Source organism: Aplidium turbinatum, chromosome 10 (assembly GCF_918807975.1).
Source record: "Aplidium turbinatum chromosome 10, kaAplTurb1.1, whole genome shotgun sequence".
Lineage (NCBI taxonomy): Eukaryota > Metazoa > Chordata > Ascidiacea > Aplousobranchia > Polyclinidae > Aplidium > Aplidium turbinatum.
This window is the reverse complement of record NC_137481.1, coordinates 20,266,098-20,338,186: the sequence shown is the minus strand read 5'-3', so window position 1 is coordinate 20,338,186 and position 72,089 is coordinate 20,266,098. Positions and strand designations below refer to the sequence as shown.

Sequence of the window (72,089 nt, the reverse complement as noted above, 5' to 3'; positions counted from 1 at the left end):
TTTTTGTTCATACATAAGGCGCACCGGACTATAAGGCGCACCGGACCATATATAATAGTATATCGGTACTGGTTTTGAGTGTAGGCAATAAAGCACTACCGCACTTGATCCATACATAAGGCGCATCGGACCATAAGGCGCACGATCAATTTATGAGGAAAAAAAAGAATTTAAAGTGCGCCTTATGGTCCGTAAAATACGGTAGTTACTTTCAGTTACTCACAAATCTGAATGAAAAATTCTGCAACTGGCCAGCTCTGCACGCAATTCCAGTTTAACCGCAATGTTTGATATATAGGGTTAGAGCCATACATGCCAACAAAACAGCACAAGTACAAAACCAACAATGTTTTATTTTAAAAAATTGCTCAGTGGCTTGTGTTTATTTCCTTTGAGAAATACCAACATTTCAAAGTGCTCGTCACTTAGACCAGGCTTTTTGGGCTTTAAAATGTCCTTGCCCAATCGTCGTCGTCGTGTGAGGCTCTGGGGCCGAGGGTCTATCTTTTTACAACCCCAGATTCACGATGTTCCCAGACTACACTGGAAGGCTACTAGAGAGCAGCCAGTCTTTGGTTTCATCATCCATGACACGCAGACCTTCCACTCCGGCAGGTGGGTCTGCTACTATTCGGCGAGTTCCCTATTCGGCAATTTTTTGAAATTTTTGTTTTAAATCATTGGGTACCGTAGCCTAATTATTATTGCCGCTTTTACATCGTTTTAACGACGCTAAACATTAAAATAAGACCCTAACCCCCAACCCTCTAACCCTAACAACTTACCCCAACCCCTAACCCCAACTCCTAACCCTAACACCTTACCCCTAACCGTAACCCTAAAACGGCAATGATAATTAGGCTACGGTACCCAATGATTTAAAAAAAAATTTCAAAAAATTGCTAAATAAGGAACTCGCCGAAAAGGGCTCTCGCCGAATAGGGCAATCGCCAAATAGGGCACTCGCCGAATCGGACTAGCCGAATTGGACTCGCCGAAACGAGCCATTCCGCCATTAGGTGGCTTGAAGATGGTACAGTCATTGATGATGTCCGCCCCGATAGTTCAATTAGTTAGCGCATCACTTCTGGAACGAAGAAGCTTCAAGATCAAGTGGCGCTGGTTCGACTCTCAGGGCGTGCGCTTGAGCAACGCTCTCCATTTAGCGGCATCTAATAGATGGAATAATTCCCCGATAACAAGAACTTCAACAATCAACAATCTGCGGTCTGTTCCTCGACACCACATTCACAGGAGCACCCATGCCTGTCACTACCAAAACAGGCGCACCCATGCCTGTCTTGGTAGTGTCAGGCCGATGGGGTGTGTGTCGGCGTCGGGGATGAACGAATAAAGTCTGGTGATGAACAAGTGCTGCAATGAAAACAATATTTCCACTGCAGCACTTGACGGAATGGGAGTGTTATGTTTTTAAAACAGTTTTTTTATCGGTCTGATTGTGGATCCGCTTAACTTGTCTTCAGGGTCCGCTTCCAAATACTCCTGTAACAGATTCAACGCGCATTGCTTTTTTTTCTTGGTTGTTGTAAAAAGTGGTGTTAAAAGTCCTCCATGGCTCTACCACCATCCACTTCAGTGTCGCTGCTACTCCCCTCTTTAGCAGAGCAGTTTGCTTCTTCAATTGCTTGAAGCAGGTTCTGTATTATTTTGGTCTTGCATTTTTGTGGCCATTCAGTTTAGTTTGTTTTTAGTTCTGACCATCACAACAAAAAAACAATATATGACAAACATAGCAGAGTAAGGTAGAAGCGACAAAACGCGGACGTTATAGCGTGCATGATACCAAAGCAGGACAATCAGTTCAAAATATGGCACGGTCGCAACACCTTTAATAAAATTTTTATAAATTGAGATCAAAGAGAAAAAAAAAGGCTAGTGTATTTTTTTCTTTAACAATTAATATGAGTAAAAAAATCTCTAAATTCATAAAACTTTTGGGTGTTATGCTGGCCTCGAAATTCACGGAGGACACGGCGGACATGTCCGCCGTCACAGCATGTGATGTCCGCGAGAAGTACCCTCTAAATCGGTCATATTTGTCCGCCGAGAAATATCGCAGAAACTATCGATATAAATCGTCATTGCATAGCACAAACAACTGTTGCAAGAATATAATTTGCGCTGGGAATGCGAAATTATCGCATTCCAAGCGCGCATCTAGAAAAAGTTAATACTGTATCTCTTAGCTTCCATTCAAGCAGAAAAACTTTCGAATTTTACGTTGCTTCAACGATTGATGACATTGAATCAGCGTAACAGAGGTGAATTCTTAGCTAAGAATCGATGGGAGTACCGGTACTTCTACACTAATCACGCGCAACTTAGTTCAAGTCTTATGTCACAATGTCTGGCTTTGATCTCCGAGTAATATTGATAAGGCAAGGTTGGTTACAAAGTTAGATTATAAGAGTAGGCTACTACAGCAAGATGCAGCAAAACTTAAGTTTTGGTATTACAGTAAGAAAGAAAAGGCCCAGGCAAATTTCTGAAAGTAAGAATGAGGGCGATGAACCTACTACTAGAAAATTTAATGGTGATAGACGCATATATTAAAGGAACAACGAATGTAAGGATTAGCTCTTTCAAATATCACAACACATCGTTTACCTCAAGCCATCAATTTCCGATCATCAAGGCCATCGACAATATGAGTGACAAAGAAAAAAAATCAAAATTAATAAGAGGTTGTTTACAATCGCATATTTTATCGCTAAAGAAGAGTTCGCATTTACGCTTTTCCCTCAACTAACCGTTCTGGAGAAAAGACACGGAACAAATCCCAGTATCACGTATCTTAACGACAAGCAGTGATTTTGTGGAGATTGGCGCACGTCTTTAAAGATCGATGTTGTTGAAGCTCTCATCATGCGCATATGTTTAAATGGCTTTGACTGCGCTGATTATAACTCCGAGCCTGCCGTAGTCTCGTGAAATACTGATACTATTTTGGAGAGGCGACCGCATCACGGAAAAGGGAAAAAATAATTGTGCTTTTTCTAATGTTTTGTTTAATCTCATCGTCACTTTCGCTCACATAACACGCAAAAATAAACCTAAAGAAAAAAGACTAGTGTAACTTTGCACATCAGAAAATAGTAGCGTTACGTGTTAGTGTAGAAGTTTTCCGACTTGTGCCCAAAGCATTGTGACGCAAGAAGACACACGACCTTGTTCGGTGGAAGTTAATCAGTTATGCGGCGGATTATTTTTTTATTATTTATTTGCATCAGACACAAAAAGTCCATAGAATTTAAATTTTTAACAATCATCATATTATCATCACCATCATATTTAGTAGCTACATGGCGTCAAGCGCACGTCGTTGGTCTGATGAAAGCCTTTCAGAGTGACTTTGCTGAAACTTTAAAAAGCCTAAACCGGAGTTATAGTTCTCAAATGGTGACGACTTATCAAGATAAAGGGATTAAGTATGACGATCGACGTTAAAACTGGTGTGTCCGCCGTTAGACTTAATTTGTCCGCCAAGATAGCTGCTCAGACCGGACACGTTTGTCCGCCATCAACAAAAACGAATTTCGAGGCCTGGTTAATGTTACAACCGCTATAGCGTCCGCGTTTTGTCGCTTCTACCTTTTTCTAGACCTCTGCTATGTTTGTCATATATTGTTTTTTCGTTGTGATGGTCAGAACTAAAAACAAACGGATGCAACCTAGTTCGTACCCTGAACAGTTCCGACCCTCAGTTCGTACCCTAAAAAGATCGAAAGAAAAAATTAAAAAAAGCGGAAGTCGCTGATCGCAGTTTCCGCAAACATTTTAAAATTTTCCCCCTGAAAAGATCGAGAGAAAGATAGCACAAAGCCGAAGTCGCTGATCGCAGTTTCCGCTAACCTTAACCAGCATAGGCTAATCTATGCTCTAACCCTAACCCTCGCTGATCGCAGTTTCCGCAAACATTTTCCGTAGATTCCGCTAACCGCAGTTTCCGCTAACCTTTACCCTAACTCTAACCATAGATTAATCTATGCTCTAACCCTAACCCTCGCTGATCGCAGTTTCCGAAAACATTTTTCCGCAGTTTCCGCTAACTTTTACCCTAACCCTAACTATAGAGCAATCTATGCTCTAACCCTAACCCTCGCTGATCGCAGTTTCCGCAAACATTTTTCCGTAGTTTCCGCTAACCTTTACCCGAACTATAGAGCAATCTATGCTCTAACCCTAACCCTCGCTGATTGCAGTTTCCGCAAACATTTTTCAGCAGTTTTGCTAATTGCAGTTTCGGCTAACCCTAACTCTAATCATCGAGTAATCTATGCTCTGCTCTAACCCTCGCTGATCGCAGTTTCCGCAAATATTTTTCCGCAGTTCCGCGGTTTCCGCTAACCCTAACCCTCGAGTTTGTTTGCGGAAACTCCGATCAGCGACTTCGGCTTTGTGCTATTAAACTGCGATCAGCGACTTCGGCTTTTTTTAATTTTTTCTCTCAATTTTTTCAGGGTACGAACTGAGGGTCCGAACTGTTCAGGGTACAAACTAGGTTGCACCCAAACAAACTAAACTGAACGGCCACAAAAATGCGTAGGCTAACGATCGAGTCACTTCGGGTTCGAATTTAGTTTAAGAAAAGAAACACCTCTTGTTGGTATCGAACTCATATCCTTGGGAGTACGAGCCAGACAAAGATTGCATGCACCACAGATTCACTTGGCAAAAGCGGTTGAATTTAGAAGTTATATATGCACTTTTTTCATTTGTTCTTTCAAGAAAAAATACGCACCAGCGCGCATGCGCAGTAAAAGCGACGTAAAGATTAAAAAAAGGGCATGGAACGGCTGTATTTACGGCGCCGTAAATGTAGCCACTTTCTATAAAAAAGGCATGGGACGGCTGTATTTACGGCGCCGTAAATGCAGTCACTTCTTAAATTAAAAATGCACTGCAAAAATGCAGTAGGCCCAACAGCCCAACATCAATTGAGTAGGCATATTTTCGAATTTAAATGAAATTTTATTTTTGAAAAAGCTGTTCTACCTATAACTTCTGAGTCGTCGAAACGCTATTCTACCTGTTTTAAATGATTGGTTGATTGCTTGAAGTTTTACTAGCTCAAATACGGTAGCCTCTTACAAAAGTTGTAAATGCTAAGTAGCTACCAGTACCTGCAGTTCCTCAGAAACTAGCAAAAAGCATATCACCTGGTGTTGCCAGTTATTTTTTTTCATACTTTGCAAAGTGTATGAAAAAAATCAACTTTTGCAAATCCAAAAATAATAGGAAAAAAATATCCACTCCAGATCCGAATATCCGAAAACTAGCATTATAGCAGATATATGTTACACTAATATTTTTTCCTTACCCTACCATCCCTGTCTCAATTGCAGCATAATGAATTTGTACTGATATTAAGTAGCACTCAGCCTACCAGTAATCAATCTGAAACACAACAATAAACGACAATAACAAAACAAAGAAAATAGCAGTGTAAGCATGCACAGTTCCACACACTAACAACAATAACAAAACAAAGAAAATAGCAGTGTAAGCATGCACAGTTCCACACACTTACCGGTATCAAAAGCATAGCCTACTGTTTTTTAATATAATGATACAAATGTCATTATAAGATCAGTGTATAATGAATTGTCACTAATCATATGCTCACTTCCATGAACCATACAGACATGTAAGTCGATCAGAAAACTATTCTTCCTCAGACCTAAACACAGAGTTGAGTACAAGTAAAGCATCAACAGTTGATGATGTGAATATAATCTAAAATGTCAAGTCAAAAGCATAATAGTATACTGCACAGCAACAGGAGATCTACTATGGCAAACTTTTTAGCTTCTGCTGGGCACTGGCCAGCACTTTCTAGTAAGGAGGTACTTTCATCAACCTCTTAGCGTGGCGTGCCTGCCTCTGCTTGCTGGTTTGCTTCTGCTGAGTGCTGACCAGGGATGCCAGCGACAAATTTCCAATAAACTTAGATTGTGTGCTAAAAAAAACCCAGATGAGGCAAAAAAAACCCAGGTCCAGAAAATATGTAGTAAAGCGGTAAAAAAAAACTGTGTGTGCTTTCAGCACCATTTCAAATCATTACACAGAAGCCTCAGAAAGCTACAAATAGTGACACGTACAATCGTATATATAATTATACAATATACATGCTTATGCTGGTATGGTAGTTAATATATATACAAAAACAAGAGCTTGGTAGGCCTATATGGGCTCACAGCAAAGATTTTTGTTCAAAATTGCCTTCATGGTAAAGCGTCTAGCTAGCAAGGTTCAGTGTGTGTTTAACCAAAATTTCTAAAACTGACTAGATGTATGAGTGTATAGGCTAGCCATTGAGGTTAGTTTTGACTTTTGAACTAAACTTTTTGCTGTGCGAGTTGTAGACTGCAGCTGAGGAGAATCATTATGCTTGCTTACTGCTTACAGTTTGGTGTACAACTATACGATAACTTGGTTCTTAGCAATAAACCCTGCTTAGCCTTTCTCATTTGAACATAATGTTGAAAAGAATAACTCAAATTCACAATAACTAAATGTTCAGTAACACAAATACTACTCCAATATTAGTCATCCACATTTTCATAAAGTTGGATCAATTCTTCCTTCCTTCCATCCTGTGCCTCACTAACTGCAATAGCTGATGCAAAAAACATTACCGGTACCATATCATTTTTGTGTCGGCTGCATAGCCGAGTGGTGAGAGCCCTAAAACGGCAATCGAAAGGGCGCCGGTTCGACACCGCCAAATCTTCAACCACCAGGTGTAGCCTAAGCTTGAATACCACAAACAACCATCATTTTTGTGTTGCAGTGTAGACCATTTATTGAAGATCCCAGTGTCTTAATACCGTGCAAGCTTTGTACAAAGTTAAAAACCAAAAAAACCTAGATTTGCCTAAATTTGAAATAAAAAAACTTAAAACCCAGATGCGGTCAAAAAAACCCAGATCTAGGTGGAAAAACCAAGCTCTGGCATCCTTGGTGCTGACTGCGACACAGTCTGCGAGTAAATCGGTATCAGACTAGTGCTGCCAGATCTACGGAGGCTAGCTTCCCTGAAACGAAGAACTGCAACTACATGGAATTTATGTCATGCAATTTATTAAAACGTAACTAAACAAAGTTAAACAGATTCGGATTCGGAGAATCCGGCTCCGGATCCAGCTTGGGAAAAATTGAATCCAATCCGGATCCGAAAAATTTCTTCAAATCCGGCAGGATCAGACTCCAAAAATCCGAATCCTGAACAACACTGGTTAAAAGCCTCTACAAGTATGAGAAACTACCAGGAATAAATCGATGGGGTTTTGTCGGTACGAGGATAAAGATTTAAAATCCAATTCAAACCAAATTTGAGAAACGTTTGAGAAGGTAATATATTCTTTGTTTGAAACATCACATTGATATTGGCCAGAATTTTTCCAGCCGGTGGAAATCTAGCTTTTTTAGACCTCTCCGATGTTGATGCGTAGTTTTTTCGAAGAGATGGTCAGAAATAAAAACCAGAGTCACTATATACATAGTCTGGAAAGTCAATGGCAAATCTGCCTGAGGTTGTTGTTTACAGCGCCACCTAGGAGAGCTATGGTTAAATCACAGAATCTGCTTGGAAGGTATGCAAATACAGGCATATTGTCTACTATCAACGGCGAAACTGTGCATGATATTGTGGTTGCAGACTTGTTTTAAACTATTGTAGAATGTTTAGGATGTTAGTTACAGTTATTATCCAGAAAAATTCGTTTGGTCTACTTTTCTGAGGCTTAGTTTAGCATGACTACAAGTAGTTAAAAGATGATGTGAGTTTTCAAATTACTAAGGAATTGATTAGTTTATAGTTTGAAGTAGTGGTCTTTAAAGTTCATAAGTTTCAATGTACCAAGTATATACATCAGCTTACTAATTGAAGGGATTAATTACTAAATATTTGTGAAAGCTTTAAGCTGAAGTAGGCTTGAAATTAGTACCGTAATTGGCAGATGCTACTTAGCCAGCATCATTTCCAAAAACATTGTTTGATCGATTAATTCAGTTGACAGTTATTTTAAAAAGGTCTATAAAGTTGTTTTATTATGTGATACAACAAAACGGTGATAGGTTTCAATCTGTGATACTCAAAATAACCGCTCCCAAAAATAATGTATAAACAAAGAGCATTAGCAAGACAAATTTGAGTACCGGTAAGTATGTAGGTTCAGTAATTTAAAGCAACAATGTCATAAATATTAAAAGTCCTGAGATTTAACTTAAAACTAGTTAGGCTGAAGGAAGATACAGCAGAATCAGATACGGTACCTACCGTAACTTGTTCCATATTTGGGGAACCTGGTTTGCGACATAGCATAATTGGTTATGTAGGCTACAGACTGGAAATTTGATTGAATGGACCAGTTAAGGCAGTTATGCTGACAAAGGTTATGTTTTGTTTATTTCCTTTGTGTTGTAATTTTTTATTAGCATGCCATTTTTTTGTAGGTCATCAGTCTACTTTGAGACTGCTAGCAAACACTGGTTTAATGCAGTAACCGGTTAACCACTACTTTGCTTTGTATCATCTTCTTTTCGCCCTTTTTCACATCACAGAAAACATAGGCTAGCTTATGACTGCTTGAGGTTTCAGTGGCATGGCTGAAGTTTTTCTTGTTGAAGTGGCTACCGTTACTAATTGCTTGTGATCTGCTTGACATATGTTACAAAATACCTATAGGCTATCATAACGTGTCAAAATCAACAACTTGGCATTAGGTTGCATCCCAATTTCTTAACTAATTCACATATTTAAAATGAACTGCCAAGTTGTTGATTTTGACAATTTGAATATTTCAGATATGTTACATTTTAGCATGTTACTTGTGGGCCTGTCATTCCTGATTTTGAAAACAATTTATATGCTTAATACAAATAGAGAATGTTCATAAATACAGTATATAATATATATATATATATATTTCTTACAATGCAGCAATAAGTGTACAAAAAGGTTTACAATTATACAATTCTTAAAAGTCATTAAAATGTTGTCACAATGCTTGGAAGCTCTTCAAGACATGAGTGAAGAACATCTTATATTTTTCGATAAGGTATGTTGAGCTTGACTTCTTTACATGCAAAATACTATTCAACCAAATATAGTTATTACTATCTAAACCTAAAGCTTACTGGTTAACAATTCTCCGCAACAGCATTATCTGTTAACCGGGTTATTATATTGTGATTATTCTTGTATTTTTTTTTGTCTTTTTGCATGTATGGTAATTAATATGGACTTATTGGTGTGATGCAAATAAATTGTAATAATAATATTATCAATATGAAATTTGGAAATCTAACCAATGAAATACTTAACTGCTTCAGGGCCTTCAGGTTGAAAAAGTTAGCTTTCAAAAGCATATTATGCAATATACACGATTATGCTGGTGCTACTTTAGAAGTGCATTAATTCAATAATTTTGAGATACCAGTAATGAACGTTCTTCTTTGGATGCCATTTTTTTGCATACTATATATAGCAATTGAACGTGACTTATTTTACATTACTGGTATGCTAAAGAACAATGGCATCACATGGTCACCTTAGTTCGGAGATATTAATGGCACTTGATGAAGATGGTGCATTAGGCTACTGAATTTATTTGTATTTTACAGTTGAATGAAGATTTGGATGGTGGAAATTCGCCTATGAAGGGGGAATTTTCTTCGAAAAGTGGGGAATTACACTGACATATTGCTCAATGAAATCAACAACCTTAATCTGCCTAATGCATATCATGAGTATTGTAAACTAAATGTAAAGAAAGCTTATTGCCGGACTTGGACTGTGGAAGGTATACAGCAATTCATTAACTGGAACCTCTACGATGGCGCTTTTGAAGAACTTTTCTAGACCCTTGCTATGTTGACATGTATTGCTTTCGCTGTGATGGTCAGAAATAAAAAAAAAAACTGAACTTATAAAAAAAAGTGCTGTATGCGTATGAGGAGTCATATTTTTACTTACCACTGCAAGACTTCTTACATGGTAGAAACAAAACAGCTAAACAATTGCATAAGCCGAACAGTGCACTTCGTAGGCCTAGCACTCCGAAAAGTATAAACAATTCTAAAAGCAAACATTGAAGGGGGATTCCTGTTGTATTTTGTTATCCGTTTTTGATTTGTACAATAAACATCGTAGCATGCTTTTCAAGCTGATTTCACAGCACATTACTTTAATAAAGAATAAAATAGGCTTTCTATTATACCGTAACTTAAATACTGTAAAAAGTACACAGAAGGGTGCCAATGCGGCAATGATGTAGTTGCAGTGAAAGTACAGTAAACCACTTTTATAATCCCCATTCATTCGAATGAACTAAAAAGTATAAGAAACCATGCGGATTAAAATTCTCGTTTATATACCCATACTGTATGTTATATGTGAGGTTTACTGTACCAGAATATACAGTATGCATTGTAGATACGGAGTTCCTTCAATGCAGGTACGGATTCTCAAAGTGCCAATTTCAATCACTGTTTTATGCAGTTTTGAGTAAAGCGCAGTATGCCAGAGTGGTTAGTCTAATGTTCACTCTCAACATTAGATCTCTTCACTGCAGAGTGCTTTACAATATCTAAACTTTTGGCGGTACTGCTAAACATTCGAACTGTAGACGCAGTATCACATGCAACTCTTTGATGCTGTCGACCGAAGTAATGTTCAAGAGGATCCTGCTTTATTCTTGCAAGTATGGTACATAATCTGCGCCAGTAGCAGACGTTTCCCAAATTATTGCTGGTAAGGACGATACGAGAAGAGCATCTGAAGCCTTACTTAGTAGCATATTCTCTCTATTGACATCCCCAACTAAATCTGAAAATCAATGACCTATCATAAATAACATTTAGCAATGTATGTTACAATTAGCACACGTGTTCATTACTAATTAACTAGTGTTAGCGCGTTGGGGCCGAGGCCGAGTGGTTAGCGCGTTGGGCTCGCAGTCGAGAGCTTGCATGTTCGACTTCAGCCACCCGCACTTACTGTTGTTTCTCTGGGCAAGAAACTTTACGATAATTGCCTCTACCTAGTGATCGATTTCGAGTAATGGGTAGTACCAAATTTAAGTCATAAGTAGAGTAGACAACCGGAAACAGACATTGCAGTCGGCTGCAGCGTGGGTCAGGTGTACGTCGAAAAGCGTACACCGATGCATAGCGCTCAAGTCCGCTTTCCCGCAATGCAGGATAAAGATAAACAAACAAACAAACACACTACACAGGGATGCTAGATTAGTGAATCTTCTCAATATACGAGTAAAGTAGCAGTGAGCACCATATGCTTATTGCTTAAATTTAAAAAAAAACATAATATGTGTGACACATTATGTGATTCACTAGGCATAAGCTCTTAATTTTTACTAATGTCAACCATCATGACATACAGCATAAAATTATACTATTTTATTGTGTTGATCTTACCTGATGAAACTGTTTTTCCCACTGTGCTGTTGAAACAGAAAACCTTTTCTTTTCATCACTTGGAACTTTGTACAAGTAACAAAATCCCATATTTGTAGTGTTGTTACATTGTGGTAAACAGCAGTTTATTCCACCCCATTTACGCTTAACTTGGGACATTATCAAACTAAATAATCATAACTAAGATAATTCACAACCCTACATAGAGTACAGCATTTGATTATGAACTGTAATGCTAATAACAACAAAAGATAATTGCTAACAAAGGTAGTGGTTAACCGGTTAATGCATTAGTGTCTGCTAGTAGTCTCAAAGTAGACTAATTGATCTTCAAAGAACGGCATGCTTAAGATAACAGGAAATTACAACACAAAGGAAATAAACAAAACATAACCTTTGTCAGCATAACTGCCTTAACTGGTCTATTCAATCAAATTTCCAGTCTGTACGTAATCAATTAAGATGCTATATATGTCGCAAACCAGGTTCTTCAAATACGGAACACGTTACGGTAGCCTATCTGATTCGTTGGTAAATAAAGCCTGTGCTGATCCGAACCACATACTACACGATTGCGTATCCACTGTCAATGTCCCAATCATACAACGCCTACCATCACGGCGCCCTTTTGTAAGGCATGCTGCAAAACTCCAGCTCGCTGATTTCAGCACGTCAGATGCCTGGTCCGAGGAATTGAGCACTGTGCCAAAAATAAAGTCTCGCCTCGTTCTATTCGATGTCTCTCCTGCCTCTTCACTCCCACTTGGTTCTGAGCTTCAGAGAAGGGAGTGGGTGACACTGAACCGAATAAGAACGGGAGTTGGCCGCTTCAATGCTTGCTTGACACGCTGGGGCATAAGGGACTCTGCTGCTTGTCAGTGCGGTGCGACGGAGCAAACAGCTAACCACATTATCTTTGGGTGTCCCATCTATTCCCCTCCCAATGGAATAACAGGCCTCCGTACACTAGATGACTTGACGAAAAGTTGGCTCCAAGTCCTTCCATTCGGCTGACCATAAACTTTCTGCTTCATACGAACGACGACGATCTGATTCTGCTGTATCTTCCCTCAGCCTAACTAGTTTTAAGTTAAATCTCAGGACTTGTAACCTTTGTGACATTGTTGCTTTAAATTACTGAACCTGCATACTTACCGGTACAGTAGCCTACTCAAAATTGTCTTGCTAATGCTCTTTGTTTACAAATTATTTTTGGGAGTGGCTATTTTGAGTGCCACAGATTGAAACCTATCAACTTTTGTTGTATCTTTATACACTTTTTTTAAATAACTGTCAACTGAATTAGTTGATCAATCAATGTTTTTGAAAATGATGCTGGCTAAGCAGCATCTGCCAATTACGGTACTAATTTCAAGCCTACTTCAACTTAAAGCTTTCACAAATATTTACTAATTAAACCCTTCCATTAGTAAGCTGCTGTATACACTTGATACATTGAAACTTATGAACTTTAAAGACCACTACTTCAAACTATAAACTAATCAATTCCTTAGTAATTTGAAGTCACATCATCTTTTAACTACTTGTAGTCATGCTAAACTAAGCCTCAGAAAAGTAGACCAAACGAATTTTTCTGGATAATAACTGTAACTAACATCCTAAACATTCTACAATAGTTTAAAACAAGTCTGCAACCACAATATCATCAACAGTTTCACTGTTGATAGTAGACAATATGCCTGTATTTGCATACCTTCCAAGCAGATTTTGTGATTTAACCATAGCTCTCCTAGGTGGCGCTGTAAACAACAACCTCAAAACATGACTTTCCAGACTATGTATATAGTGGCTCTGAACAGTTCCGACCCTCAGTTCGTACCCTAAAAAGATCGAAAGAAAAAATTAAAAAAAGCGGAAGTCGCTGATCGCAGTTTCCGCAAACATTTTAAAATTTTCCCCCTGAAAAGATCGAGAGAAAGATAGCACAAAGCCGAAGTCGCTGATCGCAGTTTCCGCTAACCTTAACCAGCATAGGCTAATCTATGCTCTAACCCTAACCCTCGCTGATCGCAGTTTCCGCAAACATTTTCCGTAGATTCCGCTAACCGCAGTTTCCGCTAACCTTTACCCTAACTCTAACCATAGATTAATCTATGCTCTAACCCTAACCCTCGCTGATCGCAGTTTCCGAAAACATTTTTCCGCAGTTTCCGCTAACTTTTACCCTAACCCTAACTATAGAGCAATCTATGCTCTAACCCTAACCCTCGCTGATCGCAGTTTCCGCAAACATTTTTCCGTAGTTTCCGCTAACCTTTACCCGAACTATAGAGCAATCTATGCTCTAACCCTAACCCTCGCTGATTGCAGTTTCCGCAAACATTTTTCAGCAGTTTTGCTAATTGCAGTTTCGGCTAACCCTAACTCTAATCATCGAGTAATCTATGCTCTGCTCTAACCCTCGCTGATCGCAGTTTCCGCAAATATTTTTCCGCAGTTCCGCGGTTTCCGCTAACCCTAACCCTCGAGTTTGTTTGCGGAAACTCCGATCAGCGACTTCGGCTTTGTGCTATTAAACTGCGATCAGCGACTTCGGCTTTTTTTAATTTTTTCTCTCAATTTTTTCAGGGTACGAACTGAGGGTCCGAACTGTTCAGGGTACAAACTAGGTTGCACCCAAACAAACTAAACTGAACGGCCACAAAAATGCGTAGGCTAACGATCGAGTCACTTCGGGTTCGAATTTAGTTTAAGAAAAGAAACACCTCTTGTTGGTATCGAACTCATATCCTTGGGAGTACGAGCCAGACAAAGATTGCATGCACCACAGATTCACTTGGCAAAAGCGGTTGAATTTAGAAGTTATATATGCACTTTTTTCATTTGTTCTTTCAAGAAAAAATACGCACCAGCGCGCATGCGCAGTAAAAGCGACGTAAAGATTAAAAAAAGGGCATGGAACGGCTGTATTTACGGCGCCGTAAATGTAGCCACTTTCTATAAAAAAGGCATGGGACGGCTGTATTTACGGCGCCGTAAATGCAGTCACTTCTTAAATTAAAAATGCACTGCAAAAATGCAGTAGGCCCAACAGCCCAACATCAATTGAGTAGGCATATTTTCGAATTTAAATGAAATTTTATTTTTGAAAAAGCTGTTCTACCTATAACTTCTGAGTCGTCGAAACGCTATTCTACCTGTTTTAAATGATTGGTTGATTGCTTGAAGTTTTACTAGCTCAAATACGGTAGCCTCTTACAAAAGTTGTAAATGCTAAGTAGCTACCAGTACCTGCAGTTCCTCAGAAACTAGCAAAAAGCATATCACCTGGTGTTGCCAGTTATTTTTTTTCATACTTTGCAAAGTGTATGAAAAAAATCAACTTTTGCAAATCCAAAAATAATAGGAAAAAAATATCCACTCCAGATCCGAATATCCGAAAACTAGCATTATAGCAGATATATGTTACACTAATATTTTTTCCTTACCCTACCATCCCTGTCTCAATTGCAGCATAATGAATTTGTACTGATATTAAGTAGCACTCAGCCTACCAGTAATCAATCTGAAACACAACAATAAACGACAATAACAAAACAAAGAAAATAGCAGTGTAAGCATGCACAGTTCCACACACTAACAACAATAACAAAACAAAGAAAATAGCAGTGTAAGCATGCACAGTTCCACACACTTACCGGTATCAAAAGCATAGCCTACTGTTTTTTAATATAATGATACAAATGTCATTATAAGATCAGTGTATAATGAATTGTCACTAATCATATGCTCACTTCCATGAACCATACAGACATGTAAGTCGATCAGAAAACTATTCTTCCTCAGACCTAAACACAGAGTTGAGTACAAGTAAAGCATCAACAGTTGATGATGTGAATATAATCTAAAATGTCAAGTCAAAAGCATAATAGTATACTGCACAGCAACAGGAGATCTACTATGGCAAACTTTTTAGCTTCTGCTGGGCACTGGCCAGCACTTTCTAGTAAGGAGGTACTTTCATCAACCTCTTAGCGTGGCGTGCCTGCCTCTGCTTGCTGGTTTGCTTCTGCTGAGTGCTGACCAGGGATGCCAGCGACAAATTTCCAATAAACTTAGATTGTGTGCTAAAAAAAACCCAGATGAGGCAAAAAAAACCCAGGTCCAGAAAATATGTAGTAAAGCGGTAAAAAAAAACTGTGTGTGCTTTCAGCACCATTTCAAATCATTACACAGAAGCCTCAGAAAGCTACAAATAGTGACACGTACAATCGTATATATAATTATACAATATACATGCTTATGCTGGTATGGTAGTTAATATATATACAAAAACAAGAGCTTGGTAGGCCTATATGGGCTCACAGCAAAGATTTTTGTTCAAAATTGCCTTCATGGTAAAGCGTCTAGCTAGCAAGGTTCAGTGTGTGTTTAACCAAAATTTCTAAAACTGACTAGATGTATGAGTGTATAGGCTAGCCATTGAGGTTAGTTTTGACTTTTGAACTAAACTTTTTGCTGTGCGAGTTGTAGACTGCAGCTGAGGAGAATCATTATGCTTGCTTACTGCTTACAGTTTGGTGTACAACTATACGATAACTTGGTTCTTAGCAATAAACCCTGCTTAGCCTTTCTCATTTGAACATAATGTTGAAAAGAATAACTCAAATTCACAATAACTAAATGTTCAGTAACACAAATACTACTCCAATATTAGTCATCCACATTTTCATAAAGTTGGATCAATTCTTCCTTCCTTCCATCCTGTGCCTCACTAACTGCAATAGCTGATGCAAAAAACATTACCGGTACCATATCATTTTTGTGTCGGCTGCATAGCCGAGTGGTGAGAGCCCTAAAACGGCAATCGAAAGGGCGCCGGTTCGACACCGCCAAATCTTCAACCACCAGGTGTAGCCTAAGCTTGAATACCACAAACAACCATCATTTTTGTGTTGCAGTGTAGACCATTTATTGAAGATCCCAGTGTCTTAATACCGTGCAAGCTTTGTACAAAGTTAAAAACCAAAAAAACCTAGATTTGCCTAAATTTGAAATAAAAAAACTTAAAACCCAGATGCGGTCAAAAAAACCCAGATCTAGGTGGAAAAACCAAGCTCTGGCATCCTTGGTGCTGACTGCGACACAGTCTGCGAGTAAATCGGTATCAGACTAGTGCTGCCAGATCTACGGAGGCTAGCTTCCCTGAAACGAAGAACTGCAACTACATGGAATTTATGTCATGCAATTTATTAAAACGTAACTAAACAAAGTTAAACAGATTCGGATTCGGAGAATCCGGCTCCGGATCCAGCTTGGGAAAAATTGAATCCAATCCGGATCCGAAAAATTTCTTCAAATCCGGCAGGATCAGACTCCAAAAATCCGAATCCTGAACAACACTGGTTAAAAGCCTCTACAAGTATGAGAAACTACCAGGAATAAATCGATGGGGTTTTGTCGGTACGAGGATAAAGATTTAAAATCCAATTCAAACCAAATTTGAGAAACGTTTGAGAAGGTAATATATTCTTTGTTTGAAACATCACATTGATATTGGCCAGAATTTTTCCAGCCGGTGGAAATCTAGCTTTTTTAGACCTCTCCGATGTTGATGCGTAGTTTTTTCGAAGAGATGGTCAGAAATAAAAACAACTGAACTGAAAAAGTGTAAGGTGATTGATTTGGGTACTACTGGCAACACCAATTTATTGTTGTTTTTCATACAATGTGCCTGAAGAAACTTATCAGCTTTGAGAATCTTTCCCAGCGGTCATTTCCTGTTTGAAAGCCTCTGTTCAAAATTTACTCATGTTCAAAAAGACTTCTGTAAGTAACATGTTATTTTTTCTACTGTTACAAATCACATATATTGAATTTTGTTTATTATTATTGTAACTGTCTCCGCCGCCAGTGTAGCCAAATCGTTTGGCATCCGCTGGCTTCGATCAGTCTTTCAACAAGGTTGATAGGATCTCCATTCTGGTTTGTCCTTTGCGATGTTTTGCAATCGATGGAGATGTGGTGTGCTGAGCAGGGATCCCAGGCCAGCTTTTCTGATGTCAGATCTTAGCAGTTGTAATAAGTTGGTACGATGACGTCCGGTTCGGCCTTGGTACTTTTTGCTGCCAATTATTGCAAATTCAAGGGCTTTCTCGGGAGGTGAGTCCTGGTGAAGTCTCAGAATGTGTCCAAACATGTTCCATCTCATGGTGGAGATCTTGCAAAACAATGGTTCACTGTTGCATATTTTAATTTTGTGTAGGACATTGCAATTTGATAAAGATGATTTAGCTTAAATTATAAAGCTTTGATAGAGAGTTTGTCTTGTTGTAGACTACATACTGTACCATTGGAATACAAAGCCATGTAACATAATCAGATTTAAAATATTTACGTTTATTTTTAACATTTACAGAAAACAAAAATTTATTGAAATGAATTTCACATCAACTAGAGCTGGGAAACATTTGAATTGTAAGCACAAAAGTGCAATTAAAGATGATACTTTCTCATGTGCAGCATGTAAAAACAAAGCAGTGGCTTTTTGACCGGCTCCGGTCTTTTAATCTGAAACACTATTTGACCGGTCATGACGTCACTATATAGGCACTTTTTTTCTTTTTCTCTTTCAAAGCAAAAGATGAGAAGAGAAGAAAAAACTGCCTATATATATAAGTTCTAATTTCTACAATAGTATTCAACTGGATCAATGGCGCGTACGTTACCTCTCGAGCTAATGTTCTAGAGCAGCGGTTCTTAAACTGGGGGGCGCGCCCCCCTTGGGGGCGCGAAAGGTTCACAAGGGGGGCGCGAGCGATGTCAAACTATGTGACTAAACGTCGCGTAATGAAAATTTGGGGTCGTAATGAAATACTTTAATTTAGTCTAGTGCCGGTAGGTTGTAGTCTTGCCATGATGTCAATTGACCGCAACCGTCGGTATGAAAATTATGTTGAACGATAAAATATAATAAATACTATTTGAATAAGGTTGCATAAGGATTTGGATATTGAATAAGCGCTTAATTGATACCGTGTAATTCTTATTCTTACTTAATAAGCATATAGAGTGCTGTGGCTGCAAATGGCAGCAAATTCCAAGAAAGAAAATGAAAAGTGTCCACTGTGCTTTAAGATAGTGGAAAAAAGTGGCGTTCAATGTGATCTTTGTGATTATTGGCATCATTCCCATTGTGTAAAAATGCCAAAAGAAACCCTATTGGTTCTCTCGAAAAATGACAATGAAGCTAAGTGTGGTGGCATCCGATGGATTTGTCCAGGATGCCAAAGAGGATCTAAAAAAATCATGTCAATTATAACCCAACTAAGAAATGAACAGGGCCAGAAGATTGAAAAACTTGAAAGTGATTTGAAAGAGCTGAAGTCATTAACTGATGCTGCTGATAAAAGGACTGTTGACAATGTTGATATGCATGTATCGACCTTAAAAGAAGAGGTAACTAAAATCAAATGTGATGTTTTTGAAGCTAAGGAACAGCAAAAACGTCAGCGTAATGTTATTGATTCTGGTTCAGGTGTACATTGTGTATTTGTTGATATTATGAAAGCATTTGATACTGTCCCACACAAGAGATTAGTAGCAAAATTGAAAGCATATGGTGTAGAAGCATCACTCCTGCATTGGATTGAAAACTTCCTGCAAGAGAGACAACAAAGAGTCACAATTAAAGGTGCATTCTCCACTTGGACTCCAGTAAAGAGTGGTGTTCCCCAAGGGAATGTTCTCGGACCCATTTTATTTCTGTGCTACATTAATGATCTGCCAAATGACATGAAAACCACTGTGAAGATGTTTGCAGATGACACAAAAATCTATAAAAATGTTAAGTCCATAAATGACTGCCTGTCCTTGCAATGCGATTTAGATAAACTTGTTGCATGGGGAAAGAAATGGAAATTGAAATTTCATCCAAAAAAGGGCACCACAATGTCTATTGGGAAGCACACACCCAGCTTTGATTATAAATTTAAAAATACCAGTGGAACATCTACAGTCCTCAAAAGCATTGAGAATGAAAAAGACCTTGGAGTGATTTTTGACAACAATTTAACCTTCAACACCCACATTCAATCGGTAGTATCTGGTGCAAACAGGCTTGTTGGATTAATCAAGAGATCATTTACATTTCTCGATATTTCTCAAAAACGTCAGCGTAATGTTATTGTTTTTGGGATGGAAGAAGAAGCGTTTGAAACAGAAACTCAGCGACGCGATGAAGAGGGGAAAAAGTTGTCTGAGGCAATCAGAGCAGTTTTAGGCTGTGAAATACCAATGTCAAACAATCGAAGATTGGGAACCAAAAAGGTTGACTCCAATACTTCCAATAGACCGTTACTTGTTTCTTTGGATTCACTTGAGGACAGACATAAGCTGTTAAGAAATTCATACTCAATCAAGATGTCAAAAAACTTTCAATTCAGAGCAGATCGTACACCCAACGACAGATTGATGTGGAAGAAACTGATGCAAGAAAGACAGATAAAGAGAGATGCATGCACCACCGAAGAAGAGAAATTGTCATGGAAGATAAGAGGAATGAAAGTTGTGAAGGTAAACAAAGATCATTAAACCACAAAATCAAGATCTTATATGCAAATGTTGATAGCCTTTGTAACAAGAAAAATGAGCTGTGTGGTTGGATAAGTGTATCTAAGGCGAAAATTATACTAGTAACAGAAGTAAAACCCAAAAACTATGTGTATCAGTTAAATGAAGCAGACTTTCAAATAAAGAACTTTGACCTTTTTGCAAATATTGGTGGGAATGGGAGAGGAGTACTCATTTATGTACATACTCAATTCAGAGCAATCAAGTGGGAAAAATGTCAAGGTGTCATAGACACTGTGGCAGCTAAAATCTCGTTGACTGAATCCATAAGCATTATATTGGCATGCGTTTACCGAAGCCCAAATAACTCTGAAGATGGTAATAATGAAATAAATGATTATGTGCGAAATCTTGCTTCTAATGCAGTAAATAATGAATTACCGGTAGTAATACTCGGAGACTTTAATTACCCTGCCGTAGATTGGTCGACCCCTATGTGCACAGCACCCCAGAGCCACCCCGCACATGCATTCTTAGAAGCCTGCAGAGACTCATACTTAAATCAGCATGTCCTCGAACCAACTCGAATGAACCCAAATGGTCAAGGTAACATTCTAGACCTTGTCTTCACTAACAATGACAATTTGATATGTAGTGTAGAAATTGGACCTCTTATTGGCAAAAGTGATCATTGCTCCATTGAGATTATTGTAAACATTGAAAAACCTATCTGGAGACACAACAATTATAAACAATTCTTTCAATACGGAAAAGGAGACTACAATGGTGTAAGGGAATCTCTCAAGAAGGTCAAGTGAGATCTACTGCTCGAAGATAGCCGGGATGTCGAAGAAATGTGGGAGAAATTTAAAAACAAAATCTTGGAAGCAAGAAATAGTTTATCCCAAAATCACAGGTCCTCAATCATCCCCAATATGAGTGTAAATGGATGAACAGTGCCATTCTGAAGAAAGTGAAAGAAAAACGAAAACAATACAGAATCTGGAAAAGCACTGGAAGCAGAGAAGAATTTCGGAAATACAGTCAAATTAGAAATCAGTGTACAAGTCTCATACGAAATTCTGTAAAAAACATTGAAAAGAACCTGGTTGTGAACATGCAGGAAAATCCAAAAGCATTCTGGAAACATGTCAAGAGTATGACGAGTCATCAAGAAAAAGTTTCGGAAATTGACACACCAGATGGAAGAACAACTGACGATACTGAAATTGCTAATGCTCTAAACAGTGCTTTTGCATCTGTATTCACAGAAGAAGAAGATGATAAAATCCCACAACCAGTATGTGTTCCTGTTCCTGTGCCCATGGAGAAACTCCACCAATCTGTTGAAGATGTCGACAAGTTATTACTGTCTCTTGACAGTAACAAGGCTATGGGACCGGATGAAATCCATCCAAGATTGTTAAAAGAGGCTCATTCAGAAATTAAATATCCACTGCAAAAAATCTTCAACCGATCTCTTGCAACATCAAAGTTACCAACAACATGGAAAGAAGCAAATGTCACTGCTGTCTTCAAAAAAGGAAACCGGCACTAGGGTGCATCGTCTCCCGCTTTTTTTTGAAACTGGTTTCGTAACATTGAGAAGTGTGTTCCACTTCAGGAAAAATTCAGCCAAAAATTTTTTTTTTTGTTCAGGGACCCCCCTTCCACTCGCGCATGGCCCCCCCAAATTGCGGACAGAAAAATTGCCATAACTCCAAAACTAAAATGCTTAGACATAAAGTGTTTGGTATTAAATTCATTGTAACTATATGATTTGATCCAAATTTGGTGAATAAAACATATTTTACAAAGAAACAAAAAAATTTTGCTACGTTCGTTGAAAACGTCCGTCTCTTTTTAAAGCTTTATTCAAGTTTTGTACCATCAATCAACTATTCAGTCCTCGACATTAAGGGTCCACGTCTTTTAGGCGCAGACAGTTAGGCACCGGTCAAATGAGCGCGCACACTGTGGCGTCTGGATATTTAGGTGTGGAGCACTGTGGCGCCCGTTCATTTAGGTGCTATTCCTAATAAAGTCTGCAGATTGTATCAGCTCAGCTTTGGCAAAACCTAGATGAGGTTTTGATGGAAAACTAAGTTACTCTTCACTCAAGCCTACCACCCGCTTGTGTATAGGCTATAGTATATTTTTTACTGATGTTTACTTTAGTGTAGTTATTATTTGACTCATATAACTAAAAGTGAACTCAGTCATGTTCGGAAACTTGAATAATTTATGGATAAAGCTGTCGACGATGCAAACCTGGACTAACAACAAATAAATGCCGAACATGCGCATTAAAAAACAATATATTTTTCTATTCAATTAACATTTTGTGTGAAAAGCATTGCCGGTTCAAGCAGCTTCACTTACGGAAGCCATAACATATTTTTCTATTCAATAAAACATTTTGAGTGAACAGCATTGCCCTACCTGCCAAGCTGATACAATCTGCAGACTTTACTAGGAATAGCACCTAAATGAACGGGCGCCACAGTGTTCCGCACCTAAACATCCTGACACCACAGCGTGCGCGCCTATTTGACCGGCGCCTAACTGTCTGCGCCTAAAAGACTTGCTCCCGAAATTAAAGCAAACTGCTTGGTGTGCCCTCTTTCAATCCTAAAATAGAGCAATCATAGCTGATTTCACTACTGAATTATTGGATGCATGGAACTGTTTTGTTGATGGTGCTATCAGCATGGTATTGACACTACATCAACAAACACTGGCCTTTGGTCTGGAGGTTGTGCTGAATTGCAACAGAAATTGAAGAAGTTATTGCTATGGTATGCATGCTGAAAACAGGTTGGAAAACTAATCGTAGGTAATGCGTTTGAAGCACTGAGTATTGAAACATCTCGATCGCCTGAAATAACTATGTTTGTTCACTTTCGTACTCACTTCAACATTATTTCTCAAGACCTCATCTCTTTCCCACCTTATTTAGATAGCCTACATAGTCATACAAGTGCTTGTCAATCAATAAAATGAATTTCCTTGAAACCTTGAAAGAAGATGCTGTAGCTCTTGCAACCCAGTTGCTTACAAAAAATGATGATAGATATTTACCTCGAGAAGACTACAGAGAACTATGGGAGCTGGGTCTATTTAGTTTCAACTATCCATTGCCATGCAAGAAGCCATTTAAATTTAAACAACCAGGAGCTATTCACAAAGCTCGGTGGTTGGCTAAAGTTATTTATGCCATAAAGTTATCACTATTGTCTGGAAGGGCTGAAGAAGTAATGGATCCTGCTTATCCCAAGAACACTTGATTTCGCAGCCAAAGGAAACTAATAAGTTGAAAATGTTTGCAACGTTCCTCCTGACCTATATGTGTATGTGCCATGGTGGTTTCGTTGCAGTTCAGGAGTTTCTGCACCATGGGCAGACCTGAAGTTAATGAAAACTTTACATTTGTTTGAGAAGATTGATCCCATTGTAGCTTCTAGTGCTTTGAAGAAGCTGGGTCTCCACCTCTGGTACTTAACTGAGGAAACGATTCCTCTTTCTGTTTGATTACCATGTTCCAGAGGAAACGAAAAGAGGAATTGTTACTGCTTTGTCGAAAATGCAAGCAGCTGATAGTTCAATTCAGGAACCTCTGAAAAGAAAAAGTAAAGGAAAGCTTTCCCGACACAATTAATGCCAACACTTCACTGATTGATTTGATTGGTAAAGAGTCCTGGTATCTCTTTAAGCTGTTTAAAGTAGCCTACACCCAATGTTTTTTTGAAAAAAATGTTAGAGTGGGAACAAGATAGTCAGTATGAACTGGCCAAATCAAAAGCAGAAATGTTAATGGTTGTAAATGACTGCTCTGAGCGTGATGTCAAGCTGGCCACAGATTTTCGATCATCAACTCAAAATATCCAAAACTTTGAAAGCATTCTTCAGGTGGTTGAACAAAGCAGATCTAAGACACCAAATTTGCGGCAAAAACCATAGACTGTTGCAGTTACATCCATCTAACAAGCTTGCAACTCCACTTTCAAAAGTGGACTTTGATTGTGGGACAAAGTTGGAGTTCTGTGCATAACTATATCGCCACATAATTTCCAGACGCCCGTGAAATGTAATTATTTAAAACAGCTTTACTACAAATACTATCCCATTCGCCTGAAGAATCTATTCTCCCGAAGGGAGCTAGATGAAAACGTTCGTTGGACCCCCCTTTTTAAAGCCGTTTTCAAGGCTATTCTATGAGACAAAGTCTGCCTTTTTTTAAAGTTTTATTGAATATTATTATAACTATTAGTAATGAAACAGAATTCACTTTAGGCTTATGGATACTTTTAGTTCATCTAGTGACATTATTGTAATATTTGCGAGGGAACATACATAAAACGAACAGTGCATTGTCATTTCATAGCTTTTTTTTTTATGTATGCATTCGAGTGAACAGTGTCTCGTGAAGAGTAAAAAAATTGTTTCTTTGTAAAATAAGTTTTATTCACCAAATTTGGATCAAATCATATAGTTACAATGAATTTAATACCAAACACTTTATGTCTAAGTATTTTAGTTTTGGAGTTATGGCGATTTTTCTGTCCGCAATTTGGGAGGGCCATGCGCGAGTGGAAGGGGGGGTCCCTGAACGAAAAAAAAAAATTTGGCTGAATTTTTCCTGAAGTGGAACACACTTCTCAATGTTACGAAACCAGTTTAAAAAAAAAGCGGGAGACGATGCACCCTAACCTGCTCTTAATTATCGACCGATCAGTCTTACCCCCATTGTATGCAAACTCTTGGAAACTTCTGTCAGGAACCATTTAGTACAACACATGCAGGCAAATGATCTTTTCTCAAAGGATCAGCATGGCTTCAGGGGTCAAAGATCGTGCTTGACTCAACATATTGAAGTCCTAGATGATTGGACAAGAGCGATAGATTCTGGTTCAGGTGTGCATTGTGTATTTGTTGATATTATGAAAGCATTTGGTACTGTCCCACACAAGAGATTAGTAGCAAAATTGAAAGCATATGGTGTAGAAGCATCACTCCTGCATTGGATTGAAAACTTCCTGCAAGAGAGACAACAAAGAGTCACAATTAAAGGTGCATTCTCCACTTGGACTCCAGTAAAGAGTGGTGTTCCCCAAGGGAGTGTTCTCGACCCCATTTTATTTCTGTGCTACATTAATGATCTGCCAAATGACATGAAAACCACTGTGAAGATGTTTGCAGATGACACAAAAATCTATAAAAATGTTAAGTCCATAAATGACTGCCTGTCCTTGCAATGCGATTTAGATAAACTTGTTGCATGGGGAAAGAAATGGAAATTGAAATTTCATCCAAAAAAGGGCACCACAATGTCTATTGGGAAGCACACACCCAGCTTTGATTATAAATTTAAAAATACCAGTGGAACATGTACAGTCCTCAAATGCATTGAGAATGAAAAAGACCTTGGAGTGATTTTTGACAACAATTTAATCTTCAACACCCACATTCAATCGTAGTATCTGGTGCAAACAGGCTTGTTGGATTAATCAAGAGATCATTTACATTTCTCGATATAAAGATGTTTCTTATCCTGTTCAAAACATTAATACGACCCAAACCAGAATACAACAACACCATTTGGCACCCATACCTCAAATACAACATTGTATCTTTAGAAAGTGTGCAGCGCCGAGCAACAAAACTTGTCCCATGTCTCCATGACCTGCCTTAAGATGAAAGACTAAAAAGACTAGACCTACCAACACTAACATTTAGAAGACTCCGAAATGACATGATTCAAACTTTCAAGTATCTTCAAAATTTTTATGATGTTAATGAAAAAGAAATTTTTTCCTTACATGAAGGTGTCCACAACACTCGAGGTCACAAATTTAAATTAAAAGTCAGTACCTTCAAAACAACAAAGCGAAGAAATTTTTTAATCGAATCCGAATCGGATCGTAAATGAATGGAATAAGTTACCCGAGCAAATTGTCACAGCACCTAGTTTAAACAGCTTCAAAGCAAGACTGGATCACCACTGGCGAAATAGAGAAGTCAAATTTGACCCAATTGGGTAGTCATATTTTGCAAGTACTGGCCGCCTCCACTAATGTTGACATTCAGTACATCTTGTAACTTGTACAGTATATAACGTATGTAGCCCATTATTGTATGATGTATTGTATACCTATCTCTACTGACAGTTATATTCTATGTTATATGGTGTCTCCAGCCCCAGGTGTTTTTGTTTGATTTTAGTGTTATGCTGTGCCTTAAATAAGATATGTATCATCTAGGTATTATTGACTCGTTTTTCTTGGTGTTTTGTCTCTTGTTTATGACTTCCTTGTTGGTATTCTATTTCGTTTTTTTTTATTTATTAATATTGCTACGTAAGTTATGAAGGTGAAAAAGCACTGCTGTGCTTGCAACACCATTATTATTATTATAACCAATCGTAACAATTGATGCATTGTTACACTATCATTTCTGTAATGTGCTGACCAAAAGTAGCCTTACCGTTCGCAGTATGATTTCAAAGTAGCCTAGCAACCTTCCAGAATGGAAGATGACAAGAAATCCCTTTCGTGTTAACGAGGACATTCTTCCCGACGGTTTGCAAGAGGAATTCTTGGAAATAAAGTGTAACTCCACTGCAAAAGACGATTATGAAGCAATGCCACTAACTAATTTTTGGGTTAAATATTTGCACATATACAAGGGAGTGGGTAGCGTGGCAATACGCACACTTCTTCCGTTTTCGTCCACTTAATTATCTGTGCGAAAGTGGCTTTTCTACACTTTTGAACATAAAATCAAAATATCAAAGCAAACTTATTGATTGTGAAGCCGATCTGAGGTGTGCATTATCAGCTACAAAGCCTCGAATTAAACTTTTGGCTTCCGAAAAACAATTACATCCCTCACATTGATGAAAGCTAAGTATAAATTCCTGTAGTCATGCGGTGGGGCGCAAGTTTGGATGGCACGTCAAAGGAGGGCGCGGCTCAAAAAGTTTAAGAACCCCTGTTCTAGTGGGAATGAGTTCGATACTACCCGGAAGCGTTTTTTTTAAACTAAATTTTGACCCAATGTGACTCAATCGTTAGGCTGCTGCATTTTTGTGGTTAATTGTTAATTTGAATAGCCAACAACCCAATTTCTTATGTCTTTTCAACTATGAGTAATCAAGGTCAAATATGAGTAATAAATTTTTTCTCAGTGTAACGTGTAGAAATGACTGATTAAATGCACTATGTTTGCACTTTAAATGAGTATTGGTGGCTGTACTATCTAGCAGTAACCTTTTGATTTCTAAAGGGTTTATCGATGTACCGGTATATATATTTTTAACTTTTTGGTTTGTAATCTTTTCCTTTTATTGGTGCATGTGTTTGGGTAAATTTATAATGTTTTGTTTTACAGAAACCTGGAAAGAAGCGTGCACAAAGAAGAACACATCAAAGCAGCAGTGAAAGTAACAGTGAAAATGAATCTACTGTTGTCAGAAAACAGAGAAAAACTACCCATAACTTCATGAAGCAATCGGTAACATGTTTTGGTTCATCAATTTTGACGATCTTGAATAATGTGCATTATCATATAGACATGCTGTTAAAAATACTAATTTAACGGTGGCATGGAATTCTTGTCATTGTACTATTGATTTTTGTTCATAATATTTGCAGAAGCACCACTTTTAATTTACAATAGCCTACCCGATCTTTTATTGATATAATGATTTGTTGATTTAATGTGTCATAAGAACCAGTTCAGCTTAAAAAAATGTTATAATATATTTTCTAAATACATTTTGTGTAGTTTGGTAGTTCTATTGATTGCAACATTTGTAATATTGGCTTTTCAAAAAAATTTGGTTTAGTAGACTCTCAAAATATTCTGACTAATAAAATGATATTAAAGATTAACTGCATCTTTTGAGTGGCGAGTGAATTTGCGAAGTCAGATCCCAGTTAAAATGTGCAATGTAAACGAGATACTTTAACTTTTCAAACATAACAAATATTTCCTTTTTTTATTGCAATTTTTCACACTAGGTCAGTGAAATTCATTTGGTGTTCTTTAATATATACCCCATCCCATTTGTGGGGTAAATACAACATATTTTTTTTAAATTTCAGTATAAAATTTTTCATTGTGTATTGTGCTACCTATGTGTTTTATGGTATTCGTTTTCATTGTGATGTATAAATTTACATCTTATTTAGTCTGAAATACCTTTAGACAGATGTAGGTAGAATATCAAAAAAAGTGTTACATCTGACATATCATGTATGCTTAATGTTGAAATTGTATACCGGTTTGCAGTTTACCTTTTCTCTCAATCGTATACCATTTCTTTCAAGCAGCTATCGACCTTATCAATCGGTAATTTTTCAGTCTAATAAAAAGAAGAATGAAGCAGCAAAATATTCAAGTAGTTCATCTGAAAGTGAAGAAGAATCTTCCATTTCTGTTTCATACAAATCGTCACAGAGCGCAGTAAGAAGTTTTCGATTTAAAAGCCTTGATCAGGGGTGTCCAAACTTTTCCCAGACGGGACAGATTTGGTAATGCGGAAGTGCCCGCGGACCAACAGTCTCTGACTATCTATCTTGTTTTGTGTAAAGAAAGATAAAACAATGTCATAAACACTGTCTTAAAATTGCACAGCCACTGAACCTAGAAAAGAGATAGAAAAATGAAAACTTTTTTTTGACAATAGTCCTACAATTACAATTAACACTTGCAAGTGCAACAAGGGCGATTTAAACTTTGTTAGACACAAAAGAAAAGTTGAATTCGCAATTATGACGCAAGAATGATTTTAACTTTTCTCACCTAGATCTGTTGGTGTAAAAGTACTGTATTCATCAATTAAAAAAATGTAAATTGAATTTGTATGATTTATGTGTGTCTGAGGGTCAGAAACAATACATTGTGCAACAACAGGCGCGGGCCATACAAAAACGTATCGCGGGCCAGACTTTGGACACCCCTGGCCTAGATGAAGAGAACTCTTGTTAAGCTGATGATACTATGCATATTCCCTAGTAACACTGTAGTAAACCTTTCTATTCACTAAATGCAACCGATATGCAAGGCTTCCATTGTGTTTTACTTATTGCTTTTTCAGCTGTTTGTTGCATCACACTATATCAGTGGTTCTCAAACTTTTTCAAAAAATTTGTTGAACGGTCCCCTTGCGATTTTTTCAACGACTCACGGTCCACCAAAAACTTAAGGCAAATTATCGCAAAAACTGTAAATAATAATTTATTTGTTACATGCAATTAAAAATGCACACGTCAATAAAATGGGTGCGCCTGCTTAGGTCTTATCAGTTCTATGTTAGGTTCCGTTTGGTTCAATATGATCTTGATATTATGCATTACATCCAACATGTTTTGAGCTAGGTATCAATGTGACATTGACTTCTGTATCTTTGACACCACCTGCGACAAAATGTTTTCCGATAGCTCAGATATTCTCCTACTCACAGTGTCGTTTGACAGAGACACTTGCTTCAGCTTTTGAACTTCAGATTCTCTCAAAACGATTGATACAATAACTTGGCAATAAGGCAAGATCAGTTGTTCTCCGATGGTGTGAGGCTTCTTAGCGATAGCTATTTTTCTTGCAACTTCGTAGGAGGCCCAACCCTGTAGTATTTTCCTTCCATTGATTACCAGTGTTATCAAATTTTGACAAACTATTAGCTTGCCGTTTAAAAAAATCTGCATCTTTGTTTTGATTATCTGGATGATGTGCAACCAAATGTCTTTTCAGCTTGCTAACTTGTTAAAACTTTACACTTACAGCATAGCACGCACTGCGGCTTTTCTTCTCCTCCAGAATGTATCACAGTGAAACCAAATTGAACATAGGAATCATTGAATCTTAATTTTTTTCGAGGCTGAGCCATTTTCACTTTTTGTACTCAAATTTAAGTTAAAAATTCAATTAGTAAAGTTATTAATTTTTGGATAATTTGACTAAGGCTAAAAAACCTAAAATTTCGGAAAGGCATTCAGTTCAAAACTTAAATCAGTAAAAATAACCAGACTAATCAACTTCGCCTACCTCCTTTTTAGTCAAGTATATTTCGTAATTCTGTTCTTGATCTGGTAAACACGAGTGTTGTAGGAGTACGTCACCACCATGCACTCCTTGATGTCACAAAGGCGATAGAATCGAAACAAAGGCTATCACAATCAAACGAAAGGCCACGCTTTAAAACTGTGTGAAGGGATGCCAAGCCAGCTTACTAAAATATATTTTTTAACTTTAGGTTGGAAAATAAGTTGCCTGAAAATTTTTACTTTTCACAAATTTTTTTTCTTCGGGATTGTGTTAATTTTTTTGGAAGGTGCTTCGCAGTCCCAGAAAATTGTTTCGCGGACCCCAGTTTGAGAACCACTGCCCTATATAAAGGCATTGCTAAATTCTTTGTCTCATGACAAACTGAGTGCTTCACAAACCTTTTGCTTATACTTCAAAGATTGGACAAATGGGTGAAGAAACTATTTGTTCTACTTTAAAGCAAGTATTTAATACTGTGTACGGTCGTTCTCGGTCCATAGGTTTAAAAAAAATCATATTCCAATCACATGCAGCTGGGTATATAAATAGATTCCCGGACAGTAAAATCAGTCATTTGTACGAAGGACGAATTTTGCTGTGTGGGAAGCTGTTACTGCAATGGTGCATGTGACACTCTCCTAATTACCCGTCAACTAAGCGCGTTTAACATTCTCTGATTTAGAAACCTTCCGGGCCTGATGACATGGGAGCCACAAAAATCTACGAGCTGGATACAGAAAAAGACAGAGACGCTCAGGCTGTGTTTGAACGTGGGGAGAAACTGCAGGAGGATCTCAAGTCAGGAGAAGCAGACAGCGAAGTTTATCACGGAACAGCTGGCTATAGAAAGTTCATCAAAGCACGGGTGAGTTCGGAGCTTAGGTCTGCGTTTTTAAACTTTTTCTGACATTAGCACTCCTTTTGAACGGGTCTAGGCAAATTAGCACCACATATGCTTGCCGTCTCAGTGAAATTGCTTTATGAGTGGTATTTGGCTATCCTCCTCGATTGAGAATTTAAGCTACCTTAGGCAATGTGGTGTTGTGTTTTTTCCCATCTTGTAATATAGCTTCGTAGTTTCCAAAGCGTTCCTCTGGTTAAGAAACAATGTTTTGGTTAGTCTTCTCGTAATCAAAGCAAAAGATTTTTGTATCCAGGGTGAAAAACTGATGTTATCCAGGAAAACGTAGACAGCCACGGGGGAATAAATAATAGATTTTCGTCTTTAATGATTCCTACTAAGAAAAAAGTTAGGTTACAAGTTTGATGTAATGCTACGGATTCACGACATATTTTACTGCAGCTGAAAACAACATGTGCTGAGATCAATATATGGGAAATTGTTGAAATTTTAGGACACAGCGATGGGAAATGCCTCTTCTGGGATGGTACGGAAAGGACCAATTCGTGCACCAGAGCATCTGCGAGCGACCGTCAGATGGGACTACCAGCCTGATATTTGCAAAGATTATAAAGAAACGGGGTTTTGTGGATTTGGAGGTGAGCTTAAAAAAGTATCAGTCCTATGTTTTCAATACTTTGTTCTAAAAAGACTATGCTTGTATTTGTCTTGTCTTCGTAACTTATGTAGTGTAGAAATGTAAGGATGAAAGTCACAACTTGTGGTGTTTAGAAAGCATTATCGCCTTGTAATAGAATTCACTGCTAATCATGTAGCATTTCGACATTGTCACACACAACCTAGTATAGCAAGTGCTTGAAGTGAAAGACCTTCACTTCAAGCACTTGCTATGGTACCTGATCACTGATCATCTCTTCTCTTGATCACTGATCATCTCTTGTCGGCTGCGTAGCCTTGTGGTGAGGACGTCTGCGCGACGTTCGAAAGGACGTGGGTTCGACACCGCTCCAGAGCACGCGGCTGTGTCTCGGCAAAGACACTTAATGGCAAGCCAAACCAAGGGGAGCAGCTGACTCGAAGACTATATGTCACTTCGCTGCTTCCTGTCGTCTGTTGTATCGCATCTGTGATCGCAGTGTACTGTATGTTATCGCAATGGGCGCAAATAAAAGCATGATTATTATTATTATTATCTTCCACCACTTGTTCAGTTTCTTGTTTTCAAGTTAATGTCAACCTCATGGGAAGGCCGCGTGGCACTTATTCGAGTAATCCATAGACTACACTTCAGCAAGCGGAAACCTCGCTGACTAGGTCTGCGTCAACAGCTCAATGCCTCAGCAAGAATGCGTAACTGCCAGGATTCCCCTTTCAGAGGCTTTCTTAGTCCGAAAATAAAGATTGAACCAACGTCAAGTTACGTTAAAACAATGTTATTTTATGCAAATAGTTACTTTTCAGATTCTTGTAAGTTTCTGCACGATCGAAGCGACTACAAGCATGGCTGGCAGATAGAGCGAGAACTGACGGAAGGAATATTCGGGAAAGGACAAGATGAAAACTGGGAGGTGTCGGATAGCGATGACGATTTGCCCTTCAAATGCTTTATATGCAGAGAGAGTTTCACAGACCCAATAATCACGAAGTAAGCATGATTGCAACTGCCCTGGTCACCGCTTTGTACCATTCCACTGATGTTATTTCTTTATGTTAGTGACGTACTTTTGAGTGAATGCACCACACAATTTGGACTTTCTATAATAATTAATCATAGGGGTGTTGTCATGCCAACATCCAGGCATAGACCGAACTCAATTTGACGACACTAGGCGAGCAAGCTAAAAACCGTGATTCATGGAAACAGATGATCCATATTAATGCGCAATCTGCTTCAAGCGGAGATGGCGATTGAATATATACAATGTAACTTAATAATTACATCAAATATAGTTATTAGTTTCTAAAATCTCTACAGCCTCACCCTGAAAGGGAGGTCATCAGAAGGTTCATATTTAAATAGAATATGACCAAAATTAAAGTTTTAAAAGCATATGTAGAATCAATTCTAACCTACGGATGTGAATGCTGGACAATAAGTAAAGATATGAAGAAAAGACTAGAGGCTGCTGAGATGTGGTTTCTCAGAAGGATGTTGAGGATATCTTGGACTGAAAAGAAGAGTAATGACGAAGTTATGAAATTGGCAAATGCAGAAAGGAGATTAATAACAACAGTTAGAAGGCGTCAGATGCAATTTGTAGGTCATATTCACAGACATGGAGAGTTGGAAAAATTAGCTCTATTGGGGATGATACAGGGAAAAAGAAGCAGAGGTCGACAAAGATTAACTTATTTAAACAGCTTGAATCAATGGGCCACAAACACACCAGTTAAAACGAACGATTTTATACGAATGGCAAATGACAGAGAAGTTTGGAAGATCATGATCGCCAACGTCTGTATCAGATCAGGCACATAATCATCATCATATTTCAATCAAATAGATTCTATTTGAATAAGGTTTTAGAAAGTAATAACTATATTTGATGTAGTTTTCTCTGCTTGGTATTGAGCATTTTTTGTAGTATTACTTAATAGTATTTATTGCTTAATAATCATCAGATGCTTTCCATACCAGAGTTTTTTCACGCAGGTGCAAACATTACTTTTGTGAAAAATGTGCTTTGGGTCATTATCGAAAATCTAAGAGATGCTTCGTATGTGGAGAGCCTACCGCCGGCGTGTTCAACCCAGCTAAAGGTGTGGGAATTGGTTTGATCCAAATAATTATTGCAGAGGTTGTCAATATTTTTTGACCAGCACGTCTTTTTAATTTGCTGGTATACTGTTACATTCCGATACATTTGTTATGTGTATTGTCGATTTATCAACATATTGACGTACAATCAATGGTTAAAAACAAAACGCTATCAGAAGCAAAAAGCTACAAGGTTAGTAGGTAACAAATTTTAATGCACTGGGAAAGCTCGTAGATTGATAAGCATGTGTGAAAATCTAGATTTTTGTAACGCGACTATTATTATTTAGTATAATTTCAAGAGGGTTTATTTAAAACAAGTGATACCACCCTTCCTCTACACCAGTGGTCCTTAACGTTTTTTTGTTTTTTTTCTTGTTGGAACTTCTTTTAAATTAATACCCAGTTCTTGCACTCTCTCCTAGAGTAGCTGAAAAGTTATTGTCATCTATGAATCAGAATATTTATTAAACACGACTGAAGAAGTTACGGATTTTTTGCGCCATTTGTAACTGAACCAAATCATTAAGATTCTAACCTCTTAGTGGTGCACACACACACCTGGTTAAGAACAATGTATTGTATACCTGTTGGACAAATCACCGAACGACTGTATTCACCTTATCAACAATTTGCGTTAAAGGAGGTTTTTATTTCTCCTGTTTTTGTTTTAACCTTTATTAAAGTATTATATTCTTAAGAGTCCAGGAGTGCGTGTTTGTTTTTAATGGCTTTTTTTATTATTCGTGCTGTTGCAGATATAATTTCAAAATTAGAAGACATGACCGATCCTCATGGATGACGTGATTGACGTCACCCTGCGCCTCTGACGCGCTCAAGCGTTTCAAGGAAAGAGATCTCAAGCAAACAGAAATGAGAGCTGGAAGCCAAAAATCTGCAAATTATTACAACTGTCCGACGTGCCATCATTTTTATACTTTTTAATAGCCATATACTAGAGACTACTTGGGAAGTGATAGGCTACAGCAGCACATAAAAACTAAAGACTTTCTGGAGCCATTATTTGTTTTAAATGTAGGAAGTCGTCTACACTCTACAATCATCATTCACTGCTGCTGTGGTAATGTCAACATGAAAAATAAATGGATAGACCAAATAAAGAAAAGAAAGATTGTGATACCGGTACTGGTTTATTGAGAAGGTTGGGAGTTTCTAAATGACATGCACAGAAATTTTATTCTCTTGCAATGAGATATCAATGAAAGTTTCATATAAAATATAATCTACCTTTTTCACTCAACTTCATCATTAACATAATGCATGAACCGCAGTTGTCGGCAATGTTTCATTCGATATTGCGATAAATCACGTGATCAGCGATCGTAGTAAATCATAAAATATGGATCCGAGTAGAAAGTCTCCAATAAAGTTGATCTTCTGCTTTTTTAGAAATGCTGGCGGAATCTGACGATTTAAGCTGTGGTCAAAAAGCAAAAGTTGCTTTGCCCGTTTTTTTTTTTTATCGTTGTGTTTCCACTGTAGACGTTGAGGCGACCAGAAATTGAAACGAAAAACTAAAAGAAACTCATTCCAAAGAAACATCAAACTCGTCTTCTCTTCAAAATCCCAGCTTTACCTCGGCTTGGTGCACGTTCTGGGGTCGCTTTACTTTCAAACTCCTCACCAGCTTTGAGACGTAAAACTGAAATCTCCTGCTTCAATTTGTTAATTTCTCGCGATGATTCTTCTTGTAAGTGTTGAAGTTTCTGAAAAGATTTGGTGAGATCGTTCGGATTAAAAAATATGTTGATATTTTTTAGAATAGATGCTGTTTAAATATGGCACTGCACCGACGCCACTTTCTCGTAGCCTATAGGCCTAAAGTATTTTTTGATCTTATACAACGCATTATGAAGATTCTGACACTCCCTACAAGCGTTATATTTCAAGACCTACACAAAACCCTATCCATATCGTAAAAAAAGACATATATTCTCATGTTTTTATTATGTTCTCAACGTATTTGAGTTGTGAAATAAAACTTTTAATAACAAACATTTGCACGCCAAAAGTAGTTGATGGCCGACATATTACAGTTGATTTTCGACGTAACAACTGTAGGTGAGAAGATTTTAATCCAATTTCCAAATTCGTTTGAATTAACATGATGCATAAGCTACACAATACACATCGACTAAAAACTGCTCAGTGCTCACGTACGGTAGTGTGAAATAGCTTCCGCTAAAACTGGAAATGTGCTTAACGTTATTGGACAATTTAATTTCATATTTGTCCCACCTTTCTAAAGATGTCATTGCCAACAAAATTAGAGCTGCCGCCGCAATTTGATTGCAATCTGCTGTTTTGGGCTTGAATCAGAGCGATCTTGCCTTCGTACTGTAAAACATGTTCATTTCAGACATTGCGTTCATGGCCAGAAGTTTGTCTACGGTACTTTTCTTTTGTGTGTTAATCATAGTAATTAAGCAATATTTGTATAACAAAATGTAAAATTGAGGTTCAAAAAAGAAATTACTTTGGTAGGGGCTTGCTCCTCAGACATTATTAACACACTAAATCTTGTTTTAGTCGCTTTTGCGCATTTTTAGGCACAATAGACCAAATGTCGTTTAATCAGTTGGGTACGGTAAGCTTTTTTTTTGAATTTAGAATAGTAGCCTACTGCCTTAGTAGGTTATTTGAGATCAGTTAGCCAAACGATTTGTAGGCTATGGCTTAAATTTACTATTGAAACCAAAGTATGTTTAATTTCAAAGGGAAGAAAAAATTGCATGTTTTAATTTCAATTTTGGAGGACATCTTGAACCGCTAGTTTACTGGCTTTAACCTTTTTATTGGCAGTCTGCTCATGATTAAGTAGATTTCTGTCAAACTGCTTCAATCTTGAACTTAATTAAGCCAATGTTGTTTTTAGACTAGGATACTACATAGCCTACCTCCATCTGCAATTTAACCATATCGCTTTCGTGCTTCTTTTCCATTTCCTGTCTTATGTTTTGTTCGTCTTGTAAGTCATCTCTCAGCTCTTTTATGACATTCATATGTTTTTCTTTTTTTAACATGTCTAAAATTTTAATAATAACTTCTATTACTTGTTAGGCTATGTTGGCGTTAAAATATAACAATTACAGAATGAAAACTTTAGCGCACATGTGAGATGTGACAACTATATATATAGGCTACTCCAGATGCCAAATAGCCTTCGAGGGCCTACTCTGGACTGGCTACAAACTTAGAAAGATATCAAATGTAACCTATTCCGTTTGTAATAAATTTGCTTACTTTCTTTGTTCATGTCTTGCTTCAACTTCAGAATTTCTTGTGCGTTTTTACGCTGTTGTACCTTGTAAAGCTCTTCAAATTTAACTTTATCACGTTTTAGGTTTCCTTCTGCCTTTTCTGCTCTATCTTGATGCATTATTACTTGTTCCCGAAGGGATTTAAGTTCAACTGCAATGCAATTTTTTAATAAGCAGGCTACTTCTGTTGGTAGCAAAAAGAGTAACTGACAGTGAAAAAAAATTGTGTCAGGTTCTGGGACTTGAAGGAGTTATTTTACTTTGACCTAGCATTGGCAGTCAGAGCGGTACAAAAGTCGGGGTTTTAGAGTATCTAGGAGCCGCAATTTTCGCCGAAGTCGGAAATTTTTGGAAAAAAAATAGAAGCCGGAGTCTGATTTTTTGCCAGATGATGCTTTTATTCACGCTGTAGCCTACCTGTTAGCCTACTTTGTACTTTGTGCCCTCTTTTCTCGCTTAAGTCACAAATCAAAAGTCAAATTGTATAGATTTTACATGTTTTAGATTTTGAAACTGATACAGTTCAGTAACGTTAGTTTTGTGTTATAGTTATTGCCTTAGTGGTTAGTGTCAGTCGTGACGCGACAATTTATCGAAAGACCATTTATCGAACGACAGTTTATCGAAAGACAGTTCATCAAAACGACAGTTTATCGAAACGACAGTTCATCGAAACGACAGTTCATCGAAACGACAGTTCATCGAACGACAGTTTATCGAAACGACAGTTCATCGAACGACAATTCATCGAAGAGGCTAGGGGTTAGGGTTAGAATTAGGGGTTGGGGGTTAAGGGTTACGGTTAGGGTTAGATTTTAGGTTAGGGGTTAGGTTTTCGATTAACTGTCGTTTCAGGCCCGTAGCCAGCCGGGGGCCTCGCCCCCCCTGGCAAAATCCCAACATTCAAGAGCAACAGCTACAATTATAATGATTTTGCCCATTTAAATTTTTTCGGCCCCCCCTAAAAAAGTTAGCCCCCCTTGCTCTGCGGTCTGGCTACGGCCCTGTGTCGTTCGATAAATTGTCGTTCGATAAACTGTCGTTCGATAAACTGTCGTTTCGATAAACTGTCGTTCGATGAATTGTCGTTCGATAAACTGTCGTTTCGATAAACTGTCGTTCGATAAACTGTCGTAGTACCAGTGTCAGTGCATTGCACCAGTCACGTGCGCTTGATCACGTCGTGCCCCACTGTGGCTGTGAGTGGTTCGTAGTTATTGCAGCAGGACTTGGTAACCACACAGACTTATACACATAGATCTTGTCATGTTCAGACCTCTAGGCTAAGCAGGAGTCCAGAAAACCTGACTAATCCGTACACCTCTGCTGCTAGTCCCAGGTCTGCTACTTTTGCAGTCGTTTCCGCACTACATTCTTTTCGTAGTAAAGCACTTTTCAAATGAAAGCAATTACAATATTGAGGCCCTACTGCAGAGCAAGAGATATTACAAACAAATGTATAGGCTACCTGTTGTATGAAAGGCTAAAATTAAATCTAATTAAAAAAAGGAGTCATAGATAAGGGTATCGTCATGGTGATGGTGTAAAATCTATAGAATTAGGTTAGGCTACAGACCTTTATCATCTATTTGCTTTTGCAACATTCCTTGTAAAGATTTGACTGTCGTTTGCAATCTTGAGATGTTTTGTACATCTGTTGCATTGTTTGATTTGAGCAATACAATTTGACCTTGTAATAGTTTGTTTTGAGCTGCAAGATCAAGATTCTCTGTCTCCAAACGATTGATTGTCTAGAAACGACAAAAAAATGGAGCTTTGTTAAAAGAAGAGTTGCCAGATACACATAGAAGATTCGAACAGTATTAATCTGAAGTTTGAACATTTTAGGACAGTTAATAAAAAACTGTTTTATTTGTGGTCAAGCACTTCATTGATGTCACAGGAATTTATACATTGGCACAAATAAATGTCCAAATGATTTGCTAGCCGTCGAACACAGGGTATGAAATTAGGTCTTAGGTCAATATATTAGCCTATCGCTTTTTTGTCTGAATTTTAGGACACCTTGGTTGGCAGTTTACATACATTGGACTCACAAGATTGTGTTTTGAAGAATGAAAGCGCTCTCTAAATGCCCATGCAGAAAATTAGGTAACTGGTAAGAAATCTAGTTTTCTGGAGTAGAATTTTGGGGTGGGGCTTTGTTTATCCAAACAAGGTTTGAAAGAAATTAAGCAAAAGAGCCAATCTGAATGAAGATCCCCAAAAGATTCAGCCTTGTGTCATTTTATTTCAATTTTGAGTTGTGCACTGGACCGACTTGGCCAGTATGATCGATGTTATCATGCTCTTAAACTTAGGAAAATTAATAGCTTACAACAGCACTTAAAAAAAGAGGCAGAATGACTTTTCGCAAACCATAACCGACTTACGTTTTCCCAGAAAAGAACATCTTGAATACTTTGATCCAAATCATTGAGACCTGGCTGCTTTGTTGAAAAGTCACCACTTTCACGGAGCAAAATCGCTGTTGAGTTTTCACACTGAAAATTTTCATCCATATTTGTATCAACAAGAAAGATTAGTTTTTGACAAGCGGAATATGTTAATTCATTCTATTGTACCAGCAGGATGCAAAAATACCAGTAGAAGCGGTTAAAGACAAGCCAAAATGTTTTATACAAAACCGTTAGAGATTAGCTGCACCAGTTGATTAAGCCGACGTACTGACAATCTGCACCAGAGTTGCCAGATATACTTTAATTCAATTTATTGTTTGTGAACAAGTCAAGTTATTTTTTTCAATATCGCATTGGTTTTGAATCTTTATCCTCGGACTTACAAAGCCTTGATAGGTTATTCCTCGTAGTTTGACGTACTTGAGGTTTTTGACGCAGGGCCGGTTACCGAGATTGACAGTGCAGTTTCCGATTGTTGAAGTTTTGTTGCTGGGAAATCATGGGCTCTATCCAAGAGGGGTGATCACTCCCCCACTCATTGGAGTGGTTGTAATGACCAACACGAGTTGAAAGTTGTTGTTGAAATGACTATGACGACTTTAGCCCACTGTCCAAAAATCACCTCCCCCCCAAATTCTTCGATAGAGCCCCCGCGGGGAATTGGTTTGGTTGGTTTTTGAATCTTTATCTCGGACTTACAAAGCCTTGATAGGTTATTCCGGGTAGTTTCGCATACTTGTAGAGGCTCTTGACGCAAGGGCCGGTTACCGAGATTGACAAAGGGAAGTTTTCCGATTGTTGAAATGTTGTTAGGCTACCGGGGAATTATCCATTCACCAGGTGCCGTTGAGTGCAGAGCAGTCCTAAGAATGCGTTGCTCAAGCGCACACCCCAAGAGTCGAACTAGTGCGGCTTAACCTTGAAGCTTCTTCGTTCACGAAGTCACGCGCTAACCAATTGAGCTATCGTGTGATCAAAGTTTTAATTGGCGATAAAGTTATCTTTCGCTGGAGTCCGCAATTAAAAACTAAATCAATTCTCATTGGCTTATTAAAATCACTCTTAGAAACCATTATCTCAAAACAACTTTGTACTTGCATTTTACTATGCTGAAGAGATCGAAACACTGGCCACTGTCTGTAGTTACTTTTAATAATGTCTTTTTGGTCATTATTTTTAAAGAAAATGTTTTATACAAAAGAGTCAAAAGTCATAATATAAAAAAAGAGTCAAAAGTCATAAAAACTTCATTTTCTGTGGAGCTACATGTAGTTGAGAGGTTTCTGTTACTTTTTGTTTAGTTGTTGATTTATGCATATCTGTTTGTATCCTCTGTGGATTCTTCTCTTGCGTCATGGGCCAATCCTATAGATGTTTGCTGGTACACCTCTTTATTTTCTTTGAGTCTTAACACTTACATGTGCCGCTAGTATCTCATTTCTTGTATTTTAGATCCATCTCAGATGATTGTTATGTCCTAGCTTAGTGACAAATTCCTGTCTTTTTCTTACATTTTTATTTTGAACAAATTCTAGTCATTGCGTAGCACAACTTGTCTAAAAAAAATCACACTTTTTCATTGGCAGTAAAACTACATTTTGCTGAAGTCGTAACGTCTTGCGCTTCCACATATCAGCACTGAAGTCACCTTTGTCTACATTCTGCACATAGTAGAGGATTCAGGGGGAAAACTTAGTCAAGTGTCCATCGAAGTTGTAAATATGTTAACGTTGCCACTCGCTTTATCATCTTGCATTTATATAACCGGCAGTGTAGGGCACGTCACCAGTGGCGTATCCAGGAGGCACTGGCTCCTCAAAAACAGAGAAAACATAAACAAGCATGCAGTGAGGAGGTCAGGTCAGCCTGGGCTTTGCACCCAGACAACCTTTTCACTGTTTTTTTATATTAGTTCAATATTAACATTCCTCATTGCGCTTGGAGTTTTTGCGTCCTTGAAATTCCGGTGTCTCCTCAAAAATATCGTTTTTCTAGATCCGCTAAACCACGAAACTAAATGCTCTAGCTGAGTGACTAACAAAAAAGCTACCTTAGACAAGTGGCAGTTGTTTTATTTACGTCGTAAATCAGAGCTGCATTGAAAAATTCGGAAAACTTCGCAGTTTGCCAAATGTGAAACTAGAAGCTGATATTAACAATGAAATTGCCATTAAAACTAACAATGAATCAAAATAATGATAAACAAACCATACATTGCATTTGTAAAATCCTCAGGCAAAGCAATTGTTGATATCGTTCACGTACATTGCCGCCATGGTTATCAACCGGTAGCCACTTTAACATGACAAAATTCTGCCACAGCCACTGAAACCTCGAACCAATCATAAGCTACGTTTTCTGTGACAAGGAAAAGGATGGATTCTCAGTCAGCTGCTTGGCTTAGGGCTAGGAAGTAGTCATTTCGATGACGTGGGTTCGATTCCCACCACCAATTACTCTTTTTCTTTCTTCTGTAATCAAGGATTAACTCTCTGGCTGAGTGCTAGAAGGGTCACAAGGAATCAACTCTTATCTTTCTATTTTAATTGACAAACGCCAGGTCTCATCCACTAAAGAAGGGACATATGGATGATGATGATGTCTATCTCTACTAGGTAAAAGTGTTTATGAACAAGAAAAAATATGCTCTGAAGTTTATACATCACATTGGTAAGCAGCAAACACAAAGCAACCTTTCACTACGACGTAACCTTAAGAATTTACATATTCTATTGATAATTTCAATTAGTGCCACATGAGATTATGTTTGCGTACAATTCCGTCTGTAGATTTATCTTTTGTAAGAATATATTGAGTGACCTCACAGAATTCACACATAGGATAGTCTACGCACAAATGACCAACACGACTATTCAAAATTATCCAGCTTCAGTTTAAAATTTTAAATTCTTATTTAAAAAATACCGCTGTAGTTTACGAAGTTCCAATATTAGCAAATCTTGTGATATTTGAACAGAAAGCCGAGTGCTTACAATATAAAAAAATGAAGCAAAATCATGCCAGATCAATATGAGCTACACAATGCACCGTTTTGTTCGATAAAACAGCTCTTATGTTCATTGCAAAAAACTCGGTGAAAAATACCTTTTATAGACAAGAGTTATTTCAGGTCAGTCAATTTTTACTTGTTAAGACTTGAAATTTCACAAACCTTTTTTACTGACCAAACATAACATTTCAATGATAATATCAATGATAATAATGATATCAATTTCAATGATAATATCTGCAAGAAAAGATCACCTACACAAAGTCACCTCCACAATGTCATTTTTCATTCATCGAAAACAAGTCCTTTTGTTTTTACATAAAAAGTTTCGAACGTCACATTACTGTAAAATACAGTCAGTAAACCGAAAAAAAAACACAAACTATTCAACTATGAAGTCTGGCAAGCAGCAACCTACATGAACCTAATATTATACTGCGGCTGTTGTAGCATTTTACAAGGTATCATCAACTTTGTGAGCGTTGAGATATTATCTGAAGCAGTGAATATGTGCGGCTGATTTATTTACACTATACAGTGAAGAGAAATACAATTTGGCAGGCTCAAAACGGCATCTTAAATATAAAACAATAAAGCAGTTAATAAAAAATCAGACCAATTCATCGACTGCAATAAAGGTATTAGGTGGGGGTATAAAGTACACGGGAGTCTTCTGAAATAATCCCTCTCATATCAGATAATAACTTATTCCAATACGTTTGCCTGATTAGTCAAATTGAATACTTGATGTGTAGCATGACTCCAAAGGCGTTCTTTCTAAGTCAAAGTTGAATGTTTTACAACTTCAGAAAAAAAACCGACTTTAGTCTGTCACCATTCACAAATCATACCTTTTTAATTTTTTCTGCCAACTGATAAATTTTCACAATCCTGATGTGGATAAAGCAGCACTTAGGTATACAGTACACGTTGCCAAATTCACGTTGCACGTTTGCCACGACACAGTACACTTTGCCACGACACAACACTTTTAACCAGTTAATCTTTCACCTCAAAAACAAAAATAGTACAGCAGAGTTGCTGAAAACATCATTTGCCTGGCATCTGTTCAGTGTGGATACGATTGGACATACCCAAACGCATTCGTTCAAGTTCAACCTTTCACATTTATGCAAAAAAAACTTCTCCGGGCATTTCGCGTACCCAGACAGCAAAATATGTCATTTTTACATTTAAAAGGCGGATTTTGCTGTCTGGGTGGTTCAGTGTTGCTCAAATGAGAAGCTGATCAATGGCAACTTCCTTAAAGGATCTTTAGAAAAGCCCAGAGAAAAGAAAGAACCAAACAACAACCAATGGTTTGAAGGCTTAATTAAACAGTTTCTGAAAATAGTTTGAGCATTGACATCGCAAGCTGTTCTTTACACAAGCACAAAGTCGGTCGGTCGCTCTGTGCAGCGTTTGTCTCATTGCAAAAGCAGAAACGTCTCAGCAGTGTCGCAGTGTTTGATGTGTTACAATCATAAAAAAGGTACAGCTTGTCCAGTTACCGATAAAATGCCCCTTGCAAGGCAGAAAACGGATATCCGGATATCTATGACGTTTAAGTTCAAGCTAGGATCTTTATTCTTTATGTAAAGCATCTCCTTCGCCTTTTACAGCTAACACGCCCGGAGACTGGCGATGTGGAACTCCCGGTGATGTGGAGTCAGCCCTGACCGGCATGGCATTAACTACAGCGCCGGGTATAGGGGGTTTTACCCGTATAGAGTGCATATTGTCGGATGGATCGGGGCCAGCTTGGGACGCTAAGGCATGCACAAGGGGGTTATATGGGAATCGATGGGGGGTGCCGTTGGTATCCGGGTGAGAAATTATTGGAGGTAAGATGTTGGGAGGTTTGTGCTCCATCTTCCATGGATGACTTGGAGCAACCAACGGAGGAGCTTGCGATGTTGGGAAATATTCTTTATTTACGCAGTTACGGAAGCCATCAGGGAGACGACCTAAAATAAAAGGATTGTGATTAAAAATCAATGGAACGGGAACTTTTAAATTTCACAATTTATCGAAAAAATGTTTCGTCACAACAAAAAACCATCAATGAGTATTTCCATACCACTCAAATCGATTTGAGCTTTTCTGATTCTGTTCTCATATTTCTTTTATTACATAGGATGACCGTCATGACGCAATTGGCTTAGAAACGAGAAGCACTGATTTTGAAGTGTCCGCAAATGCGGCCATGTGAAACACTTCAGGCTGTGAAGCTTTTTAATTCTGTTTAACCTGGCTGGAATGGAGACAAGTTTCATTTTAATTGTGATAAAACTTTTACATTGTCTTTGGTGGTTTAAGCCTTGAAGACAAGACGGAAGTACAACTGCCATAAACAAACTTTGAAAAAGATTTCTCAATCCTAACAAAATCGTTACACCAAGCAGATTGCAAAACTAACTAAGTCTTCACTTAATCCAGTTAATAAAAAAAAAACAACAGCAACAAAGCCATGGCTTACCAGTTATTGCTCGACGAATCTCAGCAGCGGCTGCTTCCCTGAGCTCGTTGCAACTTTGATCGCTGTACCAAGCGCTGTGCGGGGTTATGATCAGGTTTGGTGCATCATGCAGTGGAGACATGGCATGTGCAAACGGTTCGTTCGCCTGAGCAACAATTCAAAATAAGTGTAGAAGTGTTCTTAATTCAATGAATTACCAGAAAATGAAGTGACTTTCGGAGGTTAGAACTTAAAAGTAGGCGAACTCCTTAGAGTTCCACGGAGAGTTAATATAGCATCGACAGATACAATAGGGAGATACCAATACCATTGGTCTCTTTTGAACGGGGCATGAGCAACGGGATTTAATCACCCTTCGTTAAGTGATTTTGTTTTTGTATGACAAAACATAAATTTAATTTACATATTCATTTCAATTTTTAAATTCAAAAGGTTTTTCAGCCTGTGTCACTTTTTACATTGATTCAACGTCTGCCGAACTTGCAGATTTTGTTGACTAGAATATGCTTAAATTGTGGAAGCGAAATTCAATTGGCATACTGGCCTTCGTATTCACTTCACGTAGGTCTTTTCCATCCCAGAGCAAAAAAAAATCGGGTTGAAAGAAAAAGCATCACTAATATGCGACTAATCTCACCTGAACATCCAACGCAGCTCCACGAAGTCTGCCCTCTTTGAGAGCTGTTGCCAATGCTAATTCGTCAACCAAGGCGCCACGAGCGGTGTTGACTAAAAAGGCACCTTGACGCATTTTCTTGATGGTACAATCGTTGATCAGATGATGATTGTGCTCGTTCAAGTTGCAGTGAAGAGTTACACAATGACTTTGGGCGAGAAGATCCTGAGCATAAAATACATATATCTTATATTTCTGCAATGTTGTTATTGGGCAGTGCTGTCCGGGATATGTTGCAAGGTAGCAAGCTTAAACACAGGAGTTGGCTAGCTTTGCTAAACTTTTTCTAGCAAAGCAAGCAAACTGGACGCTTTGCTAAATTTCAATCACATTTAAGCAAGTTTGAAAGACTTTTGAAGTGAACCGAGCACGCACTACAAGATTAAAGTTTGCAAGGCGCTTGCTTTAGCTTAAAAAATAAAAATTAATGACATATGCCCGCATCTCGATATACAAAAAATATTCGGATTGCACACAAAATTAAAGCTATGGCTTCACCATGAAGAACTTGAAACTGACGAGCTTCTGTCAGCTACGCAAACAATTTTCATAGTCTGACATGCTTATCATACCTGCAAAGTTCCAATGCGTGTGAACCCTAGGGATCTTCCAATGCCATCAGTCAGATATGGATCGTAAAACAAAATCTTGAACCCGAACGCTTTCGCTCGCTGAGCTACTGCCGTTCCAACTCTCCCTAAATACAGTATATTAGCAACAATCTCAGAAATTCAAAACGCTTCAGCTAGGCCGACTGCAAAGACGGCCAAGCGCACTGCGCCGGACCGCTTCCGAGGCGGCGCCGAACGCAGCGGACCCCCGCACGGGGTTCGCGGCGGCGCCGACCGGGCCTGTGTCGGGAGCGAGGAGGATCGCCGCGCCGACCTTCCTCGGGGGGACAAACCGACGCCGGATCGGCTCCGGGGCGCCGGCCGGCCGCCGTCCAGACGGCAAAGGATCAACAGGCGTCCGGGGTCCGCGGCAGCGCGAGGTCGCCCGCGCGACCCGTCTTGTAACACGGACCGAGGGGTCTGACGCCTGTGCGAGCCGCGGGGAAGACGCGAAACCCGCGGGCGCAGCGAAAACGAAGCGGCGTCGCTTGCAGGCGCCGCGAGGCGGGATCCCGCCGCCTCCCGGGGCGACGGGAGCACCGCCGGCGGGGCCGCGCCCTGAAAGGGCCGGCTCCGGCAAAAGCACGGTCGTCGGGACCCGAAAGATGGTGAACAAAAAAAAAGCACTAAATGAATTGAGAAACTACTTCATGAAAGCGACAACGGAAACAAACTTCGTAGATAATGCAGGGTGGACATAGGCGTCAAAATAAGGTGGGCCGAGTGGGCGGCGCCCACCCTGCCATGAAACGAGGGTGGGCAAAATATGTTTCGCCCACCCTGTTTTCACGACACTTATGAAGTGTTCGTTACAATTATTTCCGTTTTTGTTAAACGCTGAATTATCCAACCAACTTCTTGTTTTACGCTATGTCTCTCGCCAGGTATCCGACAGAACAAAGCAATTCCGCAACAACGCTGCGTTGAAAAAATGCGGTAGGTACTCACTGCATTGTTGTTGCTACGGCAACTGCCACACGCTAGCAATTCCTGGTGAGAGAAAGCCACGTTTGATCTTTTCTCCGAATGGTCTCACTTTCGTTACGTCACAATCAAACTTCAGTTCCGGGTCAGCGTACGGGAATATGAATATGACATCATAATGAACATGACAATAAAATAACCGATACAAACTAAAGACGTACTGAAACAATCGCTTTTCACAAATCTTTCCTCACAAACTCGTTGCTGGGTATAAATTGGGGCACCGCTCGATGTTGTCATTTCATTATTGTAAAGTTAAACATGAAGCAAAGCCAAACATGTATTCGCGTATTCTTAAAACCAGTTTCCAAAAGGCATCGAGATGATAACGCTGAAGAAGCCACGTCCAGCACGAATGAACGTAGAGATGACATTGATGAAGAAAGCAGTGCTTCAAGGATGGACAGTGGTGAAATCAATGTCTCAGGCAATGCACCGGTAGTTGTAGAAGACAGCATGAGCCATGGATCTCTACCTGCTCCATTTGCATGCTGCCGAATCAGCTTCCGGCTCGGGAAGGTCGTGTGTTGCAAAGGAAGCTTTTCTCCGAATTCCAGTGGATGCGTCTTAACCCTGATGGTACTTGTTACTGTAGCTGCTGTTTGTGGGCCTCGGAAAACAATCGGTTTTATCTGCCGCAGACTAATGAAAGTTATACAGCAGCAATAGTCGCACAGTCAGCAGTCACCTGTCCGAACATTTTGCGGCAAATCCGAAGGCGCCACTTTAAAAATAACAGGTCACACCAGTCACTCGCTTGTTAGGTCGCAAAGGAAAACATGAAGAAGTTTGTTTAGTTTAGCAGCGCTCATAAGATCGCAAGGCGCAAGAAAGCAAACATCAAACCTATTAAAGCTTAATTGCTGCAGCGACGCTAAACGCAGTCTTTGTGAGAAAGACTAACCATTGCAAATTTGTGAATATACACATTCAATGAAATCTGTTTGAAAACTCTCGCCCACCCAGAATTCCTCTCTTCTAAGAAAAAATCGACGCCTATGAGGGTGGATATTTATTTATTTTGTTGAAAGTTAAGAAACGCAGTCTCAGCAAAACACACCAGGTAAAAGTCGCTCGTGTTTTGCGAAAAAAACGGTGAAAAAATAAAACAAAAACTGCAGCACCTCAACACAATGCTAGACAAAGTGCCGAAAAACATCTTCTTAGAATGGACTGCAAAAAAAAATTACATTGACAATGAAGTTGTCGACGACGTGCACGGAAGTGCATTGTTTCATCAATGTACAGTAGATGACATTTAACGTGATGACAATGCATTTTGCTGAGATCATCAAGGTGCTGTATTGACAGCGAGTCTGAGAGCGGCATAATTACTACCCAGACAGCAAATCAGCCGTTTGTTACATTGATTCAACGTCTGCAGACAGTATGCGAGAAAATTTCCAACCATATTATGTAAACTTAGTATACGTCACTGCTGGTGGATGACATTGGATACGAATTAGACGACAATTAAATACGGATGTGACGTGAGGAACAATTGCCAATTGCCATTGTACGGACATAAAAACAATTCAAAGTGAAAGAAGGATCTTCCAATGCCATCTCTCAAAGCTGAGCATTGTCCTGCCAAGCGTGTTTTGAAGGTGTAAAACAATTCAGTCGTTCAAAGTTGTAAGACAACTATCAGAAGGAAAAATGAATGGAAAACGAAATAGGGGCAGACCACTAAGAATTTGGACTAAAATATTAAAGACCGGTAAGGCCGTAAGGACTTGATTATAAAACGGCAATAGAAAAATATCACAACAGATAAACTTGACACTTCATTGCCTCCAACCCTCGAGAGGAAGGGACCTAATGATGATGATGAAGTAGGGGTGTACTGTGCAAATACTCTAGTTTATAAGCAAGGTGGGAAAACTCAAGGCCATCGTCAACAAATGGACAGATTTCAAATTAATCAATGAGAAGCACATAGCCTACCATGAGCCGCACGCTGCAAACCAAACTTTGGTTTAAATCACATTATAGTTACATGTACAAGCAGCTCAGCTAACATGGAAAAAATACGTTTGATTGGCTGACAAAAACCAAAAGTAGAGAGCTCTGTGGTAAGAATTAGTGGTGTGATACTGATGAGTTTAATCTCATGGGCGAAACAGATGGGTGTCTATCGCTGTCAACTCTTGATCTACTCGACTGCCGAGAAAATACGTTAATTGTGAGAAGATTTGCTGTCACAAAATTTCAGAGGTACTATTGTGTATATATACGGAGATAATAACACAGGCCAACAAAAAAAAAAATTTTTTTTAAAAGGCACGACATGTTAGAGTCATTTAAGGGTATTTCGAGGCTCCTGATTCCGAAAATTCACTTGCTTTTTTCGAATTGGCTCTAGTTTTTGAGATACAGCAAAAACATTTTTTTCGCAGTTTTGAGCCCCTATAGATTTAACGTCGTGTGGTTTATTACTTAGACAAAACTGAAAGTAATCCCAGGCACTTTTTCTGAGTTGTATAAACGCTATTTGGAACCAATCACGTTGATTACAACCCAAACAAACAGTTATTTAACGTTTACTGGCCCAGCAACAATCAAAATACGACGTGAAGCAAGCCTGAGGATACAAGATGTAGAATAGGCTATTGGCTATAACTTGTGTTTTGCGTTATGATATTTGTTGACTTCAACAGTATCAGACTTACTAAATAAGCTACTAAGTACAAGGCTACATTGTTTTGCTTAACAAACTAGACAAATAAGCAAAACAAAACTATCGATGAACAAACGCAACTCTTTATGGTATGGTAAGCCTACTGAGCAACACCCCATCAAGGTATGAAGGCCATTTATGTAATTACAGAATACAAAGTTATGTTCTTCAGTAAAGTAGCTGCTTAGAATTTTATCCTCGTTACGGAAGAACGTAATCTTGGCCTCGGTGTCAAGAATGCCACGTTGATCGAGATGAGGAGTAGTGTTGGGCGATATATCGAATTTTCGATACGATACGATATCTTTTCAATATCGATATTTATTTCAATATCGTTCGATATTTTAACTATTACAGCCCTAACTCGTAACTGCAAACCCCTACAAAAATGTTGCCGAGGCCAAACGGCAAAAGTTGAAATTGCCTCGGCAATTGCTGTGAACGTTTCGGCAATTGCTGTGAAAGTAGCAATAAAGCGAACAACACGATTACGCACGCTGTTGCGGTAATTCACGTTGAATAACTCATGGGGAGGAAAAGTACGTTAATTTTGGGTTGATTTAATGTTAGAGTCAGCACAAATCGATTTAATTTTCCCGGCGGGTGTATTGCGTAACAACAATGCCCAATAAGAATTTTACGTTTGTTTTACATTAATTGGACATCTAGCGACGTTGAATTATCATAAAATAACGTGAATTGCTCAACTAAGTACCGGTAACAAATTAATAGCTCCCTGCAAGAAGATTGCCTCGATTTACGTATGCACTAACATAATTTCGGCACAATTGGGATACTGCGAGCAACACAAAGTCTGTTTGATGAAGAACTAGATGTCAAAATCGGAATCATCAGATGTTGTACCGGAGGATGAGGTTGTCGCGTCATCATTGGAATCGGACACATCAAGAGGCTCATCGCTTGGCTGTAAATCTACACCGTCTTTGCCGTTCGCAATGAAGTGTCCACGTTTTGCGGCTTTCGTGCTTTGATACCCACCCACACGCCTCTTTCGCAGAGCTCCATCGGGTGTTGACTATAAAGAGCAAATCTGTGGCATAACGACTAGGAGCAGGGCCGTAGCCAGACCGCAGAGCAAGGGGGGGCGAACTTTTTTTAGGGAGGGCCAAAAAATTAATTCATTATGATTGTAGCTGTTGCTCGAGAATGTTGGGATTTTGCCAGGGGGGGGGCAAAAATTTTTTCGGGGGGGCAAGACCCCCTGGCCTCCGGCTGGCTACGGGCCTGCCTGGGAGGAATTTATAACGCTAACCTTACAAGCGCTCGTGTGGCCTCGGTATTTTTATTGCCGACGCTAATGCGCCATTCATGCATCTGCGTCGGCAATCATCTCGGCAATTGCCGATATTAATTTCGAAGACTGGGAAACTCTTTTCTTAATTAGAACAAAAATATCGAAAAGTATCGAAATATCGAGTATTTTTTCAAATATCGTATCGTTTTGTTTTTTTCAATATCGCCCAACACTAATGAGGAGCCAAGATTCCAGCTGCCACTTTTGATAACTAAATCTGTAACTACAATAGGTGGTAAATGGTTTTGGGTTTGAGTTTTGGTTTTGAGTTTTGGTAAATGGTTTTGAGAAAAAACTTTGACCTTACTCCAAAACATTACTGAAGGTATTAAAGTTACTCTCAGTCATTCCCGCTTTACTATTGTTTCAAGAAAATCCCCACTTGAAACAAGAGAGGGTAAAGAAAAAACATAAATGGCAACGTCAATGCAATGCCCGCCTTGCACACTCCATGAAAACATGATGTTCCAACCTCCTTTATGACAACTTCATTCGAACAGGTTCACCGTACAGAAGTACCAATAAGGTGATGCCACGGCTCTCTCCGCCATGGCACTCTGGACTTCTTCTTAGCCTTGAGCCCAGAAACGGGTTTGAGTGAAATGTTTGCATACTTTAGGAGGAACCCAGGACTTATCTTGATCAACCAGTTTCATGTCAAAGTAATAATAATAATGCTTGTTTTTATGTAGCGCTGTATCCATCGCAGAATGCGTTGCACCTCAGCACTTTGCAAAGCAGACAATGTCAATGCAGCCGTATATACAGAGGACAGCATCCTATTCGTCAAAGGTGTATTTTATTAGCCTATGCCATTTATTAGCCTATAGATAAAAAAAAACTTCTTGCGGCAAAGACTTGGCCTTAACAAAGGCTTAGAATGAAATTTCATTTGTACAAGTATCCATTTCAGTAGGCCTACCTTTTCAATATAAAGCTGCATTCATGAACACATGACTTTCGGCCTTTTCGGGCTATTTTTCTTGTGAGGTACAGATTCACAACTGTTTTCATTGAATATTCATGTCTCCCTTACATTAATCACAGTTCATTTCTACCCTTGCTTGCGCTTTTTGTACACTATCAATCAATTGAACTATACAAGTGCAATTATGACATCACAATGGTAAGCAGGGCTAAAAATGAGTAATGTGCCATTTGAAAGTTTTTGAGTAACGACTTCAAAAATACTTTCATTGTCGAATATCTCGAAAACTAGAGCCAATTCGAAAAATCTAAGTTCATTTTCGGAATCAGGGGCCCTGAAATACTCTAAAATGACTCTCACCTTTTGTGCCAAAATTTTTTTGTTGGCCTGTGTAATCTATCAAAAACATTGGTACCGTAGGTTAGAAAAATTAAGACCAACTAAATTTGTAATATTTTTTTACAAGGCTTTAAAAATTTGCGTTGATTTTTGCAGTATCGTTAAGTTAGTTTCTGCGACAAAACACTTGATTCCGTCATTGGAAGTGAAATAGCCACTTTGCAAATTTTCTTGAGTGAGCACAGATGAAAGAGACGATTCTTGCCACGCAACGTAGAATAAACGGCGACAGGTTTGGCATCGGGTGTTGCTATTATTGCGGTTTTTAACAGTTTTCGTAATTCCTATCGGCCCACCACTACTTGTGTCTAGTTCAAAATAATCAGATAACAATGTTAATAAATGCACCATTGCACCCGTGACTTTTGTGCAAAAAGTTTTTTCCACTGACTTTACTGAAAGTTGCTTTAAAGTTACCTTACCAATGTTACCATACAAAGGCGCTTTGTCACTGCTGAATGAAACAAAGCTTAGCTGCTACATCAATTAAAAACGAGGTTGGCTATCGCTGGTCCAACAAGATCTCCAAAGAGTAACAAAACACATTCTCACACATCCGACCTCGCATGTGCAAAAAAAATCACAGAAAATTTGAAAATTACGTACGTATAAATGTTAAAATTGGTATATACAGTTGAAACAAGAGTTAAGACAACAATTAAAAACCTCACAGCAATAACGCCTAACAACACAGAAACTCAACAGCCGGCAGCCTCAAGCTAAAACAAAGAGCCATTTTAAAAAACCACTCACTGACTTCAACACCATTCGTCATAGCACATGACTATTGACTAGGGAACTGTGTTCCGAAAGCTAGTGTAATTTGATATTGCCAAAAAGAACCCGCAGCATCAGGCTATAACATCGTTTGAATCTACACTGTGAAATGTTAAAATTGCTTAAAGCACGAATTCAGATGGCGAAAAAGAGACACACGAGCAGTCGACCATGCGCGGAAACCCTTAACATATATGCAAATTGATAACTAGTTCCGGGAGAACTATTGATGTTGATTAATTGCAACTTACGAAGATTCAAACCTCACAAACTTTGATACTATTTATTTTGAATTATATGCAACGTATACAACACAAAATAGCTGGTTCGACACCCGAATTTGCATGCACGTCACTTCTTTCCATTTTTTTTTACTGTTCTTAGGCTTCGATTTGGGCCACATGACGAGGAAGGATAAAGTGATTTCACTAAACCAGCTAAACTTAGTTGTAAGGAAACTTAACTCTGAGATCTGAACGACTTGATCTGGACGATCTGCCTTCCATTCCAGAAAAAGTAACAGATGGCCCCATACCGGTACTTGATTTGATACCAAGCATTAGAAGGATGGGAAGATAAGGTTTTCATTATATCAAAATGCCAGCAGTAAGAAGAGCGGGGAGGTCCGTTCTTTCTCTCAGCCGCCTTTCCTTCAGCAACGACGTCTACTCAACTTACTGTATTACATCCTGGCCAGAGTGTTTATTGCATCTTGGGTAGAGTATATGGAAGAGCAGTGTTTTTTCAACAAGCAGCTTAAGCCGGGAGCGAAACAAAATTGCATAATTGGAAAGCAAGAGCCTTCCGTTGCGCCATTTCACCGTTTAAAGTCTACAATATGCTCGCTCAAATAAAACTCCCAATTTTCGTAAGAGCACTTCGTTGTATGTGTGCGAGATGGGGCTCTTGGTGCTGGGGTAAAAACACGTTTTGATGTGAGTACAACACAGCGCGTTATTGCACATACGCAGCATACCGCACAGTTACGGTACTTATACATAACCAGTTAATTAGTGTTAGCATTCATTAAAATAGTTTCACATACGCAAATAATTATTTTTAAGAAATGATATGCTGATTGAGCTACAACTCCCCCCCCCCCCCCCCACGCTATCTGTGAAACCAAACTTTGCATGACCTTCTTAATTTTTCCTCAAGTGAACACAATTAAAAGACAACAATTCTTTCCTTCTGTAAGACTGCTCCATGTGCATTTGCAAATCAAAAGTCATGATAAAAACAAGTGGCAGAAAATTTGCAGAATCTGAATGGCTTGTTTTCATTGTATAATTGCAACAATAACTTAAGAAATCCAGGAATAAAATGCGAGTAGCAAAGCGTGCCCGACGATAACGCCTTAAAATACAACAAAACGTCCACGACACAGACGTGCACGGGTTTTTCCCGTCTATGACCAATCAAGTACAGTATTTGCCAATACTAATATATGGTATCACGACAATTCAAAGCAGACAATTTAAAGCAGACAATTTAAAGCCGACAGTTCAAAGCCGACAATTCAAAGCCGATGATTCAACGACGAAATTTTAAGGCAGGGATATCTGAAGAAAAAATCACTGTTTTTCAGAAATCCCTGGAGTAAGGTTAGTGTTAGGATTATTGTCTTTATCGGAAATAAATTATCGGCTTTGAATTGGCCGCTTGGAATTGACCGCTTTGAATTGACCGGTTTGAATTATCGGCTTTGAATTGACGCATAACCCTAATGTAATATATAATATATTATATCATATAGGCCTACTTATTATTACATATGACAACTAGTTGGCTAATGTTGGAATCAAGTGAAGGTCAATTCTGTCTTCGTCAGCTACAATTATTCATAAAATAATGTGTATTTTCCCATGTGCCGACTAGTGATGTGTGTCAGTGGGAGTTGGGAAAATTGAACAAAACAAAGTGCAAATAAATGCTAACAAACAGCCTTCCAAAAAAGGATAATGTTGTGCTTGTGATAGGAGAGCATAGGCGTCAAAATAGGGTGGGCGGCGCCCACCCGGCCGTGAAACGAGGGTGGGCAAAATATGTTTCGCCCACCCTGTTTTCATGACACTTATAAAGTGTTCGTTACAATTATTTCCGCTTTTGTTAAACGCTGAATTATCCAACCAACTGCCGCGCAACTTCTTGTTTTACGCTATGTCTCTCGCTAGGTATCCGACAGAATAAAGCAATTCCGCAACAACACTGCGTTGAAAAAAAGGCATTAGGCCTACTCACTGCATTCGCTTTTTACAAATCTTTCCTCACAAACTTGTTGCTGAGTATAAGTTGTGGCAATGCACGATGTTGCCATTTCATTATTGAAAAGTTAAACATGAAGCAAAGTCGAACATCTATTTGCGGATTCTTAAAACCAGCTAGTGTTCGGCGATATTGAAAAAAACAAAACGATACAATATTTAAAAAAAATACTCAATATTTCGATACTTTTCGATATTTTTGTTCTAATTAAGAAAAGAGTTTCTCAGTCTTCGAAATTAGTGCCGGCAATTGCCGAGGTGATTGCCGACGCAGATGCATGAATGGCGCATTAGCGTCGGCAATAAAAATGCCGAGGCCACACGAGCGCTTGTAAGGTTAGCGTTAGACATTCCTCCCAGTCGTTATGCCACAGCCATAGATTTGATCCTTAGTCAACACCCTGATGGAGCTCTGCGAAAACGAAAGAGGCGTGTGGATCGGTATCAAAGCACGAAAGCAGCAAAACGTGGACGCTTCATTGCGAACGGCGAAGACAGTTTAGATGAGCCAAGCGATGAGCCTCTTGATGTGTCCGATTTCAGTGATGACACGACAACCTCATCCTCCGATACAGCATCTGATGATTCCGATTCTGACAGCTAGTTCTTTATCAAACATACTTTGTGTTGCTCGCAGTATCCCAATTGTGCCGAAATTAGTTAGTGGATGTTAGTGGATACGTAAATCGAGGCAATCTTCTCGCAGGGAGCTATTAATTTGTTACCGGTACTTGGTTGAGCTCAAAAATAGGCTCAATTTTAGGCTCAAAAATAAGCTGGGATTCTAATAAGTAATAACTCACCAGAGATAAGGAGAAGAATAGCGCTGGGAAGAAATGCATTTGTTGGAATGAATAGCATTTGGAAGAGCAAGGATATAAAATTAGAAATAAAAAAGAAGCTGATCAAAACTATAATATTCCCAATTGCAACTTACGGATGCGAAACATGGACAATGAACAAAACAGACTGAAGAAGAATTGACGCATTTGAATTGTGGTGTTGGAGAAGGTTACTGCGTGTTCCTTGGACAGCCAAAATAACAAATGAGAAAATTCTTGAACAAATTAAACCGGACATATCCCTAGAAGCTAGAATCGTCAGGCAGAAACTATCATATTTTGGCCACATAATGAGAAGCAAATCAATGGAAAAAGACATCATGCTTGGTTTGGTGAGCGGAGGAAGAGGAAGGGGGCGCCCGAAAACAAGATGGCTTGACACGATTGTAAATGACAGTGGCATGGGAGTGCATGAATTGAAGGAGGCTGCGTGGGATCGAGAGATGTGGAGAAAGATAACGTATAGAGTGACCGAGGGTCGAATGCACCAACAGTGATTAACTTAAACATTGATTAAAGTTAATCATTGTTTAACTAAACAGTGATTAAAGTTAATCGTTTTTGGTATGCACCAACAAAATTTTGTTCATGATTAGTTGATCAATGATTAAATCAGACTGTTGATGGTTTTTGCTGAGTCATAACTCTAGCAATGAGTATTTCTTGGATTTGTTATGGGGTTCAGTACAGTTCAGTGGTAGAAAAAGGTACATACATTGTTTGTTCATAATTGACAATGGCAAAAAGCGTTATATTTGCTGATAAATTATTTGGTAGAAACGTAAGCTCGACCGGTATTCGCAAATTTGCTTGAAATGATGTCTGGTATATGTGAGTCAGGTAGTAAGTAGCCCTTTTGTCAGGTGCCAATGATACAACTTTTTAAAGTGCTTCCTGGTTTTAACTACTGAAGTTGGTGTACCTAACTTTCACTACATTGTAGAAGCAGCCTGAAATCAGCTGAATTTAGCAAATGCAGTTAGGCTACAAGGTTGTTCATCAGAAATTTGAAAGTGAATCTTTGAGACAATTCCACTTAGAACAGTGTTTCCTAACCGGGGGTGGGAGAGGTGTTATGACAGTCTAATACCAAGAAATCATTTCTTATTCTTTTTAAGAAGTTGTAAAAGGGCATTTCAAGTGTCAGCGACGGTTGTGCAAGGTCGCTTTGCTTTTCAAAGCTTTGGGGGCCCGGATTTTTGCTTGGTACCAGGCCCGAAATGTTCTCTCAATGGCCCTGATAGAAACCGTCGCATTTTGAAAGAGGTTTATCTTGTTTTTAATCATTTTGTGCTCGAAATACTCAGAATAAACTAAATTTAATGTAATTTTTTCAAAATTCTCTGAGGTAGGCCGGAGAGGGTCCATCTGCTTGGATCAACTCCTTGCTGTTTAAAATCCTGGCAATGCCACTTCAAGGCTACAGGGTGCTAAACTGTCCAGACCAGTTTAAAGTAGTGCGCAGGCTTTGTTAAAAACAACATGTTTTATTTACGCCCATTGCGACAACATACAGTATATACACTGCGATTACACATGCAACACAACAGACGACTGGAAGCAGCGAAGGAACCATACAGTTATCGAGCAGACGCTCTCACCACTCAGGCGGCTAGATGTCAAGGTGGAGGTAATAGAATGCTTTTCATCAAGACACAACTGCCAACTAGAAATTTATTTTCATTAACATTGGGCTAATGTAAATTTTTCTGAAATGATTTGACTACATTATTTTACTGTTTTGTATTTCAGTGTAGAACAAATATTTCACCATTTTTTCTTGACTGTTAAATTTAATTCATTTATAAAATGTCAAAACAACAATCGCAAAATTTTTCTCCACACGAAAAAGATCTGTTTCTCACTTGCACTGCAACATATCGCAATATTATTGAATGCAAGAAGACTGATGGCGTGACCACTGACCACACACAACAAAAATGATGCCTGGCGGGAACTCACCAAAGATTTTAATGGTGCCTCAACCTTCGCAGTTAGAGAAGAGGGTACGCTTCGAAGGTTGTGGACAAACATGAAGGCCCAAGCAAAAAAAGGGTCTCTTTGGCCCGCCAAGAACGCTTTACCACTGGCGGTGGTCCACCTCAAAAGAGTAATGACACCGAAAAAGAAAATTTAAATTAGCTGAACAACTGATACGGGCACAAATCAAGCAATGTAAAAAATAACAAATTTGAGCTTTGCTACTCTGTTTAAGTATTTATGTGATAACTAGGGCGATTTTTTGTAACCAAAGTTACTTTTTTATAGTTGTACCAACTAACAAAAGAAATGTATATATATATAACCAAAATTTCATGGTTGTTTGGAGTCAATGTTTAAGATGTTATAAAGTTACCAAAAGTCACTTTTTGTGTTTTTAGATTACTTTTCATTTGTTATGTCACTTTATTTTGCATACTTTTTTGCCTAATTTCCCTATTTGTATATCTTTTATTGCTACTGGAGAGATGAATTTACATTTTATGTAATGCCAAGACTTTTAAAATATCTTCTACTATGGTATGGATTTTAGGTATGCACGAGCCCATGCTTGTTCGTATCACGTGTATTACCGAAAACTCGTTAATAAATTTTTGCGATCAAACAAATTGTGTTAACTATATTTAACCAATTGTTTTCCCTGCAACAGCTAAAGTGTTTGTTTTTTCCTGCTGTTTTCCCTGCAACAGCTAAGTTGTATAAAGTGTTCGATTGACAGAAACTTCTTCCCAGAGAATGTAAAACATTACATTGTGTAATTTGAATGTGTAATTCTGATTTGAGTACAAACTGAAACTAATTTAGATGCTTTTTTATATGGAATTGCTTCCATTTTTTTTGCTGTCTTGTTTTCGTTGAATAAAGTTACTTTTTGGTGACTTTTTTCGCAAAATTGAAGTCATTTTGGTTACAAAAAATCGCCCTAGTGATAACATTTTGTATATGTACAATTGAATGGTTGTAACTTTTCGCTGTTTGTAATTGTTATTCATACAGAACAATTTAAAAATAAACACACCAGGTAGCTGTAGCCATGGTTTCATAACTTCATTAAAACAGACAGAAAAAACTAGTACCTCAGGATACTACCCTGCCAGCAAATCAACCACTATTTACATTGATTCAACATCTGTAAATGTTGAATTAATGTAAAAAAATGATTTGCTGGCTGAGTATTTACCCACAGATCCCTCATCAGGTGTACAATGAAAGAAAACAGCAACCGGCTCATTTACAGCACTAGGTGAAAATCAATCGATTACGTTAAAAATATTACTTTAGTTTAAATATTGACAACCCATGTCCTCCTGGTGACAAGATTGGTGTATGAGTTCCAAGACCGGATTACTTTAGAAGTATTGACTGATAATTTGCCATCTCATTGCGTTTCCACCATCTGTGGGCATGGGTTGCTGCTGGCTCCTTATGCTGGAGTTGGCGTGAGATGAAGATTCTTCAAAATCCACAAATTCGCCACGGCGAACAGCATAATTATGCAAACAAGCGACTATAATGGGAAGGGTGTTGTCCAGTTTAGTTCGGAGAGGAATTCGCAAGCACCGAAACCTTTGCTTCCAAACTTCGCTTTGTGAGGTCTTCAGCATCAAGTTCAGCACAATCCACTACATTCACTGCATCAACCATGTTGTTATTACTATTTTGTATCTAATTGTACACACTGGTATTCATGAATTCCATACATGTAATGAAAATACAAAGTGATAGGTGTGCATGGTCAATGTGATTAGGTAAACATTGATGACAAGCAAAAGGGTTAGGAATAGACAATGTACCGGTAGTATGAGTATCAAGTATGTATGTTGTACAACAACTCCTACCATAAAAATAGTTGTATACCGGTATGTCATGAAATGCCAAAATATGAACAGTCACATATATAAATATATATATGTTCAAACAGCTTGTCAAACAATTTTTAATAGGCTTGGGACAATGTATTCTGAGACATCCCTAGAAAGGGGTCTAAAAATAGTATCTATGTTGTACAACAACTCCTACCATTGAGATAGTTCTATATAACATATCATTGAACGCTAAAATATGGACAGCCACATGTATATAATATATCAAATATAGTTATTACGGTATCATACTCTCTAAAACCTCTAGAGCCTGTTTCACCCTAAAAGAAGGATCAGCAGAAGGCCCTTATTCAAAAACAACTTGTTAAACAATTTGCTATAGGCCTGGGACAGTGTATTACAGGTATAAAGCCACACCAAGCCATCAGTAACAGCGCATATGCTACAATCAGGGGCGCCGGTAAGCTACTGCACATATTGCAATATAACAATTTCTGCTATTCGCTTGTAGCCTAATTATAATCTTTCATTTTTGCCTCAAAATAATATTCACGGCACAAAATTCTGCAACACAGTAGGTTACATCATTATAACAAAGCATGATGCCTTTCTTTGTATACCGGACACTTGTTCATTACTCAATAGTGAGCTGATAGATGAGCATTATCGCTACCGTATATCTTATATTAAAACTTTTAAAAGAATTGGCCTTTCAGCAACAAAAATGCTCTTTTTTCAAAATCTTGCACCCCCCCAGTCGAAAATTGTTCAGGCACCCCTGGCTACAATAGCCAAATTTTGGTAAGCAACCCATAACCTCAACTATTTTATATACAATTATAAATCAGTTGCTGTCCATGAAAAGTGAAGAACCTTTACAATTACATTTTGGTTATTCTAATCCTATCACACATCACACCTTCCATAGTTCAAAAGGTGCAGCCTGATGTTGCAATTACCAAGAAGTAATACAATACCAGTACTATAAACCTTTGCTGGAAAGTTAATCAACCTTTAAACCTACTCTGGAGCTGTATTAACTCTGTTACTTAACTTGCCTAGTTAATCACAGTTTAATCATGGTTTAAATAGCCCTTGGTGTTGGTGCATACGAAAATCTCACTTAATTGTAGTTTAATTCAAGATTAAGTTAAATACAGTTTAATCACTGTTGGTGCATTCGACCCCGAGAGTCGTAAACGACTGAACGGATGATGATGATGACTTGGTTGAGCAATTAACGTTATTTTATGATAATTCAACGTCGCTAAATATCGAATTAATGTAAAACAAACGTGAATTTCTTATTGAGCATTGTTGTTACGCAATATAACCCGCCGGGAAAATTAAATCGATTTGTGCTGACTCGAACGTTGAATCAACCCAAAATTAACTTTTCTCCCCCCGTGAGTTATTTAACGTGAATTACCGTAACAGCGTGCGTATCGCGTTGCTCGTTTTATCGCTACTTTTGGTATTATTAGAAAAGATGTACTATCCAGAATACAAACCAACATGGAAATTCTACAAACAATTAAATCAAAAAAATTGAAATATTTTGGCCACATGATTTGCAATAACAATACTAGAAGTAAAAATAAACGGCAAACGAAATAGGGGCAGAACACCAAGAATTTGGACTAATGATATTGAAGACTGGTCAGGACTTAACTACAAAACTGCAGTAAAAAATCTCACAACAGAGAAACTTGGCGTCTCATTGCCTCCTACCCTCGACGAGAGGAAGGAACTTAATGATGATGAATTGATGATGGTATTATTACATCACAACAAATCAAACAGTGCGGTCGTGATAGACTACTCTAGTATATTTTTCGCTTCTCGTTTTACATGTTTTGGTAGGGGTTTACAGTTACGAGTTAGGGCTGTAATAGTTAAAATATTGAACAAAATTGCAATAAATAGGCTATCGATATTGAAAAGATATCGTATCGAAAATTCGATATATCGCCCAACGCTAAAACCAGCTTCCAAAAGGCGTCGAGATGATAACGCTGAAGAAGCCACGTCCAGCACGAATGAACGTAGAGATGACATTGATGAAGAAAGCAGTGCTTCAAGGATGGACAGTGGTGAAGTCAATGTCTCAGGCAATGCACCGGTAGTTGTAGAAGACAGCATGAGCCATGGATCTCTACCTGCTCCATTTGACATTAGCATGATGCCGGATCAGCTTCCGGCTCGGGAAGGTCGCGTGTTGCAAAGGAAACTTTTTTTCCGAATTCCAGTGGATGCGTCTTAACCCTGATGGTACTTGTTACTGTAGCTGCTGCTTGTGGGCCTCGGAAAACAATCGGTTATCTGCCGCAGACCAACGGTACAGTCAGCAGTCACTTGTCCAAACATTTTGCGGCAAATCCGAAGGTGCCACTTTAAAGATAACAGGTCATGCGTCACGCGCTTTTTAGGTCGCAAAGGAAAACATAAAAGAAGTTTTTTTAGTTTAGCAGCGCTCATAAGATCGCAAGGCGCAAGAAAGCAAACATCAAACTTATTAAAGCTTAATTGCTGCACAGTCTTTGTGAGAAAGACTAACCATTGCGAATTTGCGAACATACACATTCAATGAAATATGTTTGAAAACTCTCGCCCACCCAGAATTCCTCTGTTCTAAGAAAAAATCGACGCCTATGTAGGAGAGTAAAATGTTTATTCTGTAAAAGCCGGTCAAAAACTAAATAAGAATCCCTTAAATCGCATGCGGTAAAATTAAAGTGCAGTAAGATAAGAAAAAAAATTCCACAATTCATACCCATGTGATACAATAACACATGTCATCTCATCATAAATAATATATTGCTGAAAGCAAACCTAATCCAACAATTCCAAGAGTAGTTCCACGAATTCTCGTGGCACCACCAGCCAGATCTCGAACTGTTTCAACGCTTTGAGGCCGAGCACCTTCTTTGACTGCGATATGAAGCCATAACGTTCGTCTGTACAAGTTCAGGATATGGGACAACGTGCTGTCTGCAACCTCTTCTACAGTGGCAGAAGGGACGTTGCAAACTGCTATGCCTGTATTTGAAAAAAACATCTCATAAAAATGTGATTTTATAAACAATTCATCGGCCATGACTGTGTGATATGCAATAACGTTTATGTTAGTAACAACTTGAAACATTAGGTCGCAATCACATACAAAGTTGGCTTTGTGCAGTTGGTGTAATCTTTACAACGGTCAATTCATGGGAACTCATACAATTTTCATTGGTTTTAAATTTGGATCATTTTGCTATTTATTTCATCGTTTTTTTTTTTTTCTTTCTGGAAATAATGTTTGTAATAGACAATGAGAAACTAATGTGGCACATCATGCACGCTTGTCTTTCCTGCAAAGACGATGTGGCCAAGATGGCGCCCATACCATTCTGTCTGGACTACTTACAGTGAACAAAGCAGAGCAGCTGTAACCGCTTATATAACTTTTTTGCACCGGAAGCACAGTCAAAAATCTCTAATTTGATAGAATGATCGGCTGCAAAGTTTTGAAATAAACAGTGTAACCCATACACTCATATACACTGTAACACAAATATAATCATTACAAAATGCTTATAGCTCTCGTACACCACTCACCCATTTCAGCAGCAGCTTTAATGTCAATATTATCAAAACCAGATCCGATTCTTACGATCACTTTCAATGCTTTAAATTTTTCTAAATCTTCTCTTGTTAAGGTGATGCTGTGGTATAAAAGTGCACCAATTGCTTCACTTAATACCTGAAAAGACAAAAAAAAATAGTGTTTAGAAGTGTGATCCGCAAAAACACTGCACAAGTGCATCTTCAAACGTTACCAACTTTAGGGTGTAAATTAAATCAGTAGATTTTTATGCAATCAAAGAGATATAAACTAAAGTCGCAGTAAAATACACTGTTAAACTTGAATAAAAACATATATATTAGTGGTTTTCAAAATAGGGGCAACAACATCAACAACAGTGCAAAACTTTTGCAGAGCTGCAAGATCTTTCTGGATGGACTCTCTAGATAACTAGATACAATAAAACAAAATTACAACCGAATTTTTAATGGCATTTAAATTCGGAATGGCCCGTTTCAGTGAGTCCGATCCCTATTCGATGATTTTTTCAAATTTTTTTTTTTAAATTATTGGGTACCGTAGCCTAATTATCATTGCCGTTTTAGGGTTAGGGGTTAAAGGTTAGGAACTCACCGAATCAGACTCAACGAATCGGACTCAACGAATAGTAGCAGACCCTTTGAATTGATTAAAGTTTCAAAAGCTACTGTTGGGTTATTTTGAACTGATACAATACATTTTAAAACTGCTAATTCAAAACAAACACTAAATGTAAATATAAAACTTTGTCAATGTTGGATTTACAAGTTTATGAACACAGTTATCTGACCAGGTAAGAACTGTAAATTGTTGGAAATGACCAAAAATCACTTGTGTTACTTATATATGGTTTTATCTTCCATTTTGACAAGCTTCAATAAAAACAACTATTTAGGAATGTAAAATGCCATCAGAAACTATTACAAATAACAAAAAGTACAGCATTGTAAAGTTTAAATGAAAAATTGTGCAAATTTATTAACAAAGTATCAACATGTCCTTTGAGAACTTTAGAATTACTTGTAACCATACAGACAGCTCAACAAAAATAGCATTACAAATGAATACTAATAATACACTGACCTTTTCATGAATTTCTTGTGTAGACTGAGCATCACAAAATGCCACAGTTGCAATATCCTTTAAAATTGGCATTTCAATGCTGCAGTCTCTTCCATCAAGAAGAGCGACAAGTGGCCTCCCACCAGCCATCATTCACTTTCTTTATACACACTACTCTAATGACCAAGTCGATTACAAATTAAAATTGCAGAATTAAGGCAGCTGACACTATGCATTGAGTGTGCAACCTGTCATTTTGTCAATATAAATATCTACATTATTTATATATTTCACATTAGAAGATAATTTTTATGACTGCTTAAATTGAACATTAATTATGTCACCACTTTCCAGTTTTTACAGTTAATGTTAAAACTTTTAATATAAATAACTGATATGCTTCCAAAACATTTGCTGTACAGTACATCTAATATGCATGATTGCACCTGTATGTGAATGCTGAAATACTTTTTATTTACATTGAAAATAGTATGAACATTAGCACAAACCAATGGATAGTTGCAACTTGCAAGAATGAAAAATAAAGTATCCCTCACAGTAATGGTTCATGTGGAAGCCAATGTGTATTGCACAGGAAACATAGGCTATTGTAAACTAAACAAACAGCATTTCCTGAGTGTTATCCAACAAAATCCAGAAGTGGAATTTAAGTGGAATTTAATATGCGATAGCATGCCACAAAAAATACACTGACGTTATTGAACAAAGAAAAACAAAGTTAATAACTGCTTTGCAGTGACAGCCATACTTAGAAGAGTTTTCAAGCTACATGTTATATGTATATACATACAATACATTATACAAGCCTAGCCTATGAAGCTTAATCTTTTTATGAAACAATCTCTGTCACAAACATTCTTCAACACTCAGCAATTAAGGATGAAAATTAGTCTAAACTTCGACAAAACATATCATAAAGATCTTTACATGTTTATGGTCCTGTTCAGCATGAAGATTTTGCCCAGTTTGAACGTTTTGTAAAGTTTCATAAACATGTGTATAGTTTCATTAGATGATTATAATACAATTCAATCTCGAACCTAATAGTAGATGAACGAGATTTAATTACAATTACAGCAGAGATGGTGTAATTATTTGCATGCTCTTTTAAACTCTCAACTGGCTCGGTGGCTTAGTGGTTAGTGCGCTCGCCTCTGAAGCGGTAGGCATGGGTTCGATACCTTGTCGGGTCATACCAAAGACTTTTTAAAAAATGGTACTGAATCTAATTTCTGCTTGGCACTGAGCAATGGAATGGATTCGGGTAATAATGTACTCAGTTGCGCCTCTATACGGCTGCATTGACACTGTCTGCTTTGTAAAGCGCTGTAGAGCAACGCATTCTGCGATGGATACAGCGCTATATAAAAACTAACATTATTATTATTTATCTTGTTGTATGTGGGTTTTTCATGCTGGCTTAGGAATCACCTAGTTTAGCTCAAAATAATTCCTAATAAAACATGATTTAATAGGGTCGTTCCATATCAAAACAGCTAATATGAAGATATCTTGTATATGGTACCTCTCAGATTTTGCTGAAAAGTTGTCACACTATGCCTTAGGTTACCAAACGAAAGAATCCTAAGTTTTAGATCAATATCTTTAACGGTTTTACCATGGCGGCCATTTCAATTTTGGGCGCTACCCTCGTTTTTGACTTGGGGGGGGGGGAAGCAAATAGCAATTTCAGAGCCCCATAACTTTTATTGTAATTGTGGTAGAAGACTAAAAATTGCTGTGCTAGTTCATTATGAACTATAGTATAGGCTACTACACAATTCAATAGTAAAAAACAACATTTGATTCATAAGTGTTAGGTGGGTCATCAAAATCCTGTTTTTTGCCCGTATAAGTGTTTGTTTTTCAATTTTCAAGTGCTTCTACCACCTAAAGCCTAAACCAGTCAAAATATTTCTCTACAACCTGATTATTTGTAATATTTGCAAACTTTTCTTCTACCAACTTGAATTTGGGAGTTGTGGTGCCATTAACAGAGATCTTATGGGGGTTTGAATCCTTATCAGGCAGAAATGGCCCTTTTTTACCCGTATGTTTAGAAACCCAAATGAACGCGTGGGCATTTCACGTTCATGCTGAAATTTATATCAGACAAACACATACATTTACTCTTTCATTTCATGAAACAAAATCTTTGATTCACTACGTAACAAAATTTAAAAAAAAATTTGTTTGGCTACATTTTTTAAGTGTATCTGTATGATTTTCAAGCGCTGAGTCCAAAAATACTATCAGTTTTTTTTCTATCATCGATCGTTTTTGAGATACGATGATTTCCGTTTTTTGTGATTTCCGTAAACTGCAGGTTTCACTACCTAACAAAATTCAATTTTTTTTTTATTTGGCTCCATTTTTTAAGTGTGTCTGTATGATTTTCCAGCACTGATTCCAAAAATGCTATCAGTTTGTTTTTGTACCATCAATTGTTTTCGAGATGATTTCCGCTTTTTATGATTTTCCGTAAACTGTAGGTTTTTTATACGGTTATGGTTGCTACTTGCTTTGATATGTGAATGTCTGCATTATCATGTTGCAAATTGGCATCCTATTTCCTTGAGGAAGGGAATAGGGATTAGGAGAGTGAAATCTCGCATGTACTAAAGAGCTTTTATTTCTTATCTCAGTAGGCCTATAGCCTATATTTTATCTCAGCCTGTTAAGTTCGTAATAGTCACATTAGAATGTCGTGTTTAGTGTTTACACCGAAAAGTACACTAAGTAATTATATTTAGTGTAGAGTCAAAGCCTGTGTAAATCTTAAATCAGTTCATCTTTTGAATACCGGTAGTGGAAATCAATATGTCTATTAGACAGTGCAAAAATTTACCGGATTGCTTTTGTTATGTAAGCTATGTGGATATAACATCACCAGTGAACACACCGCATATAATAATTGTGAAAGGAAAAAGATGGCCAATTGGACAACATATACAGTATAGAGTCTGTATTTTCGGATGGACATTTGTGATCAGAATTAGTCATGACCACAACATGGACTGCGGAAGTTGTCAAGCTAATCTTAAAAGATGGCTGAAAAGGTTCTGAAACAGTTATGTCCTTTGCAGTTGCAAGAGTTTGAAGAAAGCCGCAAATTCATAATGATGATTAGGCTACTTTTACATGATAAACATGGAGAGTGAAATATTTGTTTGCCCCAGATAAACACAATACTCAAGTGAAAAAAGAATGAAACAAAAAAGGAGCTTTAAAAAAAAAACTTTTTTAATTAGGTAGAGGAAAGATTGAGGAAAAGTTTGACAAAACAGTGTAGTGCTAAAGGTCCAACTTTTTGCCCAAATCACATTAAAAAGTAGTGAAAGTTGATTTGGGCAAAAAGTTGGGACTTTAGCACTAAACTGTTTTTCCCAAACTTTTCCTCAATCTTTCCTCTACCTAATTAATTTTTTTTTTTAAGTTACGCATCATGGCTTTATTGGTGCGTAACGACAAGAGGTCAATTTATTTTTTTAAATCAAAAAGTAGTAGCCAAAACTTGTTTTAGTGTTCATAAACAGATAGCCCACCCCAGAAAACATGGGGGTATAGCTAAAAATTATCCAAATAAGTTAAGCGGTTCTTGAGATATTGCCGTTTTTCTATTGCCTTTTATCTATGTAGCCACCTAGTGGCCAATGGTTACTTTACTTATAACTCGAGAATCGCTTGTCTGATTTTTATCAAATTTGCGCCATTCTTTGAAGAAAAGTGAGAAGCATGTTTTAAATCAATAAAAACAATTAGGTTGTGCCAAAATTTGAAAATTTTGTGTGTATTATAACGAAATGACCCTACAGCTGCATCAAATGTAACAAAAAATTTGAATATCTCAAAAAGTAACAATGACACAAAAAAACTAACTGGATTTTTGAACTCAGCACCCAAAAATACATAAAAGGGCATTAAAAAGTGTAGCTAAACAGAAATTGTGTTACATAGCATTATCAAACTCCTTTGCTATAAATTTTATGTCTTTAAAATGTAACATTTTGTTCATTTTTGGCAAATAATCTCAGTCCATAATGTAGGTCAGAGAAGATTCGACAATGATTTATCATGAAAACAGTGAAAATAAGTAGGTACTATGATCATAAACATTGGAATGCTGACACCGTTGACCATTAATTTATGTTCAAAATGATGCTTTCACCTCTTCTCACCCATGAAAAAGTACCCACCTGCAATTAACAAGCTATGATGTGGAGATAAAATTGTAGGAAAATGATCAAGTTGTATTCAAAAATTAAATTGTTTTCAGTTTGCACTATAATTCTGTATTATGTAAAATGCACAGCTCAAATCAGCTCAGTTGTGTTTGAATATCATCTATATATTGTCTAAGAAACTGTGGAAGTAGTGTCAGAACATTTTCATAATCTTTTTGGTTAAGTTTGTATTTTTGAGCACTGAATCCGTAGGTTTCTGGACGGTACACCAACACAACAAACGATATGTTGGAATGGCACCCAACAAGGCATCTCTCTTTGGTCTGGCGGCCACATCAAGATATTGTTTACAGTTACATGCTTCATGAATTTTATGAAAACATCACCATGTTTATCTGAACGTTCAATAATATTTCCAATGAACCAATCATCATCATAGATACAGGCAATATATTTTCCTGGTTGGAACAGAGTTGAGATTTTTGATTGATCTGAAAGCAAGCGTTCTTCATCCAAATGTTTTGCATCACAGATTTGTTCTGCATTGATGTCAGTGAATATTGAATCTTGTGACATTCTTTTCATTCATACTATATTGATAGAAATTGGAATAAAGCAATGGTGTGAACGTGTTCCCCTAATAGTTTTTGTCGAGGCATAACGTCTCTCCAATTCATACCCTCCTCCTTTTTTTTTAACATCGTCTGCACTAATGAAGAAGAATCGAATGTTTTTGATGTTTGTTGTTGCCCATTCAAACAAATGCAATGGTGTCAAAATATGGTTTGCATTGGGGGCCTGAAGACTTGCATGTGCTGTAAGACGCTTGACAGTGCCTCCAATTCCGTCACATGGGCTTTTCCCATGCGAAGTGGCAAAAAAGTGTCATTCAGCAGAAATGCCAAAGTCATGTTTGTGATAGCACAGGTTGGTGAAGTTCTTATAATTTTTATATTGTGAAGCTGCACCATCGCTAAAATAGATTACTTTGTGCAGATTCGGGATAAACTGTTTTAGATGAGGTAACAAGCGTGATAGAAAACAATGAACTGCAGTTGTGTCATGCTTAAGGCAATCTGAAATTACGGACAGACTGAGGCACTTTAGTTTCTGTGCATCTTTGTAGTAAACCACAAATGGATGAAGGGTTGCTTGGCTGTTATCCCAGTGATGATATTGCACAGCATCTTGGACAATAAAACTATAGTTTTCTGAAAAGTGCAAGAGAACAATTACTGTAGCAGGTGCAAGGTCTTCCTTTAGTGATCTCAGAAAAGATGCCTGTGCTTTCATAATGAAATGATGTTGTTGCAAATGATCAAATAATAAACACACTATTTCTATAAATTCCTGGACTGAATTTTGCATCGACACAAATGTTGTTGTCCTGTCAGTGTGCACCCATTGTTTGTAATAAATGACCATCATCAACATCTAAGTCATTTTTTTCAAATATATCGCTTAAGTAAGCTTGCAGTCTTTCCTTTCCTGGGCATGGGTCACAAAGATGGATCATGCAATCCATGCATTCTCTTTCATTTGTGCTGCAGACCAAGTGTTGCAATAACTCCTTGTAATTTTCTTGAATTGGAATAGCTTGAATGAGTAATTTAGCATTTTGATGTGACTCTCACACAGAAACAGAATGCATAGCTGCACTGCTCACTGGTAGACACCACTTTGGCCGAAGTTCACAAAACTTGGAGAAACCAATTTGTTCATTTGTGTGGTGCTTAAAAGCTACATGCAATTCCCTTAGGTTCATGAGAAGAAGCCTCTTTTGCATTTGTATCTTTTCTCCATTCATTTTTACTGATACAAAATCTTTTTTCCCAGGGCACATTCTTGAATAAATCATCCGATTGGTAAAAGCTAATAACATGGCTAACAAGTTCTTTCAAAAGCCCATGCCCTTTTTTCACTTTGGGTTCTGAAGAATTCCTTTTTTTCCTCTCTCATTTTTTTAGCTTCTGTAGCCACCCATCTAGTGATATCGAATTCCTTAGCAGTCCGACGCACACTCCAAGTTTTAGGAGCTAAGGTACCGACCATACCTAGTTTAATATTCTCTCTTCAGAGAGCAGTCGTGCATTTTTGTATAATAAGCAGTTTAAGTACCTCCCATTCTTTGCATTTGTCGCACTCATCATTTTCGGATTCTGATAAATTTGAGAAGGGTACATCCAAACTTTTTACCTTTTATGGCCAAACGAATACTGGTATCTTTCACTTGACGTTTTTCATATGCAGTTCTTCTTTCTTCAGCTACACGTATTATAGTCTGAGAACAACCAAGAGCTCCAAAACTTGAATGTAATGTCTGTAGCCAGCGGTTCGTGGTTCGCCAGCCAGCGTAGCCAGTGGTTCGGTCGACAGGACATTTGGTTGACAAAACATTTGGTCGACAGGACATTTAGGTTAGGTTTAGAGTTTGGGTTAAGGTTAGTTAACTAACCCTAAAATGAATCGTTCTGTTGACCTAACGTCCTGTCGACCAAATGTCTTGTCGACCAAATGTCTGTCAACCAAACATCCTGTCGACCAAATGACCGGGTACCGTTGGTTCATAACAAATTCTTCATCACTTGTAACCAATTTGGGACGATTTGTACACTTGTCCACCTTCTGCAACAACATATTATTACAGTTCATGCAAGTTTTCTGTCCAGGCTCCACTTTCAAACTTGTTGCCTTGATTTCATTTACCAACCTCAGGTGACCTGAATGACAAAAAACTACTGGTAAGTCTTTGTGAACATCAAATAACTCCAAGACAGTCAAAGAAAAATGCATTGTTCAACAAGACCAAACTTTATAAACCAGGAAAAATTTAAGAATTTAAAATGTAGTGCTCACTTTTGCATGATGCTTTATGCTGGTGGTAAGAGTCACAGCATATCGTACTTTCTGTAAACTTTCATATCTTGTCAAAAACACTTTTTCATGGTAAAAACATAAATTACGGTAGCCTCATTCTTTAACAAAATGCCACTACAGAAGTCTCTTTTCGTCAGAGGACAAACTTTCTACAAATAGAGTCCCTTTTTTCTGCAATAAGTGTTCTTA

The 72,089-nt window shown here is 38.1% G+C and overlaps 3 protein-coding genes and 1 long non-coding RNA gene across 4 annotated transcripts; 2 read left to right on the top strand and 2 right to left on the bottom strand.

Moving 5' to 3' along the window:
• Positions 1–8,963: 8,963 nt before the first annotated feature.
• Positions 8,964–10,019, top strand: LOC145778465 (uncharacterized). The gene is made up of 2 exons (XR_014290436.1): positions 8,964–9,083; positions 9,649–10,019. It is a non-coding gene; the product is annotated as an uncharacterized LOC145778465 (long non-coding RNA).
• A 7,051-nt stretch (positions 10,020–17,070) lies between these two features.
• On the top strand, positions 17,071–34,780 carry LOC145778093 (E3 ubiquitin-protein ligase RNF113A-like). The gene is made up of 8 exons (XM_082589505.1): positions 17,071–17,250; positions 27,382–27,504; positions 28,357–28,458; positions 30,722–30,904; positions 31,395–31,539; positions 32,363–32,546; positions 33,555–33,661; positions 34,418–34,780. Exons 1-8 carry the CDS (start codon positions 17,233–17,235, stop codon positions 34,459–34,461), a joined length of 906 nt encoding a protein of 301 aa, XP_082445631.1. The 5' UTR covers positions 17,071–17,232; the 3' UTR covers positions 34,462–34,780.
• A 311-nt stretch (positions 34,781–35,091) lies between these two features.
• Positions 35,092–39,621, bottom strand: LOC145778094 (uncharacterized). Its single transcript, XM_082589506.1, has 6 exons — positions 39,334–39,621; positions 38,517–38,691; positions 36,924–37,091; positions 36,578–36,705; positions 35,919–36,017; positions 35,092–35,386 (listed from the first exon to the last, which is right to left on the bottom strand). Exons 1-6 carry the CDS (start codon positions 39,460–39,462, stop codon positions 35,222–35,224), a joined length of 864 nt encoding a protein of 287 aa, XP_082445632.1. The 5' UTR covers positions 39,463–39,621; the 3' UTR covers positions 35,092–35,221.
• Positions 39,622–41,415: 1,794 nt separating this feature from the next.
• Positions 41,416–65,060, bottom strand: LOC145778037 (C-terminal-binding protein 1-like). The gene is made up of 7 exons (XM_082589430.1): positions 64,840–65,060; positions 63,750–63,894; positions 62,982–63,188; positions 46,098–46,222; positions 45,487–45,690; positions 44,850–44,994; positions 41,416–44,337 (listed from the first exon to the last, which is right to left on the bottom strand). Exons 1-7 carry the CDS (start codon positions 64,969–64,971, stop codon positions 43,955–43,957), a joined length of 1,341 nt encoding a protein of 446 aa, XP_082445556.1. The 5' UTR covers positions 64,972–65,060; the 3' UTR covers positions 41,416–43,954.
• Positions 65,061–72,089: the final 7,029 nt, after the last annotated feature.

What these genes read in the sequence shown, in the direction of transcription:
- LOC145778094 (XM_082589506.1), bottom strand. Translation starts at nt 39,462, where the DNA reads ATGGATGAAAATTTTCAGTGTGAAAACTCAACAGCGATTTTGCTCCGT. An exon ending in ATGTTCTTTTCTGGGAAAAC is followed by an intron (nt 38,692 to 39,333) that starts GTAAGTCGGTTA and finishes TGTCGTTTCTAG; the next exon opens with ACAATCAATCGTTTGGAGAC. An exon ending in AAAGCAAATAGATGATAAAG is followed by an intron (nt 37,092 to 38,516) that starts GTCTGTAGCCTA and finishes ATTGCATTGCAG; the next exon opens with TTGAACTTAAATCCCTTCGG.
- LOC145778037 (XM_082589430.1), bottom strand. Translation starts at nt 64,971, where the DNA reads ATGATGGCTGGTGGGAGGCCACTTGTCGCTCTTCTTGATGGAAGAGAC. An exon ending in CACAAGAAATTCATGAAAAG is followed by an intron (nt 63,895 to 64,839) that starts GTCAGTGTATTA and finishes TTGTCTTTTCAG; the next exon opens with GTATTAAGTGAAGCAATTGG. An exon ending in TAAAGCTGCTGCTGAAATGG is followed by an intron (nt 63,189 to 63,749) that starts GTGAGTGGTGTA and finishes TTTCAAATACAG; the next exon opens with GCATAGCAGTTTGCAACGTC.
- LOC145778093 (XM_082589505.1), top strand. An exon ending in ACAGACCCAATAATCACGAA is followed by an intron (nt 32,547 to 33,554) that starts GTAAGCATGATT and finishes TTTTTCACGCAG; the next exon opens with GTGCAAACATTACTTTTGTG. An exon ending in CGTGTTCAACCCAGCTAAAG is followed by an intron (nt 33,662 to 34,417) that starts GTGTGGGAATTG and finishes GTGCTGTTGCAG; the next exon opens with ATATAATTTCAAAATTAGAA.